At 47.6% G+C, this 72,089-nt stretch overlaps 1 protein-coding gene across 2 annotated transcripts; it reads right to left on the bottom strand.

Annotated features, from left to right (window-relative positions):
* Positions 1 to 504: 504 nt before the first annotated feature.
* Positions 505 to 19,018, bottom strand: prdm1a (PR domain containing 1a, with ZNF domain). 2 transcript variants are annotated; one of them, XM_018756870.2, is made up of 7 exons: positions 18,815 to 19,018; positions 13,088 to 13,336; positions 10,350 to 10,469; positions 7,697 to 7,949; positions 3,755 to 4,746; positions 3,469 to 3,597; positions 505 to 3,231 (listed from the first exon to the last, which is right to left on the bottom strand). In XM_018756870.2, exons 2-7 carry the CDS (start codon positions 13,310 to 13,312, stop codon positions 2,659 to 2,661), a joined length of 2,292 nt encoding a protein of 763 aa, XP_018612386.1. In that variant the 5' UTR covers positions 13,313 to 13,336; positions 18,815 to 19,018; the 3' UTR covers positions 505 to 2,658. The 2 variants fall into 2 exon arrangements, with proteins under 2 accessions (XP_018612386.1, XP_018612385.1); XM_018756869.2 differs by lacking the exon at positions 18,815 to 19,018 and adding an exon at positions 14,763 to 14,952.
* Positions 19,019 to 72,089: the final 53,071 nt, after the last annotated feature.

Genomic DNA, 72,089 nt, shown 5'->3' on the forward strand with positions numbered 1-72,089 from the left:
AAATGCATCACCTTCGCTGCTTTTTACAGTATCTGTAGTGCTTTCTTCCGTCTCACTAACTCAGTGTATATTTTACATTACACTCACATTTACCTACCGAGCTGACGCTTTTATTGTTATTTTATAATTATAATTTTGGATATCATCAGTTTTATATGCATGATTATTTTTGAAAAAGACGAACAGCGGGACGATGCTGCGACTTGAGCCTCAGGTGTTCTTCTGGGCAGGTACACAATACACATGATGAGATCACGGACACTTTGTTTTATTAGTGTGGTTTCGCGATTCCGACCCCAGCAGCGCGCTTACGCTTCGTCTTAGCAGGAAAAAGCGAGGGAAGCCCGTGTGTGTTTGCGTGTGTGTGTCTGCGACTGACACTCTCTCTCTCTCTCTCTCTCTCTCTCTCTCTCTCTCTCGCCTACCGTATTTCGGTTACACAGCAGGGCGCGCGCGTCGTGACGTCACCCGCGGCGCTGGAACGTGCTGTGTCAACAGCTCGCCGCGAGGTTTCGCTGGTAAAATCGAGACTGGAAAGATACCGTCGGACAGAAATGCGTAGTGAAATAAGGGGAGAGCTCCGCGGGGGGTTTCGTTTTGACGCCGGAGTACCGGTTCGTGCTGCTTGACCTTCCTAAATAAATCAGATCAAGAAAGTGATTCAACCTCGCGACGTGCCGCAGCGCGTTCGCCCGCGTCCACTTCACCAAAAATACGCTGCTGCTGGGGGCAAAGAAAATATGATCTGAAGTAATTCTCCGAGGCGTAACTTACAGACCCTAACCGCGGACGCTCGCTGAAAAGGCTGCGGCGTTTGGCTGCCGGGTTGTTACCTTGCGCTCGCGTTTCTCCTGTGGTTCTCCGCTCGTCGCGCGCGCTCGGCTGCGTGCCTCCGCGAGAGCGCCCGCCTGACCGCGGGAAAAGAAGCGCGCGAGGATTTACTATCATTTTTACCCCCGCGCCTTTCACAATGTGGGAAGCTGTTGGGTCTACTTTTTAAAAAAAAAAAAAAAAAAAAAACCTTTATTTTAGTTCATGAGAAGTTAGTAGTTCGAAGAAGGGACACACGGACCGTCTGTGTTCTCTCGTGTCAAGCGTTGTGGACGTTCCCACTCAACCTGAGGCGGCTAACCGTGGTGAGAGAACCCTGTAAAAGAGCACCAATCCTACAGTTGAGCACCCACCAGGCACCACACACAGATACAGTCCCTCTGTGGATCAATGAACATTTATATTTTAATTTGCATTTTGACATGTCGCACATAAATAAATCATGTAAACGGGTATGTAAACGTAAAGGGAGTGGGGGGACTCAAAATATTAAAGCGGAAGATCTTGAGTGAAACTTTGGTCAAAGGTCAGAAATAAGGGGGACCCGTCCTGTTAAACACAAGCCCCTGCTCTCAGTAACAGGCACATTTCCGTAGATACATGTTCATATCAAACATCTTAACAAAAAAAAAAAACATTTGTTACCCAAATGGTGTCAGTGAAAAGCACCGGCAGAGTAAGGATGCAGTTAAAACACAACTGACCGGAGTGCTTTGGTCTGTGCTGCTCATGAGAGCAGAGGGGCAAATTACAAAACAAACATAACAAAATCTACAGAACATCACAACCTGATAACTAACACTACATACACACGCATTTGCTTTGTTTTTCATTTTTGGTGTTTGAAATGAAATCAAGTTAAACTTTGGTAACTAGCTACAAATCCAAGACAGAATCTTACTATGATCAATTCTCTCCTTTTGGTATCGACAAAATCATGTTAAAGACCACTATAAATAAAGGATTCTCGGCCTTGCAACCGACATGCTACATCTAAATTGATTTCTCCAGCTCTTTGGGCCAAGCTGAAAGCTGGACTCTACATTTTGGTTTTCAATCTTCAAGTAGCAAAGCAATAAATATTACAGCCGCTCCCTCTTCCTTCTGGACACACACACATTGAGGTAACTGTTGATGAAAATATACAAAATGCCCTTTCATAGGAATTAAATAAGTAAAATTCAGCACAAATATGCATACTAAGGAAAGGGAAAGCAAAGTGTGTAGAACACGAACAAAACCTAAACTGAGTCAATCATTCAGCATTTCAAATGTCCACATTTGGCAATGCAAAGACAAAAACTTAAAAAGCAGGTGAACAGGTGGAAATGGACAAACATAGAAACCCTGAATACTGAATTGTCCTGATCTCTAAAACACCTCTCCCTTACAATGTTCTAAAAAATCACCTTAAGGAACAAAAAGTTTCTATGAAAGAATGGCCACATAAACATTAGACATAAGACATAATTACAATGAGTTATCCAGTCATTGTAAACAATATTTCCAAGTTTCACTTTAGACTGACAAATTGAATAATAAATTAAGGATACATAATAACTGAAGAAAATGAGAAATAATGACAATAATATTAACCACAGGTACATGATTGTCTTTAACGAAAGTGTTGAAACAAAGCGTAAGGAAGAAGACCAAAAGTGGTCCAAGGCAGTGCCTCATTGAGCCCTGAGTACTTAAGTCCCTGACTGAGCAGCCAAGGCCTCACGCAACAAAAGAAACTATATACACCCACAGCTCCAGGCTTATTGGCTCTCAGAAACACAGTTTGTGTCACAATTTCTGCAGCAAAGACAGATGTGGTAGGCTTCAAGGCTCCATGGATTCAATGGATTCCTGTTTGACCTTGACCGGGAGGAGAGGTAGAGGGCTACTGCGGCGCATCTTGATAACTGAGGTCTCGTTGCTGGACTCGTAGAGGCCACCATAGCTGGAAGACAGCAGCTCTCCACCGCTACTCTTGTGGTAGGAAGCCTTGAGGTCCATCTCCGTCCAGAGCATGTTGAGGATCTGCTTTTCCACCATGCTCTCCACATCTACGCTGTCCATTTCCTCCAGACGATCAGCATTGTCACTGAGATCAAACCTCTCAATCTCCTCATTGATACGACTGAGCTGCTCAAGGGGTCGTCCAGGCTTGGTAGGTGCAGCAGGACAGTGGCCCTTGAGGTGGACCTTGAGGCTACAGAGGTGGATGTAGCTGTGGTGACAGTGCAGGCAGGTGTGAGGCCGATCACGTGAATGAAGCCGCTTATGGAGTTTAAGATGGACAAACTGTGTGAATTTGGCCGGGCACAGCTTGCACTGGTAGGGCTTCTCGCCAGAGTGCAGCCGTTGATGAGTTTTCAGGTTACTGGTGCTGCTGAAGCGCTTGTGACACACCTAGAGGCCAGGGGTAAGGGGAAGTGGTGAATGGTAAGTCACTGCAATTTGACATAGAAGGCATCCTATGGATGCCACCATAAGTGTGGTTCCCATACAGTTACATCAAAAGCATCCAACACCGATGGAAACGCAGGACTCGAAAGTATCAGAATGGGATTTTGCAAGACTGACATGAACTTTCTAATACAGAAAATTTGCTGGTTGACAAATTCCTCCAAGGTTCTGGTCTCTCACCTGGCATTCATGTGGCTTCTCTCCTGTATGAACCAGGTAGTGTTTCTGCAGGTGGGCAAGCTGGGTAAAGCCTTTACTGCAGGTCTGACACTTGAAGGGTCTCTCCCCGCTGTGGACTCTGAGATGTACCTGTGGAGAGGTAGAAGGAGATAAATATATTAGAGATGGACATAAATCATGTGCAATATTTCCATAACACACTGTACCTTTTCAAAGTCAAAGCTCTACAAAGCAGCATAAACTCAAAATCCTTTTCTAAAGCTGTTCACAATGAGTAAACGCATACCTTTAAGTTGGAGAGCTGGCCAAAGGTCTTGCTGCAAATGTTGCACTCGTACTTGATCTTTCCATTCTGCTTCTTCAAGGGGTAAGGGAGTGTCTTGTAGCCAGTGTTGCCACGCTTCAGTTTGCTAAGGTTGATGGCCTCCTCAGTGGTACGGCCCGTAGCCAGTAAGGCTGGGGTGGGCTTGGTGGGTACGCGGTCGGTGGATGCTGCTGCGCCAGCAGTAGGGGACCCACTGCTTGGTACACGTGGAGGTGTGTTCTTCACAGGGGTAGCTGCAGAGAAGGCACTGGTGGGTGCTGATAGGAGGTCCCGATGGGTGGGATCAGGCATAGGAAGCAAGAAATGCCGACTCCCTTCTTGGGGCAGCATGCTAGGAGGAAAAGAAATGTGGGGTGGCAAAGCACCCCCTGGGAGCAGGTTGTTGTACATTGGATACATTCGGGAGAACAGACCACTCCCGGAAATTCCATTTATGGTACTGCAGCCCACAGGATAGTGTGGCAGCAGGTAACGAGGATAATGGGGGCTGGGGTAGAAGGCCGAAGATATGTGGCCAGGGGGGGAATAGCCAGGGTAATGTCCAAAACCTCGACTGTACAGTGTAGTTGGGAAAAAGCCCTCTTTCTGCTCCTGCGATGAGGGTGCTGGAGGCGACAGCCCAGGGCTACCGAGAGGGCTGGTCTCCGGACTGCTACTAGCCGTGGGGCTGGGCGTGGCTGAGGACTGACCCGGAGAATGAGCTGCGTAGCTGTGGTTGAAAACTGTGGCAGGGGGCTGCAATGGGTAGATTATTCGTGGGTAAAAGGTTCGCTCTGGGCTGCCCGTACGGCATGGTGAGCTGTCCGAGCGGATGGGCCGCATGGCCAGAGGCCGACTGGGTTCATGCCGGGTTCCTCTGAGGATTTCTGAGACACTGTGCTCCCTCTTCCCGGAGCTCTTCTCATGGACCGGGTCAGGCTCAGATGTCTGCTTGTCCTCCATCAAAGTCTGTTCTGTGGGGACAGTGACAAAGCTGAGTTAATCACAGTTAACCACGCAATGCCAAGACTTTCACTACCTTGTTCTTTCCCAGAGGATTTCCTTTCCTTTCTGGTTTGCTTATTTATAACAGCTTGCTATCTGTGGAACAAATTCAGAATCACGATTAATCCGTCATGTCCCGTGTGCGTTAGTACGGGTGAGACACTGTTTCATATGCCTGTTGAAGTTCATCAGCTTGTGCAGGAACAACAGAAATGAGTGAAACTGCATTTCTGGGTGTCACTGGGACAAGCATTCCCGTGAGGGAGGAGGCAGGAGGGGCGTGGGGTGCAACCGCCATGAAGCCGCCGAACCAAGCCAAACCGCAACGAGCGCCTTTCCTCGCCAGCTGGACCGCCGCGGTCAGCGAACCAAAGCGGGGTGTTGCCACAAAGCTAAGCTGTGAGCTCTGACAGTCTCACATCCACTGTGACACATGCCATCAAACCCTTACAAAGGCAGCGTGATTTTTAAAACACGTGGTAAACTAATCTCTTTTAAGAACAATTAAATTCTTTTGGATCTTCAAGTAAGAAAATCATAAAATCAAGTTCAGTAAGTTTTGAGAACTTGGTATTTTAACCATGACAAAAAATGTGTTACATTTACTTGTCACTGTGATTCTTGAAGTGGAGTGGGCAGGGAAGCAGGAAATGGGGCAGAGGAGAAGGAGCTCTCTTGGATAGTGCCAACAGGTCAGATAAGATCGTGTTTAAGGGGGGCTGACTGAACACATCCTGCTGAGAGAGATCCACACAAAGCCTCTGTCCCTCTCGACCCCCAGCCGCCTCCATTACAAACACCTCCTGACAAAGTGGCCGATTAAAAGTGTCCAGCTCAGACGTTTACACTCCTCCAGAGTGTGACGAGCATCGGTCATCCGTTCCCCGGAGGCTCTACATGTCAATAACAACCCGAAAAGAGTCTCTCAGAACCTGTCAGTCAAGACGTGTGAAAGGAAGCATCACAATTGGACAACAAATTATCCGAAAGCACACATACACACACACACACACACAGTGGTCACACTCTCAATAGGGTCAAACAAACCTTACAGTCAAACATCTCTCTGGCCTCTCTTGTTGTCTCTGGTAAAAGGTTAACCGGTGGTGCGTACTCGGTCTCACTGTCTGAGCCTACTAAATAGCTCCGTTGCGATGAAAGGTTGGATTATCTGGAGTGCTTTTAACTTGGAAGTGTGTTGCTTTTCCGATGCTCATTTACATTAAATACCCACAGAAACCTGCTGCACTCAAGTGATAGATGTTATCTTTGTTGTTAAAGCTTAGTCATTGTTCGTAGGAGGAGCCTAGAGTTCACATTTGTTTTCTTTCTTAAAAGGTATGCAACCTGCAACACACATACCTGAATACCTGAAGAAACTCAAAAAGGGACTATGCCTGAAATTTATTTTTTATTGTGGAAGCACCTTGATATTCTGAGGTAAGCCTCAGTCTTTAAGGGGCACTTGTGGGGGCAGGCACTTTTACAATGGACCTCACACTCCCTCTCGAACAGTGACAGTGGTGGAAGGGATCAGGTCATACCTTATCTTCCCCCTTCGCATTGCGGGACAGCAGCAGTGGGTAAACACTGAGCAAGCTTCTCCAGCCCACCATTGCTTAGGTGACAGTCCTGGTCCCAAGCTGCCTCCCCCTCTAACTCCCACAGAACAAACAGCCAGCGATCGCAGATATCAATCTGTCAGCGAGTCCAGGACGCCAGGAAGTTCAAGTAGTCAATGGGGGAGGCTTCCTCCTCCCTTTTCTTTTTCCTTTCTAAGTGCAAAATAAATCAGGGAGTCGTGCCAGAGAGCTGTCAGCACTCCTACCCTCCCTCCTCACATCATCACACAGAGTAGGGAGAACACTGTGTGTATGTTTGTCTGGGGAAGGCAATTTAAAATCAGAATACTCAAGTACTCTCCTGTGCATGTGGACTTGTTTCTATGGGATTCTCGGTATATTTAAGCATCCAAGAGCCCAGCAATTCATGCTGCCTGTATCAAGGAATTGTAACCGCCATAGCCAGAGACATCCATCTCTAACATCCAATCAGAGTGAAAGTGCAGCTTCACAGGCTGACTAAATAATCCATTCCTATATGGGTTGAGCTACAGAAGATGGTTCTGCTATGACTGCACTGGCAGCTTATAGCTGACATCAGTGTAGGATGTGCAAGGAAAGCTGTACACCCGTGAGCCCCTGGTAAAGGAAAAGGAGGAATCTGAATCGATTGCAGTTTGGTACATCTCAGGACAGCCCCTCAATACCCCCACACTGCAGTACCCCCCTGGGGAGAAGGAGTCAGAGACTGGTCTGGCCTCTTTAAACCTCAGGGCGAAATCTTGTCTGCGGCCTTTCCTCTCGTCTCCAGCTCTCTCAAACACAAAGGCTTTTATTACCACAAACAACACAAAGAACATGTTGGGCAACCTTTAATGTTGAAAGAGTGTGTTTAACTGCCGATGACTGTGGCATTACCCTGGAAGCCCGGTGTGATTAAATGCCATCATTACTAGGTTATGTCCGTGAGGCATCTGACGAAAACACGACTTTTAAAAGCACTCATAACACTACTACCCGGGGCGGGGTGGTGAGCCAGCGACTCTCAGGAGTCGGGCCCCTGCATTTTCTTTGTACCTGCCAGAACGCACAGCCCCAAGGGATCCCGTACACTTCACGCAGGTTTAGGGAACAAATGCATAGCATTGTTTCTTTTTGCACATAGTTGCTCTTCTTGATTCACATTTAACAATAAGACCAAAACCATATGTTTCTGAACCCGTGAGATGCTCACCAAGTAGATAATGTGGGGATTTAGAACTTTGCCAAGTATAGGTTAAAGATTGAAAAACCACTATTGTTTATTATCATTATAACTGATAATGACTGAAGTAGAGTAGACTTAGGTATGACTTACTGAGTTTCTCCATCATAAGCTCCCCAGTGGGTGGGTAGTTGAGGCGCTGAGCAAACTCGGGACAGTACCACACCAGCAGCTCCTCGTGGGGCAGGATGGGCTTCACTGTGTAGAAGTAGATGCTCATGCCACTCTGGCAGGCTGCCAGGTTCTGCTCCTGCTTTGTGTGTGCTGGGTTCACGTAGCGCATCCAGTTGCTCTTACTCTCATCCAGCCCATCTACAAAGTGGATGAACTCACCCTTTGAGTAGATCTGAAAGGAGAGGGAGAGTTTAAGCATACATTAGAGTACTCACCTGAGGACATTTAAAGTAAATTAAAAAAACACAAACACAAAACTTTAAGCACCCTAGATTAACCAGTAAAGCAGATGTTCCTGTCGCTTTCTGTGGAGTGAATATATCTGGTGAAGGCAGGGGGGAGGGGGGCAGCTGTGTGATGATGGTTTGCAGGCAGATACTCGTCACGGATGGGTGGGAAAGAAACAGCCCCACGTCCTCAGGCTTAGGAGCTGAGTCAGCTTTGTCACCATGATGTCACCCACAATCTCACACTGAATCTGCAGCCCCTGGGTCCACCCACACAGCCCTGATTCTCGCTTCACATCATACATTCACTTCATTAATTATTATTATTACCACTGGTTCTTTATTTAGTTGACCTCATTGTCTGACATGACTCATTTCTGTGCCAGGGTGCATGCAAAATATTTTACATTCTCACAGTTTACTGACTTAGCAGATACTTCCATTGAAAGCAACTTCCATTCAGTTACGTATATGGCCTTACAACTGGAGCAGAACAATTTATTTTATAATAACCATTATTACACAATAAATGATTACCCCTGATTTAGAGGTTCTTTTTTTTGTATTACAAATTATTGATTTAATAACTTAAAAATTAAAACTAGAATAAGGTGTGTAATAAACTGAAATGGTATTAATACGATATTCAGAAAATTGGGGCTTCATATTTCATGGTCCTGATATGAAATTCTTTAATACAAAATCATTTAACACAAAAAAATTGTTCTTGTTGTTTTTTCTACTGGCTTGGGAGTCAATGCTGGTACAGTACTTTTGACTAGTCGGCGAGATGGTCTCCACCAGGCCAGGTAGGACCAGGCTAAACCAACACAGGCTTCTCAGCTCAGTGCTGGAGTGGCACAAAGCATAGTAGCATGTCTGCCTTCCCTTCACAGATGTTTAACAACATCCGAAAGCAGACAAACTCATTGGACAAAAAAACTCAAGAGAATCGAGGGTTTCTCAACAGTCTTTTTTAAGAACCACTTTTCTTTTCTATGTTTGCTGAAATGACTTCCTGTATGAGGAGAAAGGGGGAAGTGACTGTGGTCTCATCAAAGAGATGAGGGTGCGATACGCGTCTATGTGGTGTTCTTGCAGTGAGGGGCTGAATCAAACAGGTGGTGAATGGTGTCACTTGGTTCAGTGGTAAGAGGGCTAGAAATGTTTTCGTTTTTTTTTTTTTTAATTTTTGCAGTGCCGGAGGGGGTTAGGGGGAGGCCTGAGGACTTCTCAACCTGTCATTTGCAGGAACAGAGACGTCAAGTCTGAGGACTACACTGTAAACGCTTGCTTTTAAAGGCTACCTCGAAGGGCTTTGTCACTAAAATGTTTCCACTTCACAATTTACTGTAGGTACGACCGATTTAGTAAATCCAAAACCAAAACTACGTATTGGGAGGAAGGAATAATACACCTCATGTAAAAAACCAAGACCAAAATAAATACACTTTCCTCAACAGCAAAAAATTACATAAATGGTACGTACGGAGTGTTTGTGCCTGTTACTGCATTCATACCCAAATGATTAATTTGTTGCCTACACAAGAGCAAAATATTTTCTCCACCCTTTGTTCTTCTCCTGTAGGAGGTGAGCTGTTCTCACTTCTCCTTGCCCACTACCATGGGACAAGTGCTCAGAGTGACTCTGCACGCCAGTGCAGCACTGAGACTGGATTTGCCCTTCAACAGGTCCATGCACCTGTATTGCTTCGCCATCTGCACTATAGAGTGTGCTTGGTGTAACTATACGGCGTGTCTGCGTTCCCACAGTGTCCGTTTGGCATTGCACACACCACACGTCAAGATACCCTCCCATCTGCGCTGCTTTGCTGTCGTTACACGGCAGTTTCCCTTCTCTGCCCAACAACATCTGCAGACGCTGCAGCCCCAAGCCACTTCCTCGCTGAGTCAGTGCAAGACAGCACGATGCGATGCTTTACTGGCAGTTTGGAGCAGGCCGGCCGTCAGCGTCACAGACACCATGCAGAGCGGAGCGGAGGGAAGCCAAACAGATATTTCTGTCCATACTTTTCGGTATATAAAACAAAAAAAATCTCCCGCACCATTGTTTTTCATTCTAAATACTATTTCTGGCATTTTAGCTTGCATTCTCAATACTGACAGCATCATATTTATGGTGCTCACTGGAAAAGAAATGCTGTCATTAGCAATTACAAAAAAAAAAAAAATCTGACAGTGTTTTTTTGTTTTCATCACTGCACAAAAGCTCAAGACCAGGCCTACTTGCCAAAAGTTCTGAGGTTTTCCAAGCTTTCTATGGAAGCCCACTTTATGCGAAGCAGGAGATGGAAGAGCGCACAAGTGTTACACCACACACTCACCCTCCAGAAGTACTTTCTGTTGGCGTCCTTGGGCACAGACTCTGCAGTGTAGCACTGGCCCACCAGGGGGCCAAAGCGAGTACCCTTAGGAATGTACTCCTTGCTTGCGACGCCAATCACCTGAGGACAGAGGAAGTAACATTAATGAGATATTGGCATGCGAGTGCTGACAATCTGCTGACCAAACTAAATGAAAAGCGAACGGTCACTCGGACAAAGACCTTGCTTAAGTCAGGCATGTTATGTCACATGGTTAGCTGACAATGATTAGATCATTCCAGTGGCCACAGCAGAGTCCATTATGCCTCTTCTTCTGTGTCAAGAGTTTTTCCCTCATGCAACTATAACACCAGTCACACGTGTAACTGTTTCCCCATCTATAGAGATTGCACTGGATGCCCAAATATGGAATATTTGGGCCAATGCAGGTTCCAGTTTCACGTCATTGTTGTTGAGATGGGTGGCTGGAAAGGACTGGCTTCCTGGCTTCCTGTGCTCCAGCCGAAAGCTGCGCGCAAGGAAGTAGCCCGGGAAGACCACTTCCTCATCAGGAGCAAAAGTGAAAATAAGAAAAACCGAAGGAAAATTAACAGGCCGTTTTCTCCGAATAAAGCGAACCGATCCTGGAGACCCGCATGGAAATTCCACCGGGACTGTGGCAAAATTGTGGCTTCCTTTAAACAATTCAGTTACTTCTCTGGGAAAACACAGAAAGCGGGTCCGTGACCTCAAGCGCACTGTGTCTCATGACCAGTTTGTTACACCTGCACAGACGCGAATCCCCGTCGCCATTCAACTAAGAATTACCGGCAGCAGCTGATATTTTAAGAGTTTAAAAATGTATTATTTTCAAATGCACTGCTTTCCTTGTAGGGCCAATGTGGGCAGAGCAGAAATGAAGCTGTTCCAGCTGGGTGGTAACGCTGAATTGAAGTCCATAGCGGGACGCTTCACTGAGCTCAGGTAAAGAGGGGCTGTGATATCCAGAGCCATCCTTCTTTTCTGAAGGCATCTCTCAAACACTCAGTGGCTGCTATCAGCAAAGGCCATCTGGGGTCACAGGATCAGAGTCCACCAGCACCACCCCAGCCTACCCATGGCCTGTCTCTGTAACCTCTATGTGCCCCACCGTTGATTTTTTTTTTTTTAAGTAAAGCACTACGTTTGGCCAGGACTTTTCAGGACTTTTTCGCCCACCTTAGCAGAATGGTGGAACACAGTCGATGGGGATCAAAACCATCCTGAATACCTAGTCCCAGCGGCTGGAAGACCATAAGGTGCGTGACAGAATGTTTATCCTTTCTCTCACTATCTCTCCTCTTGTTCCTTCCCCTTAACCTGGCCAGCTAGCCGAAGGGTCATGCACAACAGCTAAAGTTTAGCCCAAGTAGGCGGAAGGGCAGCAGAAGTTCCCAAAAGCCCCAGCTGTCGTGTGCGAAGCAGGGTGCTGGGTAATGGAGGTTGCGCACCCCATAGTGAGATGTAGATAAATAAAATACCTTGAGAAGATGAATCAACACCTGAAATTATAGAGCCTTTTGTAGCTTTCAGATAAAGGACTTCAAAGACAAGCTGATGTTTTCAGAAAAACACAAGGGCCATTATGTGGCTGAAACGGGCCGTCTCGCTGTGGGATTACGCACAGCCCGCTGCCCTGATCTCTCAAGAAGCAGCAGTATCTGAAGAGAGACGCTGCACTCGTGTCCCCTGCCATTTCCCCCTTCCCCTCCTAGCTCGTATGCCGAGCAAAGCTCACGGCACTTTGTAACCTGCTGCTCGAATCGCGCACAAACGCTTCACTTGAAAGCGATGAGGAAATCCCCCTCCCGGGTAATCTATATGTTCCACAGAGTTTTTGACTAAATAAATGCAAGCAGATCAGTGGAACTTCAGGATCACTTATTAACTGGTTTATGCTGCTGTCTGGATGTCTTGCGACTGATGCAGAGGCTTCTTCTCCATCGCCTTCCGTTTCCCGACAGCAAGCTCGTGAATTAAAGTTAGTTCATGGTCAGTCTACGGGACCTCAGACGTAACGTGACAAAATAACAGATGTGGAGGAATAAAGCAGCTCTTTGATTACTGCGGGAGGTTCGGACCCCATCATCCGGAATGACAGAGTAAAAATGAACCACTTCTATAAATGGGTGAATAATTGTAAGCAACTCGTCGTTCAACCTTAACATGGCAACTTGCTTTAGACAACATCAGCTAAATAACAGTGAATAATAACAGTAACAATGATAATAATGGTCCAATGAAACAGACTCCAGTACATCGCTAACCCTTAGCAGATCATTGGCCCATTGAAAACTGCCCCAAACTGGAGAGAAAAAGCCTGTAAGGTCAGTGATCACACCTGTACAGATGAATCACGGCACGGGAGCTTTCTAGTTGAGATTGAGGCACACGCTGCAGCCCCTGGTAACCCTACCCACCGCCTCACCCATCTGCTCCGAGCAAGATCTCTCAAGTGTCAGACACAGTAGATCATGCTCTGCTCGCAGCTACAGCCCCAGCTCTGCAAGGAGACAACTCCCCCAGGGAAGCCAGACTTATGAAACAGACTTGAGTCAAGCCTGGTTCTTCCCGCGTCTCTGTGTCATGATGCGACGGGCTGCATTAATGTGGTTTCAGGTGTAGAAGCTTGGATCCGAAAGAGTACCTCTGGGTGACAAAATGTGCGTGAATAGGTGTGCGAGCGTACTTATGTGCGTGCGCGCATGCTGCCAACCTACCTCTTTGGAGTCGGGAGGGTGTTTAAACAGCAGGTTGCGGGGCAGCGAGGCCTCGGCTCTGGTCAGACTGGTGCTTTCCGGGACTCCCTCGAGCGGGCTGTCCTTCACGATGTAGGTGCACTTTTCTTCAAACTCTGCCTCCGTCCACATGGTCATGTCAGCGTCGATGACGTCCATTACCATGGAGACGGGTTCAGGATGGGGTGCGCCCTCAGTGGTCCACATGGTTGAACTATGCTGAGAGGCAGCCTGGTGGGGTTGGGGATAAAAATGGTGAGGGATCAGTCAGCTAAAAAGTCCAACTAGCGGTTGCCCTGAAAATGCAGTGACAGGCAGGACGCAAGATCCCACGTACCCTGCTCTTACTGTGTTGCTTTAAAAAATAAATAAATAAATAAATAAAAATAAAGAGCCGAGGTAGAAGAGATCAAAAAAGCATGCTTGCTACACATCCAAACAAACGGGACGTCCAAAGAAATGGAATCGCGTAAAATTCACGTGAACGCTTGTCTTTGTTCATAGGCGTGTGAGAGCAGCGTTCGCCTCCCATCGCCACGGTTCTTACGCGGCCCAGACTGGCCTGTCGAGCTCCTCTGCACGGTCAGGGCATTAGGGCATTCCAGGCTCCCGCTCCGCACGGTGGGGAAAAAAAGTGTCACAAACAGGAGGAGGAAGAGGAAGGAAGGGCTGTCTGCGACTGAATGGAGCTAAGTTTGGAAGCGGCGTGGCGGACGAGCGGAACCGGCCAATGGGCCCAGTAGCGGGGGGCGGAGTTGCGCTTGTGTGTGGGCGATCTTCCCACCAGGACCGGCACGACAAAAACAAGCTTCAAACGCCACCAGCTGCACAGCTCCCCCCCCCCGCATCCTGCGGAGTCCCAAACAGGACTCGGGGCTTCCGGATACGTTTTTGTCCGTGGTGGAGAGGGAGCGAGGTCACCCCGGCCGGAGGGGACCAGACGCATGTCTTGTACTCCTGGTTGAACCTGGGGAAGCTGAAGGGTCTGCTGCGGCCAGCCAGGCAAAACAGCTGACAGACAGCACCCAGGGACCCGCAAAAAACCCGAAGTAAGCCCTCATAAAAAAGGATAATAATAATAATAACAGAAAAACTTTTTCCACATTTTAAAGCATGTCTAAAACTGACTACAGTGATCATTTTAAAACTGCAGTAACCTGTGTCAGTCTCTCGCCGTCAGCTTTTTCTCTGCCGAATATTTAATTTAATTTTAATTAATTTTTTTTTTTTAAATAAACAACTACTCAGCAATAGCAACCCGCACGGGAGAGGCCTGCGATGAAAAAAAATAGCATCGTTTTTTTTTTTTTCCCCCACTCACAAAATGTTTCATATTCAGTACTGCCACAGCTGTGCGAAACATATTGTGAAACCGAGGCATTCGCTCAACGAAGTCACCAACTGATTTAAAAGGTTAAAGGAAGTTGATTTAAATGAGGTTCCGCTCATTAAAACACTCTCTTCTTAACTTGAAAAGTATGACCTGAGATGACTGGCCAACAAATCATGCACAATTTTAAGTGACGAAAAAGAAGGCAGCAGCCACAAAAAATACTGTAAAAAGGAAAGTCACAGAGAAAAATACAATTAAAGGAGGGTAAATTTCTATGAGTTAAAAAAAAAAAAAAAAGCATTCTTCACAAAGGCAAGTACTTACTAGGAGACCGTGAGCACAGCCACACATAGAGCTGACCATGCGACACCTTTCTCTCTCTCTCGCTCTCTCTCTCTCTCTCTCTCTCTCCCTGTCCGTGCGCGTGCGTGTGTTTGTAGAAAGGACAGGTGTCCCCCTCTTCCTCAGTCGCGCTCCAACCCCAAGGGCTACTCCAGTATGTGTCCTCCAAGTGCCTGCCTTACTGAATGACTGAGTGCGTGAGAGTTTCTCCCACTTGTTGAAAGCCCTCTGATCCCTCCCTCCCCCCAGGCTCCTCCCACTGCTCCACCCCCTCCCTCCCTCCCTCCCCCCAGATCGTTCTGTATGGAAGACGACGTACGACTTGTTCTGCGCTTCCAGTCACCTCCTTGGTGCTTTGGCAGAAAACGTCAACACAGGAAGCCAGAGTGCTTTCGTCGTGGTGTCAAGGTCTCTGACTTACCGCAACGACACACACACACACACACACACTCTAGACATTCATCTGCTCTTGTGTTAAAAACAACAGCCAGCGATCTCTTCTGACAGCTTTTTAAGAATGGGATGGAATTTCCATGTATGGGTATTCAGTGGGGGTGTACAAGTATTACATTTATTCATATAGCTCATGCGTTTCTCCAAAGTGACTTACAGTGTAAAGGTTACACTTATTTACCAGTTTATACAGCTGGGTAATTTTTCAGTGGAGCAATTTAGGCTAAGTACCTTGCTCAAGGGTACTCCAGCCAGAGGTGGGGATCAAACCTGTAACCTTTGGAGCCCAAGACAGCAACTCGAACCACTATGTTACCAGCTGTTCCTATTAAAGGGTTCGCATCCTTATTTTAGGGATGGACACTCCTTCCCCCAGCTACCCAGTTTTGGGCCACATGTCCTCTAGGAGGTGCCACTGTGTCCACCTGTACAGATCTCCGCCGCTGTAGGACTAATTAGCAACAGGTCACTTGCTGGTAAGAGCTGCCGCACTTTGGACGCAAAGGACTTAGGTTCAAATCCCACCTCCTGCTGTAGTACCCTTGATCAAAGTACGTACCCTGAATTGATACAGTAAGAATTACCCTTCTGAATAAATGAGCAAATCACTTAAATCACTCAGCTTAAAACTAAGTTACTTTGGAGAGGAGTGTTGGAAAAGTGAATTAATGCAAAAGTTAGCGATTGATGGCCGAACGCAGAGGCACAGCAGTCAAAAACGATTTCCAGCGTCATACCTGACTTAACAACGCCGCTGCTATTCCCTCACTTTAGCCGAAGGACCGTTTGGAGTCGGTGACACCTGGTACTGCAGTGTACAATGGAGAACAGTGTTTTTTTTTTGCACCGACAGCCATACTTGGTGAATAGCGAAGACAAGAAAACAAGGCCAATGGATGGGGGGGGTGCAGAAAGGCGCTGGGGCGGGCCACCCAAAACCAGCCCCCCTTCCTGCCCCTCCCACAGAGCCACTGGCCGCGGACCACATCACTCGCAGCCTCCCAGCCAATGACTTCCTGGCAGTGGGCAACCTGCGCCATCAGGCTCGCGGTTCAAGGGGACAGTCTCGGAGCATTTGGCCGCCAGTTGCAGTCGGGGACACGCTTTGAAAACGGGACCCGACACACACACCGGAAAAAATAAACAACAAGAACAACAAAGCGAAACAAGAGGTCTCTCCGAAACGCGCGGCCTGTCCTCGGGATACGGGAACGAGCTGCAGGGCGAACCCACCGCACGCAACACCACTGTCACCGTCAGCAACACATGCATATCTGTGCACACGGTGTGTGTTACGGAGGCCTCCGATGCCTATCTCAGGCATCTTGGTGCGAAGAGAGGTGAATTGAGTACTTTACCACTATTACTGTGGCTGTGCACAATAAATAACATGCACAGGTTTCTACTTCACTTGCTTGAGGAAAATCCACATTAATTTGTTACTGTTACACTAGGCATCAAAAGCCATTGTAAAAACAGCTTTAATTGCTTTCGCGGAACACATATGTTTGAGACTGAAGCAGGGAACGGGTCCAGTTGAGCTGTCAGTGCTGCTCTTCTCCTTCTTCCTTGTCTTAATAAAGAATCTATGTACTGATCTATTAAAAACAGGCGACCAGCTAGATCAGTACTTTCTACTTTGAGTTGTACAGTAAGGGTTGAGATCTTTGAACTTTCTGCTGGGAGCCATTAAAACCCCTGAATGCTGAAGCCCTTGGCTTTCTGGGACCATAGGACACACGAAACAAAGACTGGATTCACTTGGACTTTCGTCCACACCCAGTAGGGTGTGTGTGTGTGTGTGTGTGTGTGTGTGTGTGTTGGGGGGCATTGTTCTGCAGGATAATCCCACAATGAAGGAGCCATTAGTGGAATTACAGAGGTCAGGCACATCTATGATCTCCCCCTGCTTAGTCTGCTGGAGGGGGACTCTTGGGGTAGGAGTGGGAGTGGGGGGAGTGGGGGGAGCGGGGGTGAAGCACAGCACGGCGTCTGCGTGAGACACACCCCCCCATGCCACACGTCGCAGGGGCCGGGGTGAGGCCAGAATGCTCCTAATCCTGCCAATCCGACCTAGTTTCTTCAACCACCTCCGCGGCTGAGGTCTACCCACCGGCCATCTGGAGCGGTGGCCAGACACGGCATGGGTCCGGCAGGAGGCCGGGGGGCGGGACGGAGGGGCCAGCAGCCGGGCAGCAGCGGTGGCTCATCACTTCCACCACGCTCAACCCAAGCAGGGGCTAATCACGCTCAATTGGGTACCAGTGATTAATCGACCTCTTCATTAAGGGGGGACTGCTTGAGAGTGCAGTCAGTGTGGAGAATCTGGCACATGTACCCCCCCCACACGCACATGCAGAGAGAAAACTGAAACCTTTACATTACCGTCCTCTGTCAAACAGCTGGTGCTGAAACCTTATTTTACTTTTCACACCTCTGTGCTCATGGAGGCAGAAGGCAGCGTGACAATTTTTGTGTGATATATTTGAAGTAAAAACGAAAAGTGCCGCCTCCCCGGAGGGACCCCCAGCAACGGGTGCGCGAAACCGAGAGTGAAGCCGAAAGAGCGCGCCGGACAGAGTACAAGTACAGCGCCGCGGGGCTCCAACCGCCACCTAACCTTAAACCTTTAAAAGCTTTAAAACCTTTTCTCCTCCTCATCAGGGCTCCGCAGTCACGGTAAACAAGCGGCGACAGGTGTGAAGAGCTCGACCCACGACGCGTCGCTTCGTGCCGTTTATCCCGCGGACCTGGACGGCGGCGGCGGCCCGTTTTAGTCACCGGCGAACCGCACGCGCCGCATCTGGAGCGCGACGGCGCTTTGCACAGCGCGTCGGAGTCCCGCACGGGCTTCGCGGGGACAGCGACTGTGTGACGCGGACGAGTCAGCGGACACACGACACGCGCCCTGACAGCTGCAGCCCGGAATACGTGATAATTGTAGGTGTCGGCAGAGCCCACGGCGCGCGCACGAGCAGGACCTGTACTAACTGTCAATGACTTCTTCGCTGCCGCAGCATCCAAACTGTGTTTCTCATAGATACAGATAAAATAGATAGATAGATAGATCTGTTAGGTGATAATAGGGAGTAAAAACTAGTCTAGTGTACACCGGACACTCTGCTGCCCGAGGAGAAGCACATATTTGACTGTTGGAGAGAAAACAATACTTTCTTTCTGCCGGACTGCACTAGTCTCTTTGGTGCAGTTTTACCAACTTTTGTCTGCGCTCATTTCGAGTTACGGCACGACGAGAATGAAAGTATTTTTCTAGATTTCGAAGGGAAAAAACACTTCAGTACGTCTCTAAAGCAGCAGGCCGAAGTGCCGTGTAAATTTGTCCAAAAAAGTATTCAAGTCGCATAAACGCCAGCGAGTTTAATTATTGGAAATGTTGCCAACACACACGTGCTGAAAAAAAAAAAAAAACACCGTTCGCGAGACTCAGGCGCCTTTTATGGAGCAAAACTCTGTGTGTAAGTTCGTTTTCGTTCTGTTCGCTACACCTGGCCGCACGGAACCAGCAAGCGAAACTGACGCCAATGAGAGTGAGAGTCGCGGCGCGGCGCGCGCGCTCTTACCTGATCGCGCGCCCATCAGTCGCTCGCGCAGCCTCGTGCCGCCCGTATCCCAGCTTATCGGCTGCCGCGAGACGGTTTTCCTCCGCGGTCCGGCGTCCACTGAAGCGCTCGCGTCGCGCGTTCACAGTTTCCGTTCGCCACCTCCGCGTGTCGTCGGACCAGCTCCACCCAACGCCGTAATTAGTCTTAGCAGGAGCGATTAACGACGCGACACACACGCGCGCGCACGCACACAGTGTCTCACACACACACACACACACGCTCTCACACACTCTCACACACTCTGTTACGCAGACTCCCTGAACCGAAGCCCTATTGCTGTGTCACACACAGTGTGTGAGCCCTCTCGTCGCAAACGAAGCGAGCCAAACGAAAGCGCTCGTCGTTACGTTTCGCCCCACGGGACTTCGGAGACGGAGACTCCCGGGTTCCATCTACATCATGTTTGTTTGCTCTTAATTTTTGGAAACTTTGAAAAGTTCTTTTAAAAGATTTCGTTGGGTTCTCACTGCGTTTCAAATGAGCACCTTAAATCAGAGCAAATATCAGAAATGATATAATAGGTAATGATGGGAAATTTACCGAGGTTGCATGATTTCATAACAATTATAAAATGAGGGTAATTCAAAAAACAAAAAATGACCGTGAATTATTTTCATCGAATTTTTACTAGTGAAAATAGAAGGAAAAACGCAGCTAAATAATATGGAACGACTGAAACATAAATGTACGTCCACTGGTCAGTTCCCACAATGAATCCTATTTATTATACTTCAAGAGCACCTGTGATTTTATCAGCGATAATTACAATAAAAACATGTTGTGGTGTGTAAGAAAATAAAAATGATCAATTGTCATAAACGACAGTTTACACTGAGGATTTCTCTGCGTCTTCATACACCGTAAAATTACACGAAACATATCACTCTCATATCACTTTCTTTGAGCGTTTGTCCTGCTCAGGGTCGCGCCGGTACGGAGCCTGTCCCGGAAAAGTGCTATACGGGTTCACAATAAATACAGTTAACATTGTTTCGTTAGTGAGAATTAAAACTATTTTTTTCCTACGAATTTTCACAATTTTTTATACATCAGGCTCATTGTTTCACATGTACCTTATTTAACAATTATATTATATAAACTATAGCAATATGTATGCTCAAGTTTTGGAATATATATAAATGTAAGCGTTATGGAAAAATTAAATTAACGAGATAGGTGTATTATGAAATGGTGAAAATTCACAGAAATTAAATATAGAAGGAAGGAGCTTACTACTGAAATGTTTGCTGCAATGTGGAATATTTTTAGAGCGTATAACTCGCCACGTGGTTAAATTATGGAGTTATTTTTTGTGGCAGGGCAATTTATTACACAACCTTCTCGCGTTTCTGCACGTGCGCAAACTCGCACTTCCGATGAAAGGCGCGCCGGGGTCGCGCGCTGCTGTACCGTTTCAGCGTCGCGCAGCGCGAGGGAAACGGGAATGCGAGCGAGCGCGCGAGCGCGCGCGCGCGTCCACCACGGCCCGACTTCGAGGATGAAAACAAGGGAAACGTTTGGGAAACACGTTACTTAACAGTGACGTATAAGATGTTCTTTAACCGTTCACAAAGTCACCCGATTTCTAGGTGTGTTTTCTATAAAAAGCTTCAATTTTAATTTTAATTTAATTGATTTATTTATAAATGTCCGCATATTTTGATGTTGAATGAAATAGAATGTCGTATTATTCGTTCAGTTACAGTTTAAAGGCAACAATGAAAGAGTGGCTCATAAGGACAAGTTAGGAGACAGATGCTGCTTTGAGATTGGACCCATAATAAAGGATAAGAATAAGAGTAAATGTGGGAAAGGGGGGGGGGGGGGATGTGGCTGGGGCTGGAGGGGCTCAGTGTGTGGCCTGCTGCTTTCTGCATGGGCTGCGACCACTTGTCCTACCGCACTTCTCGCGCTGCTTTGTGTGTCTGTGTTGGACCCGTTCTCTCCCGTTGCAGGGCTGGCTGCCGTCACTGCGACTTGCTGTGTGTGTGTGTGTGTGTGTGTGTGTGTGTGTGTGTGTGTGGGTAGATAATGAAGTCCATGTTGACTCCCTCCCCAGCGGACCACTTCCGCTCTGCCCTTTGTTTCAGATCTTTACACGAAACAGACTCAGCCTTCCGGTTCCCTGCCGCCCCCATCAAAGCCAGGGAAGTGTGTGTGGGACGCAAGTCGAGTCGGAACTACTCTTTGGGTGGATGTGTGTCAATCCCCCCGTGGCCCGATGGCCTGTGCCCCCAGCAGTCCTGACGAGTTGGCCGCTGCATCCCTTTCTCTCTATCCACCTCGTTCCGTACACCCAAAATTCCATATTTCTGTCTCTCGTTACGCATCTTCATCTGCTCATCGGCTCCTTCGCTCCTCTCTCCCTCCTTGTCCTTTCTTCTTTCCCTCCGGAGAGAGGCATCTGCTAGATGAATAAATGTGAATGTAAATGTTTGCTGCTTAATTTTTTCCTCCCCCTCACGCACTCGAGCACAGGCGCAAACACACACCGGTTGAACACGTGATCAGTGCAAAACATCAATCCTTCCCCGTGACTCGCCAATGGAAGCAATTGTGGAATATGTGTGTGCGTCCGGGGTCTCGGACCCTTCGAGGCCCGGCTGCGCCACAAGACACAGCCGCTAAATTTTCATTTATCAGGCATTCTTCTCTAAAGCTACTTGCAGTGTTAAGATGCTTTCAGTTATTTACCCATTTATTCAACAGATACATTTTTTTCACTCTGTCAGTTCAGGTTTTCTACCTCAATCAAGGGTACTGCAGCAAGAGGTGGGTTTTGAACCTGAGTCCTTTAGGGCCGAAGGAGGCCGCTCTAGCTATTACACCACCTGCAGGCTCCCGTACGAGGCCCGGCTGAGGGGTAACTCTTGGACTCCGTTCCGTCTCTCGCAGCGAGCGGCGTCTGTCCTTCGTCTGCTCTTTATGTAATAATAATTATAATTAGGATGACGCTAATGGGTTCCGCCCTGCGACCCAAGCCCAGGGAAACCCTCTGTCTCACCGCACGCAGGGAAGAAGGGGAACAAGGCACGCCGTGCTGGGTTGTGCTCTCATCCAGAAGAAATATTTGGATTGGCAGGCGTCCAGAGCAACGGGATTTACCGTCCGCATGCTTGGCACGCGTCTCCTGGACTGAACTGTGTGCGTACGTGTGTGTGTGAGCACAGAAGGCGGAAAATGATGCACAGTGATGGAGAAAAAAGGGAAACAATGCATATTTCTGAATATATTAAAGGGATATGTTACGCATCCCTCATTTTAAAATTCTAAACCATAATTTTCAATATATTAAAGTGTACATTTTATATGTTTTACACTAATTTTGCTATGTGTTTCAGCTGATCAGGACACTTTTGTTTTAACAGTGTGAGTTTGTGAGGGAAGAGTTTTTTTGAGCATGGAGAAAATGAACTATAATTGTGTCTGTATGTGATTAAATAGGATTAAATCTCCTGAAAATTCGGTTTATTTTTGTTATTTTGGCTCTTTGCCAGGGAATAATAATACACACACTTTCAGAACCGCCTGTCCCATACGGGGTCACGGGGAACCGGAGCCTATCCGGTAACACAGGGCGTAAGGCCGGAGGGGGAGGGGACACACCCAGGACGGGACGCCAGTCCGTCGCAAGGCACCCCAAGCGGGACGCAAACCCCAGACCCACTGGAGAGCAGGACTGTGGTCCAACCCACTGCGCCACCGCACCCCTTGGAATAATAATATTCCTCCTGAAACAAATGTAACAATTAACGAGAAAATGAAGGGAAAAAAAATTGCAGAAAGCAGCAGAGGAAACCCTGTGTGTGTGTGTGTGTGTGTGTGTGTAACAGAAGGGAACCGAACACGGGGGAGTGTGCAGCCTATGTGTGTGTGTCAGTGGGTGGAGTGCCTGGGCCTAAGAGACACACAATCCAGCGTGTGTTTATGTGTGTTTCTGTAGATCTGTGTGACGCGTGAGCGGTTCATCTATGTGTGCGAAAGAGAGAGAAAGAAAAAAAAGCACTTGGTATGCAGGCAGACTTTGTTTCATTCGAACCGCCCAAACACACAGAGTTCTGCTCGTGCGGCTCATTCGCACCCGAGACAAAGTGACCGAAGCCGTGTGTGACGGATCAATTTCACTGTAAAACACAGGTGTTGCGGAGGTTTTGTGTCACCACACTTCTTCGTTGGTTAAATTCCAAGTAAAAGATTTAAATAGAGTCATTTAGCTTTTTGAAAGATGAAAAAAAATCTGAAACATCTTATCGCGAAGCTCAGATGACGGAAGAGATTTTTTTACTGCTTCCTAGCAGTACATTTTACTCTGGTCTTTCAGGTGCTTTGAAATGGGAAGGAGGTGTATTGAGGTGTGTGTGCTGTGCACGACGAGCGCTCGTGACTGTGATTCCTGCTTTGGCTCATTTCATTTTTGAGATGCAGAGTACGGTTTCAAAGTCAGAATGATGCCTTGTTGCGGAACACGGGCGTTTATGCTGCTGCTGCTGCTGCTGCTGCTGCTGCTGCTGTCACGTGACCTGGTTAGCGGGCGGAGAGGGTCGTGTGGATGCGGACATGTCCGCCAGCTGTAGCCTCATATTAAGAGCCCAGACATTAATTATTGATCTATTAATCACAGATAAAGAAGATGAAATTAAATTCCAATCAAACAAGGGTGTTTTTTTCTTCCCCTCTGTCTGCCGGCCAGCTAAGCTGGTGCGGAGGAGGCAGGAGGAGGTCGGGGTGTCGCTTTCTGGCCGCGGTGCGTGATGAATTAAATCCCTGACAGATATGACAGGTGAGGTCGCCTTAATCAGCAAAGTCAGGACAAAGGGGGCCGTTTAACCCAGGCGGCCGGCAGCAGCACGGCCGCTGCTGACCGTTAATGACCGGTCACTGAATCAGCAAGGAGCAGGCAGGCCTAATGAAGGGGGGCTGTGGAGTACGCCCGCGCGCACACCGACTCAAATATAATCTGACACTTCATCTTTTTATCGATTTAGTAACTGTTGATCAGTAGATCGTAAACCGCCCAAAATACTAATCTGACCATATTTTAATTTGAGCCGTATGTCGATTTGGAGAAAAGTATCCGCTGATTGTTTAAATGTAAATGTTAAAAGTTTTTCCTCCTTTTGCGTTTCCGGTGCGTTGTTTCAATTCATATCGATGTGCATTTGGTAGGCGTTTCATAAGTTGGTGGTCTGATTGCTGTGGGAATGTGGCTGATGCTAGAAGAATGAAAGTGAGTGTATATGCGGCTGTATGTCCCGCTGTCCACAGAGAGACAAGGAAAAGGCAACACGTGGGGCAGTGCGGCTGTGACATATTCAATTAGAGTCCTCATTCTCCCTTAAAAGCCAACGGCCTGTGGCCCGTCGCTCCGATCTACGCTCGGCAGGACGGAATGGGACAATGAAAGTGCGGCAGACAATGTGACATCGTCCTCGGTGTCCAAACACGGAGTCACCGCAGAGGCCCAGATGACCCACTTCTCTGCGCCCGTTTGACACTTGTTCCTTCGGCACTTAGTTCTGCCCCACTTGGCAACGTGGGGGATGTGATTGTCCTCTTGCTGAGCCCCCCACCCCACGTCCTGCTCACTACTGCCTCGCTCCTTCCCTCACCAGAACCAACCTTTCCCCTGCGCTGCAGCACAATACAGCTGAATTTATGCAGTACGTCCATTCTGTTGCGCAACACTCTAAGTCACTTTAGAGAAAAACACCAGATAAATAAATGAACGTAAAGGCGACCGTGCAAAAACGAGCTTCAGTTGCAATCCAAAAGCGTGCCGGTACATTGTCGGGGCGTCAGCCTTCCGTGGCTTCGCTACTTGCTTCCTTGGCCGCACCTGTCCGTCTCCACCGAGTCCCGATGCCTCGGTCCAATTTCCGTCCAAAAGTGAAACCTCGGTCAGAGCGCAGAGCCGCAGCCGATGCGACGCTTTGAGTAAATGTTTGAGGAAGAGCGGAAGGCGAGCATCCTGCAGCCGAGGATGGATGAGAGCGATCCGTCTACCTGTATCAATCAGCCTTTCTCCCGGCAGAGGCTCGGAAGCTGGGGGCGGGGGGTTGGGAGTTAACGTGTTGATTCAGCCACCATCGACCCCTCGCTGACCCCTGCAGGTTGGCCAGGCGCCATGGCCATCCAGCGGTCACAGACAGGAAGGGGGGACCCGCCCAGCCCCCCGTTTTTGGGGGAGGCGTCGGCTGAGCCGATCCAGAGGACCCCTGTCACCCTCGGCGTAATCTTCTCCCTCTTCCTCTGGGGATTCATACATCTTCATCATCCAGCCTCTCCACGCCGAGCTTCATCCGCCTGACCCCTCCATTATCGCCGCGGGGGCCCTGGCCTGACCCCCCAGAGTAAATAAGAGCCCCTTTATTGGGGAGAGGATGAGCGCTTGAGGTTCGGGTTGGGGGAGGAATTGGCGGTAGTAGACGGCCTCTCCACGTTCACGCTGACCGAAGCGTGGGGGTCGTTCAGGGTGAGGGGGAACTTGCTGCCCAAAGCAATGTCCCGAAACGCACATCGCTTTGCTCAAAGCGTCCTCAGTTCACACCCTCATTCGCCCCCCTCTACCGCCGTCTTCGTAAACTAAGTTGTGTTTAGGAAAAATAAAACAACATTTACATTTCTACACTGGGCAGCCGCTTATCTCCAAAGTGATGAACAGTTTAGAGTAAACAAGGTGCATCAATTACAGACAGAGGGTTTCTATGCCAATGCAGGATTACCGAAGCACACCTTGCTTGTACCCGTGGAAACGACATGAATATGACAGTAGGCGGATAAAACGAAGCAGGTGGCGAAGGATTAAATTATGAAGGTGTCATTTATTCAGGAGGGAAATGGGTCGAAAAGACATGGGTTTACATTTACATTTACATTTATTCATTTAGCCGACGCTTTTCTCCAGCCTCATAGAAAATACAACGTGTGCATTACATTAGGAGAAAGAGAGACGTAGTTGCAGGCATGTGATCCTTAAGTAAACATAGTTTGTTTCTTTCCACCATATGCAATGACGATTTTGACCCCCCGAGACGTTTGAGAGCATTTTGAGTTCTTGGAGGGATTCGGCAGCTCCGAGGGACAGGAGGAATTCATTCCACCGCACTGGAGCCGAGACTGTAAATGAAGAGATGGGATGAAGACGATAGGCTTACAATTCTCCACTTAGGCTGACTCATACACCGATGCAGACCTCGGAGTTAATGTAGGTCTAAAAACGTCGTAAGACCTGCTTTACAGGCCTCGCTTTCGTATTCATCCAAAGTGGTTTTCCTTTATTTATTGAGCTGACACTTCTTTTCTTTCAAAGCTACTTGCACTGATTTACCCCTTCATGCAATGGGGTCATTTTTACTGCATCAATTCAGGCGAAGTCCCTTCATCAAGGGTCCTACAGCAGGAGGTGGGATTCAAACCTGTGTCTTTTCAGTCGAAAGGTGGGAGCGCAAACCACTATGCCCCCTGCTGTTCCCATTTTGCCAAGGTATGTAATTTTGCAGGTTCAGTTCTGATGTGGCACCTTACACTGGTCCAGAACCGCCCTTTCTTTTGGGACCTTTGCTGAAAGACTGCCAGGAGATGTGTTTCAGTCCCACCTCCCTCCCAGGGTTGCCCCTTGCCGCTCTGCTTTCCTACCCGCTCCGTGCCCTGCCGCCTCACCCCAGTACTCAAGGAAAAGCAAAAACATTCCTTCTTATGTAACTGCTTTTCCCTGGAGCTCACTCCTTCGTCTCAGGGCCACGCTTCGCTAACAATGCTCGCCAAGGAGGACGCTAATTATAGCTCCCAGGCTGAGCGGCAAACAGCTACACAGTAATAACACCACGTTTCATGTCCAGAACTTGTTTTTCTGCGACGGCTCATTCATCGTGGCGAGCCATGAGGGGGGGGGGGGGAGGGGTGGAGGGGGCGTCTCCCGCCCCGTCAGCCGCCTGGCATGTGCCCGTTTGCACAGCCTTTATGCACACGTTCACAAGCTTGGCTGATTTGTCTGATTGCACAATGCGCGCACGCACACACACACACACACACACACACACACACACACACACACACACACACACACAAACCCTCTCTCCTTTCCCTGGCACTCGGGCCCAGAAACGTATACCTGTCAGAGGAACGGATTTATGTCCTCCTGCTAGCTGATTGCCTTGTGATGTAGTGCATGAAACCCACTTCCCCTCAGATCACCCGAAAGCCCCTGCCGTTCGGTTGGAAATGAACAGATGAGCCCCAAAAGTCGCCCTTCCCCCCACCGGTACCCACCCTCCAGATTACATCCCCGTGACCAGGCTGTGGAAATGTGCCTGAGTTACGATGATGTGAAGCAATAGCGGGACCTTTGACCCCCGAGAGGAGTATTTCGCGAGCAGAGATAGAGACTTGAGAAATGCAGACAAGGAAAGTGACTTTCTCGTTGCTCCATCCCCACGTCTGGGTGCGTGAAGGCCGTGTATGAATCTGATGGAGTGAGTTTAAGAACCGCTCACCTAAGGTGCTCCTTATTTTTCTCCAAAACACAGTGGCTGGAGATGCAACCAGTTACGGTTGTGATCCTTTCTAGTCTGCACTAAGTTCATATTGACCGGTGGAAGAGTGGTGGTGGTGGTGGTGGTGGTGGGGGGGGGGGGTCACAGATCAGTGTCTCTGAATGTAAAGTTATCCATGCATTTTTGAAAAATATATCCTCTTCAGTAAATATCCTCTTTACAACAATTTTCAGAGAAAATAAAAAATAAAAAAGAATATTGATAAACATTTTTATGTTTATTTTTAGGACTGAAAGTGTTATCCCTGTTTGGTCCATCTGTATAATAATAATAATAATAATAAGAGGAAGAATCTTTCGGCATGTCCTCACCACATACACACACGCGCGCGCGCGCGCACGCACACACGCAAACAGTGTGTCGAGTCAATACAGCCCTAATCACATGGCCTGGGACAGCCCAAGATAAACAGCGCTTTAGGCTGCTTGAGCGATGACAAACACTGTTTTCTTCTCTCTGTCTCAAGATGCCGTCGCCTTTCTTTTTCGACGCCCGCAAAGAAAAGCAGCTCCGCGCCGCCCAGCTTTCGGAGGAATGCGTCGAGCGCGAAAGCGACAGGGCGCGCGGCACGCCTCGCGATGACATTAAGCCGCAGGCTCGCGCGATCGGGCGACCGGGGAGATGGAATGAACGCTCGCGTGTAGCGATGCCGATGGCCAACGGGCAATTTAAAGGGAAACGTGTTTGACGGCTTGATGGCTCTCGGCAGACGAGAAGGCGGGCGGGTTGCCAGGGGATTGCACAGGAAACTCAAATGCCCCTCAATCTCACACTGAGTCACGAGCTCAGATAGACGGAGCTAATACGTTACTAATGGAGTCGGGCGGCCTTGCGTAAGGTGCGCTCGGCCAGCCCTGTTTGCGCACCCTCGTCTCTCCGCGGAAAAAAGAAAGTTTCGGGGTCAGAGGTCACTCCCATAATTTGCAGATAAAATGTGGCAGCGAAGGTCGGCGAATAGAAGCGCATCGCCGGCGCAAAGCCCCCGCTCGCCGTCAACGCCCACGGCCGACTCGCTGATACGTCCTGAACCTCATCATCCTCTGCGCGCGGCACGATGTTGGCGCTACGGCGCAAACCGAACGTCGCACGTTCCTCCTCCGGGCCGTTCGGGGGATTTTCACGAGAATTCGGACCCTCTCGGGGTCCGCGCTGTTGGCTTGACAGAGCAACGCGGTGTGGGAGGCCCTACTGAGGATTTCACACTTCTAGCAATGGCACGAAGCAAGAGACAGACACACACAATCTTCACAGACTTCCCTGCTGGTGTGCTGCGGTTCGAAAACTTTGATCTGGACTGTCGAAATCTGTTCTCTGCACAGCATTGACGGCTAGGGTTGCCGACCGTCCCCTATAACGTCGTTCCCTATTAAGGGATAGGAGTTGCGTTCCGTATTAAAACCACATGGAACGCGGTTTGTCCAGTATTTTAACCTTTCGCACCCAGAGACGTTTGAAAGTATTTATTACATATATTTACTGCGCACATAAACTTCGCAGTTTGCATGAAAGTGTTGAAGAAGAATAGGAGAACATCGGAAAAATGGATGCGAAACACAGGTGCCCGTTGCTTGTGTGAGTCCGACTGGAGGGAGGGTCGAGGGGGCGAAAGGGACAAGGCAGGTAGGTACTAACTAGACGGCTAGATGCCATCATGGCTACTAATGTAATCGTCCACCTCGTAAACGAAAACGATTAGAGAAGCATAGAAAAGAATGGGGGACGGAGAACCGATGGCTTAGCAAAGTCAGCAGGGAGAACGACTTTAATGGCGAATTGTAATTTAAACTTTGTCAGAGAGATTTTTCTCTCGGCCACGGTGGAGTTGCGTGCGAAGATCCTCTTGAAGATGCGTCCACGGAAAATCATCGACGGAGCGACACCCCGAGTAGGAGCAATTTCCAGTCTTTTTGTTGCACCACCTCAGCCGCTGCTGGTAGGCTACTTTGTACTATTGCGCAGACACGTTTTCCTTACACTTTTACTTGTCGAAATATATTACTAAATGGTTAAAATACATTTCCGGTATAAAACTACATTCGGGTGAGCTAAAAGCAAATTAAATGTCTCAGATTCATTTTAGCATTTAATTCAGTCAAGCACACACACACATTTTCTGAACCGCTTGTCCCATACAGGGTCGCGGGGAACCGGAGCCTAACCCAGCAACTCAGGGCATAAGGTTGTAGAAGGAGGGGACACACCCAGGACGGGACGCCAGTCCGTCGCAAGGTACCCCAAGGGGGACTCAAACCCCAGACTCACCGGAGAGCAGGACTGTGGCCCAACCCACTGCGCCACTGTGCCACCGCACCCCCCTCACCCAAGCAGAGACTTCTTTTTTTACACATATTAGCTACAAAGAAATCCCGAGTGTCCCTTATTTTCCTATAGACCCCAAAAGTGTCCCTTATTTTCTTCTGCAGGGGTTGGCAACCCTATCGACAGCCCAACCCATGCAAGCGTTCCGCACATTGCCGAGCGGAGGTCCTAACCAATCCTCACACCACTGGTGAAGGGAAGGTTAACAACACCCCTTTAAGTGGCTGGCTGACAAATAGCTAGTCTTACATTTACATTTATTTATTTAGCAGACGCTTTTCTCCGAAGTGACTTACAACGGATACTTTGTAATGTTACTAGCCCACACACCTTATTCACCGCAGTGACTTACGCTGCTAGATACACTACTTACAAGGCATCACTCATCCACACACTCTTTGTCAATCACACACTATGGGTGAACCTGCACAGCATGTCTTTGGAGTGTGGGAGGAAACCAGAGCACCCGGAGGAAACCCACGCAGACACTGGGAGAACATGCAAACTCCGCACAGACTGAGAGGCGATCGAACCCATGTCCTCTCGTGCCACCCAGGCGCTGCGAGACAGCAGCGCTACTCGCCGTGCCCCCGTGCCCCGGTCTTCCTGAGAAACCCTTTGTAAGGTTATCACAACACAAAGCAACAGTGCAGTTCAGTTTGTTGTACAACGTTGTACTCTGTAATACTGTGCGACTGTGCGCCTGCGCTCGTTCAGCTCTTCCGTAGCTGTTAAGCACAGTACACTTAACACTCTCAAAGAAAGACAACAGCAATCAATGAAAATGACGCAAATTAACTTGTACTCAGCGAATAAGTGGACATGGTTTGGAGAGCCCAGAAGGGCCCGTTGTCACTGAGATTGTAACAGGTGGAAGTTGTAGGCAAGCGCTAGTGGAGGTTGAGAGCTTCATGCAGCACAAGTCAAATTTTACCCGAGTTGAAGACCACATGGTGGCTCCGGTCTTGTGCCGTTCAACTGTCGGAAGGTGCGCAAAACACAAATTTGGTCCTTCTAGATATGAAGGAATATTCCGTAAATCGAAATAGGGCTATCGAATGGAACCCACCGCGACCTTGAGTCCTCGTAAAACGAATGCTCGTATTTCGGCTGATCGCTGTTCGCGCCCCCTGACTGGCACAAACAATCTGAACGCGGGGGACCCAGATTACCACACACACACACACACACTGATCCTGTGTGCCACATATGCAAAGCCACCCACAGTCTTCAACCTGCCCCCTGCCGGGAGACAGAGTGACCAAATGCCACACGTGTCACTCGAGCAGTCTTGAATAATGGCTCTCTGCACGGAGCTCACGGAGCTGGACCTGCTCACCAACAGCTGAACGTGCAAACTGATTCTCCCCGATTGAGGTCCCACACAGCAGAGAAATACACACACAGGGAACACACACCTATACGGTAACACGAGGACACACTCACGCCTGTACATGCGGGTAGCAGCAGCGTCTAGTGCTACGGTGGTCAGAGCTGATGCCTTGTACTGTAACGACACAGCTTTGAATCCCACTTCCTACTAGAGTAGCCTTGATCAAGATACTTGCCTTGAACTGATGCAGGAAATATTATCCAGCTGAATAAATGGCTAAACGACTGTGTCTTAACATCATAAGTCACTTTGCGGAAGAGCATCTACGTGAATACGTAACTAGGTGTATGGAAACCCCGCCGCATTCTGCCGCATGGCAACACGAATCAAAACGCCGAACCGTACGGCCGTGAAGAAAAACCGTCAGCCTGGCAGCGCCATGGGGCTCGGCGCAGTAACAAATTCATCTCATGCGTTGCGTGGTGCTGCTGCCCAAGTGCCTGGTGCTTGATAACGTAATCGCTCGATAAACAGATGGCTGTAGTACTCTCTGGCTGCCCGCCAGCGGCGGCACCATTCAGCGTGCCGCATAACAAAGGAGGGCGGCCGAGAGCGAAGGTGCGCGGCAACCGTGATGGAGCCCCCCCCCCGCCAGTCGCACACCATCCGCTACTGAGCCGTACCCCCCTCTCGGCGCGGTTTATGCTCCAGGAGGACCTGACTTTCAAGTTGCTAAACAAAGAGCGTCCTTGTACGTCTGCGAGCGCTGGTGTGAAACGAGAGCAATTCCAAGCATCCCGGGCCACGCGGCGAAGCAGGGCCCACCTGTCGGAGGTGCAGGCTGCCAGGAGAACGTCGTGGCAACTGGACGCCCGGGGAGGGGAGGTGTCCCCCTAACACTTGTTGGATTCGCCTTTAACGGCCCGCCGTGTTTGTCTTTCTCCGCCTGCTCCCCCCCCCCAACCACCCCCGTTTGGAAATTCAAGTCTTTGGCTTTTTCCTTCTGCCGTGGCCAGTGAAAGCCGCCCACCTCCCTGGACACAGCAGAACTCTCCTGCACCACCCGCTGACCCGTATCGTTCTGCGTGGGGGGGGGGGGCAAGGTCCGGGTCAGCACAGTTAACCATTAAGTGACACAGTGCGGATCACTTTACAGCACCGTGCGTCCTCTTGTTAGCGCCACGGCGCCTCGCACCCATGGGCCCACACACACACACACACACACACACTCACACACTCGCGCATGCACGCCAGGACAGATAGAGAGTACACGCACCAAACTATACATGCAGCACCGCACTGCTTTCTCACATAAACATGCACGTTCATACCAAAGCGATGTTAATTCGCTGATGTGTTCAGCCGCACAAAATAGATGAAATCGTACAGTAGCTATAAAAGGTGTTCACCCCCATTGGAGTTTTCGTGTTTTTTTGCTATAGAACTTGAGCAGTTTTCCAGTGACGGATGGGCAAGGCGTGCGGCAGCGTGCAAAAGTCCAAAACTGGCAGATCCATCCAAACAGAGTCAAGGCTGTAACCGCTGCCAAAGGTGCCTGTAATAAATACTGATTTGAAGGAGTGAATACTTATGAACTCAATTCTTTACAGTTTTATATTTCTTGTAAATTCAAGACCGATTATTAGAAACGCATTTTCAATTCGAAGAGAATTAAAGAGAGTTTTCCTGTGCATCAGTGGCAAAAAGCCCGAGTAAATCCATCGGGATTTGATGCCGTACACGAAAAGGTCAAGGGGGGTGAATACTATTTATAGTTTTGGCAAGTCTCTGAATAAAAGCATCGGATTAACAACAGCGTGACGGTCAGGAGAGCGCGCTAATTTGTGCAGTAAAACCGAGGTCGGCTCCAAGACTGTTCGTTCGCATAAACTCCCATCGGCGCTGATTTATCTCCGAGTTAAAATTTAGCTCCAATATTTCAATATCTTTCGTCAAATATTGCTTTCGTGTAAGTAAAACCAATTTCACTGTAAGACCTTGGAGCCGAACCCCGCTCACCTCTGACTGAGGTTCTCTTTCTAAACTAACGGTGTCAGAGGTCAGCAGTGACACGCACTGCTTTTAGAGGAAGGCCGCAAAGTGCTGAAACAGAATCCAGGGCTCAAGGTGAGCGAGGAGAGGCCCATACCGGGTGCCCCGTCACAGCGAAGGAATCCCAGTAACCCTTTCTTGTCAAGTGTGAACGCGGGACACCTGTCTTCTGGCAGCTGGGGGACGCGCTTAAGTGCCCAACTCCCAGAAAGCCGCTGGTGGGGATGTGGCCTGGGGGGGGGGGGGGGCTTTGTGACTCATCCTAGCCGCCTTTACCCCTCGTTTGCCCCCTTATGCTGTAATACCAGAAGATATCAAGTCATTTCTTTTGTATGCAGGGAAACCTTCGCACACATTTAAAATATTAAAATCTCCTGAAATCACAGGGACAAATGTGCACACATAAAATATTAACAACATTTACATTTATTTATTTAGCTGATACCTTTTCTCAGAAGTGACTCACTAAGTCGAGCTACTTCCAATGATTTACTCATTTGTACATCAGGGTAATTTTTACTGTATCGCTTCACGGTAAGTACCTTGATCAGAGGGACTGCGGCGAGAGATGGGAATTAAAACCGTGTCCTTTGGGTGCAAGATGGAGCCTCTCACCACTACATTACCTGCTTCCCTTAGTAATAACAACAAAAATTATTGATCTGATGGTATTTTATGGAATTTTATCCTGGATGCCATCTGAACGCCGCTGATGTTTCCATCTTGTGAGATGGATTGTGAGTCCTTCAGTCTGACCCCAAAGGATTAGACCTCTGGATTAGATATTATCATTCCATTTACATTACGCTGTCAAATCATTATAAAGCCCATTTATCTGACACCTTTGTCCAAGGGGACTTATGATGATAAGTTTGTGATCTAAGCTACTTGCAGTAATTTACTCATATATCTTTAAATGCTGTGCTGCACTGCTTTAGATTTCTGCAAAAAGATTCATGCATCCATCCACTTGTCCGTCCATCCATCCAATCATACATTAAGGACATATTCCTCAATTCATCTGAAATAAAAGTCTTTGGACTATGGGAGGAAACCAGAGCACCTGGAAGAAACCCATGGCAACATGGGGATCCTTACCACTGCCGGACTGTTTCCTTGGAGTCCCAGTACAGGCATCCCCTTTACCACAGAACTGTCTGGCGGTTCCAGTGCCCTGTGGGATCGTTCTCCGCGTAGCCCAGCCATCCATAAATCGGAAGCACTGATTCCATCCATCACAAGAGACAGATATGGGGAGGAGCCCAAGTCAACATTGAGACTATTCGTCTTTCAGCTAACCCCCAAATCCGTTCAACAGCCCCCACCCTTAGATCACCGGGTTCAGCTGCACAGCTACAGCTAATCAGTCTCATTTGACAGCTGCTAATTAACTGCTATTAATAAGAGCCAGTTTGGAGGCTCTAGAAGAGACGGTAATCAGACTCGTATTGACAACGAGGGAAAAGACGAGTCGGCGGCTTGGCCTTCTTATTGCCCCCATGCCCTCACATATTGCCAGAAACACTGTAACCGCCATTGTTCTCTTTTTATTGCAGGAGCATCCACCGTAAACTGAATACGTCAACAGGGGACTGGAATATTCGCTTATTACTGCTCTACAGACAAGGGACATTTTTATGTCTTTACAGCACAGTGATACGTTTCTTGACTGACTAAGGTGCTCGGCTGTCTGAGCTTAGACATAACCCAGATCAGACTGAATAAAAGCTCGGTACATCCTTCGCTCGTATCATGGGGTCCCATACAAGGAAAAACTGGTAAAAAAAAGTGGTATATATTTCCATAAGGTGTTTCCCATACAAGGAACAACTAAAATAGCAGAACCAATTAGAGCTTTTAGAAATAAATGGTACGAACATCTGCAATTAACTCATTTGTTTCAATCGTATTAACGGCTTTCGTAACATGAACATCATCACACTATGATATATAAAGTTTTTCTCGTGGTTTGCCAGTGAGCATCCAAAGGTAACTCCGACAATCGGAAACGATTAATGCACCCTTCCACAATTCACGGTACCATTTTTAGCAATTCCATAATTTGCAACGGAATTGAATCATTTTTGTGGCAGATTTTGTAAAATTTGTTGTATTCTCAATGTGTCACAACGATAGCAGCAATTATTTTAACAAACTTTTTATCGTAGCTGACTTATTTTTTTGTTCAGGAGTCGAATATAATTTTGCTCATAAGAAATAATGCTGATTCAACGCCCTAAAAATGGAGATTCACTTAACAGGGTTGTTTCGCAAAGCAAATGCTCCCGGGGACACGGGACCCTGGAAAAGACACCTGCAAACCAACGCTGGCAACCGGACCCCCGCGGCGAGTGCGAACGAGAGCGGCGAGAGCGACGGGACCCCTAGGCACGGGGATGAGGGAGAGCGCGGGGTGACGGAGGGGGCCTTCGAGCGGCGACCTTCAGCTTCGGAGCGGGCCCTTTCATTAGTGGCGCCAAGGAGTAGACAATTCACAGTCTGTCACAGGACCCGCAAGATGAATTAGGGAACGGAGCCACAAATGTGTCCGCCGCAAGGCCTTCCGTGATTAAAAACCGCGGTCTGCGGGACAGCAATCTCGGCCGCGGCGCTCCTAATTGAGCTGCCGCCGCTCGGTCCCGGGGTCACCGTCGAGGCATCGAAAGGCAAGCGCCCGCGTCTCTGCGCGTATTCCTGCGAAAGTGTGGGTTGGCACACGTGCGCCGACATACCCCCGCACATCGTGCTGCGTCCCCTCCTCCGTGTGTTTTTGCAGCCTCCGTGACGTAACCCACAAATAGACGTTTCTTCTAAAGCCCCCACACAGATAAAGTAACGAAACCACTTCTGTTAACCGGTACTTGGAAGACAGGCACCCGTGATCATTCAGCATCGATTACACAACAGATGTGTTTTTCTGGGTGCCATTTCTGTAGAAGTGCCGTTTCGCAGCGGCGTTTTTTGGCCGTTCTCCCGTTCGGCTGACGCCGTGGAGCAGGTCGATGAGCGCACAGGCTGATTTTGCTAAGATGCACGCCGAGTTATTATGCGGAGTTTCGTTATCTCGAACGTGATTAATAAGTGGACTTTGCTTTTTTTTTGTTTTTTTTTTTTTTTTCTTTTTCAATTAGCAGACTGATGGAGAGGTTTTCCGAGCCTCGGGTCAGGATTGAAGAATTGAACAGGAGGATTCGTTCAAGTGAGAGGATTCATCAGACCGCATCCCGTTTTGCTCGATCCCTTAACCTGTCACTTAACTTCCACCTTCCTTTTCTCATTCAAGAGAAACCCCTGAAGACATCGCTCCTCCTGGGCCCCAGCCTGGTGGACACGGACAATGGGAGCCTCGTCCTCCCAAATAAGCCGATAGCAATCTAGGTATTTATTCTGAAAATTAAGCGTTCGGCTTCTCTGGCTGTGTTCTCTCCCTCTGACCAAGCCATTCGCGGGTGGGGGTGGATGATCACCCACGCTGTTCCTACGAAATAAAAAAGCTGGGGGATTTCCAATATCCCCTGGCTCGAGATGAATATATTTTCCCCAGATCGGCAGAGAAATGGGTTAAACGAAGCTTCTAAGAAGCCGATTACTAAGAGCATCGCAGACAGACCGGGGTGTGGTGGGCCGTCGCCTCGGCTGCTTTTCGTTGCGGCCGAGCCCTTGGCTGACGAACTGGCCGCTTTGACCGACCCGTTGAATTTATTTGAAAAAGCCCAGTTGAAATTATAGGTCAGCGTGTGAGTGTCAAAATTACGCAGGTCGTTCTCACAAATATGTCTCTACCTTACTTGCATAATTTTATGAGTGAAATCAGTAAACTCTCACTCTTTCCCATGCGCCGTTAGCGGAATAAATACGTATTTTTAGCTGATTAAACGCAACTTAAAAAGTCACCTTCATTTTCTTCCAAGCTTACAGAAACCGAAATGGGAACGGCGCATCTTAAGGTGTCACCTGCAGGTGCTGCATGATAGCATTTTTTTTTTTAAAAGACAACTTGAATTTCACATGAATTAAAAAGGCCAGACTGTTTCATTGTCATTTTGCATCTTGACAGTCATCCGGTGACACGTTCGGCGGACGCTAAACGCCATCGTTTTGTTTAAGCACTCGGCTTCCGCTACCGGATGAAGCCTGTTACAGCTGTTAATCTTTGTCACTTGTGTGGCTTTGGACAATACCTTGCACCCTTTTTTAAAAGAATTTAGACGGTCCGTCTGAAAGAATCAACAATATATTTCTAAAAAAACACGGCTCCACGTACTTGATGACCTGTCGCACTTTTCTAGGGGTGCCCACTGACAAGGAAGTATGAAATGTTCAAATCCAGTCACACGCAACAATAGTCCCGAAACATGCCCCCTTGGATTACGAAGAGGGATATGATTTATTTTAAGTGTAAACCACTTTATCTGGAAGACTCTTTCTCCAAGGGGACATACCACTCAAACTGGTGCCTTCAGGAATAAATGAAGAGCTCTTGTTACATTTTAGCCTCAGTGAGAAAATAAACATTTTAAAATAATCTTAGGAGAATCAATAAATTTCCATGAAGGACTTCAGGAAAACACAAAAGTCACAAGCCTCTAACTGCAATACTAGTAAAAATGACATCCTGTACCCAACAGGTTCACTGCGTCTCCCGTTCGTCTCTTTCTCAGACGCACGACAGGGAGGTCTGAGGACAGCCCCAGAAACGAGGACTCGATGAGCGGCGAGAACGGGATCCGAGTCCGCGTGAAGAGCCCCCTGGTGCAGCGATAAGGATCGGCCTGTTGTGCGTGCGTGCGTGCGGGGGTCCAGGGAGGTCCAGGGAGGTCCGGCAACATCAGCTGCAAGGGGAGAGCGAGCCGATTTTCTAAAAGTATTTCCTTCATGGCAAATTTCCATAAATCAGACGTCACTTTGTTTGTTCTTGGTGGGACATTAACGAGGCTTTTCTCCAAACAAAACCCAAATAAACTGCGAGAGTGGAGCCGGAGGGGCCGCGGAGGGGGGGGGCGACGGATCGGGGGGTGTTCCTCGCAACTCTATAAATCAGTTTTAATGGATGCGCGAGGCAAGAGGCGCATATTCGTGCGATGGGCCAAAACCTGCTGCCGACGGTCCGGCGGCGATGCTGGGGGCACGGGGGGCGGCTGTACCTTCGGCGAGCCGACTCCACATCTGACGTACGTCAAACGTCAGGCGAGCACTTTGGCGGCAAAACCGCGGGGACTCTGTGTTTAGACTCCTCTTCCTGTTTTTTTCTGAGGGGGTGTTTATTTTTCCCACACTCATCTTTCAGGCCTCCAATTGCCGTGCTTCTGCCTTGTGTCTGTTTTTCTGATCTCCGCATCCTCCGGTTCCTCTTCGCGGGCACTTCCTCCTTTGGGCTGACCTAAACACCTCCTGATTTCACTGTGGACAGACTTCTGCTTTGCCTTTTTTTAAAAGCTTAGCAAGGCGGCCGGGCTAAAAATTGACCGGACAGGAAATGAAAAGTAAACTCCGAAACGTTTCGACTGCTGTATAAATAACGCGGCAAATTCATCGTTTCCCTTTTCCTCGATTAATTTCAGCTGCAGCATCTGCGAGGCAGAACACGATGGAAAAGAATTAGAGCGCACGTGAGGCGGACCGACGCGTACCTGCCATTCTGATCCGGAAGACTAACAGCCCCGCCGAAGGAAAGGTCAACACGTCGGCAGCGTATTCGTGGAACTCTCTGCATTAAGGGCTTGTTATTGCCAGGCCTGAAAGCAAACAACTTTGAGTAAAACCGGCATTACCGATTGAGGAGGAGCAGGGCTGTCGTACCCCCTCGGAGACATTACCACCCCCTCCCAGACCGGCGGCATACGATCGCCACGGGAAAGGTCGGCGCAAAGCAGACGTACGGCTCCCGGGGGGCTGCGAATTGCCGGATCCGTAAAACCAGCCCAACCTGCACGAGATGACAAGACGGATAGGGAAAGAAAGACGAACAGAGAAGGTGGTGGGATGAGCACGGGAGCATAGGGGGGAGAGAAAGACAAGATTCTGATTTTGGCAGAGCGAAGGATATGCGACCGAAGTCTACAAAGCTGAATGTAATGGCAGGCGTGCAGACTTGAGATGACTGGACAAAAGAAGACAGAGGAGGGGTAAAAGAGGAAGGGGAAGTGGGGGAATGAGTAAAGGACGGGAGACAATGAGTTGGAAGAATCTGAAGAAGTGACGGAAATGAAGAAGGAGAGGTGGAATGAGAGAAGTTAAGGAAGGAGAGAAAACGGTAGAAAAAACTGAGCGCGAGAGGGTGGGTGAGGGAGGACGAGGGAGGCTGGGCACGGTGGCAGTAAATTCCAGAGAGGCTGTAAAATGCTGGTGCAGTGACTCCCCTTGGGACTAAGGGGCAAAACAAAGCAGGGCCGCATTGCTCAAATGCCCAAACATGGGTGAATTAGGATCCTCTGCAGTTCTTTTAATGCCCAACTGGCGCCAGACAGTGCCCGCACCCCCTCCCCACCAATTTTCCTGTCCGCAAGTCAAGAGTCCCTGCTTCCAGACTGATGACCAGCATGGTGCAGAATCGCATCCCCGGAGGCACTGTTGTGTTTGGCAGATAACCTTGGTCGACGCGAGTCCAGCTTCAGAACGAGGCGAGAGGGCCTCTCGGTCGATGTCCTGGGGTGCGTACCTCTACTCCTACTCATGAGCGGGACGCCAAGATGACGCAGAGATGCAGAGTGACCTCGGGGGGGAGACGAGTGCACGAGGTGGTGGACTACCACCCGCGGCATACTTTTAGAAGGAGCCCTTCCTAATTGACATCGCTTCACGTAAACACATGTTCACGAGCGTGTTTTGTGGCCAGCCTCGTGCTTCCTTGTTCTTCGCGGTCTCAACATTCTTGCGCAGGATGACTAAGGCTAACGGCTGTGTACGCTCGCTGTCATTATCTGGAGTCACTCTCTATAAACCAAAGTCTGGGGCCCTCCACTCAGGAGTTCAAGCGTTCAGACAAAGTGGACAGAGACACTTCAACCCAAACACTTGTGCATCCCCTTGAAACCCCAGACTGACTACTTTCGGTTCAACTCTCTGCCGGTGTTTATGTAGACTGTGAGGCCTGGCCGGACCGTCCCCCCAGGTGATGCGGGTAATCTTCCGGAGGCTGTGTCCGGTAACCATCATTATCGATTTCAGTTGTGAGAGCTGCAAAAGTTTCGAGAGTACGCCAGTAGTTGGACTTGCCTTCTCTTTGGGCCTTCGGTCTTCTCATCCAACGGCGTAACCCCTACTTCGTCATGGAGGCGATGTTTCTTCAGCCATTCGAAAAAGTTGCACAACCGTTCTGCGTAAAGCTCGAGAAAAGCGGCGAAGAAACTTGTGAATAGTTGAATCGAGCATATAAAAAAATAAAAAATTCCGGGGAAGGAAGTTGACGTGCGTGTAAATAGGTGGAGGAAAAAAGCTACGGCCGCGTCCCGGAGGACGATGCCGAAAAAATTTGCCGTTGCACTTCTTTGAGAAGTTCCTGGAGCGCGGCAAGGAAAAAGTGTCCAACTCCTGGTAACTTTCAGATTCGAAATGACTGGCAAAGTCTCGAGAAATTTCGTTTCGTTTTGCGTTATTATATGCTGCAGACACTTGACAGCGAGACAATAGAATAAAGGTGAACGGAACTGAATCGCATCAAATGGAAGTACGTGTCCTTAACCGCTAGGGCTCCTGCTGTTGCTGAGTTAGGCGTATATTCACAAAGGAAAGGGCAAGTAGCTCTAGCCGAGAGCCCCATCGGCGGGCTTCTCGCTGGTGTTTTCGCCCACCCTGTCCACCCGAGATACCGTTTGTGCCTGGGGGGGGGACGCAGCAGGGAGGGTCAGGGGACAGCGACTGCTGCACTTAAATTAGCACCATGACTACTCCCAGAGTGACATATGTTTTAGTGTCTGCTGGACCGAAATCCCTTTCAGATCAGGGCTACAAATTCCACTTTGGGATTTGGGAGGGGGCTCAAACCGCACCTTTCATTATGTGGGTTGATGATTAGCGCGGGCCGGTTAATCGGAGGCCCCCGGGTGCGGCGAGAGGCCTGCGGCCCCGGGCACCCCCGTCCCATCCGTGGCGAGACTGGGGGCCAGGTGGGCCTGCGCTAATCCAGTAAACCCAGTCTACGCCGACCCGGGCTCGAAGTAACTGTTTTTCCGTGAGCGTGTGAGTAAGCGCGCGTGTATCTGTGTATTTGATTTCATGCGCTCTCCGTGTGTTTGCCCACGCCTGTGTATTTACGTGCGGTTGAACTAGGAGGTATCTGTGCGCAGCTCTTGCCGGTTTTAAGGGTTTTAAGTAGGCGTGAGGATGTTTTCACGTGCGTATGTAGGCGCTTGGCGCTTTCACGAGGTGCGTGTTACTGTGTGTAGGGTTGTGCGCTCTTGTTTGTTTCTGTTTTTCGGTGTCTTTGTGCCTGTGTGTGTGTGTATACGCAGAGATCACAGAGCGAATTACTGACTCATCCCGGTTAACGCGCGCAGACTACGGCCGAAACCCCGCTGCGGGTTCGGCAGAATTCTCTAACGGGCCCTAGACTTCGTCCCGCGGCCGGACGGTTTGCTCGCTCCTCTCCGCAAATAGCATTATCTTTGTTATGGTTTGGGGATAAAAAAAGAAAACCTGTCACGTTCATAAATCCACCAGAATCCTTAATCAGAAATTAACAGTTTGAGCCATATCTTATTAGGCCAATTTACTTAAGTAGGCAGAATTAGTTGAGATTGGGAGCGAGTTTCAGCGAAGTGGACATGTTGCCCCGGCTGTAAGCTGTGGGAATTAGTCTGGGAGAGGCTCTCGCTGTCTGTGCGCTGCGCCATGAGTCTCGAAATGTCCTCCGGTGTCTGGGGAACGTCCCGGCGAATGTCCGTAATCACACACCCGCGCTCACACACCTGCCACGAGAGTCCGCGCTTCCCGTACGGTGAACTGGGGGTTGGCTAGGGGCATAGGGTGCGGAGGGGTTGTCGCTCGGGGGCGGGGGGGTGGATTTGAGATGACAACATGGCAGAGTGAGCCGTGAGCCAACGGCAGGACTTACAGCCTGCTAATTAGAGGTCTGCTTGAGATACCCTGCAGAGCAAGCGAGGTCATTGCGCCCCTTCCCCCCGCCTCCTTCCCCTCCAGGATGCACACACGCAAACCCGTACAGCAGCACCACCTCTACCTCGAGGGCCCGGAGGCCCCCCTGGTGCCACCCCTGCTGGGTTGCGCAGACACAGCCCCACTGGGGGGACTCGGGGACAAAGCCACCCCGCCGCCACGGGGGGGGGCGGCATCCACAGCCGCCTCCATTAGCATGACACAGGGCTGTAATGGAGGCCGCCACACCCTTCCCTCAGGAAGGCAAACAGCCCCTGCTGGGGCATTCCATTAAGATAAGGGCTGAACACACAGACGTTTACATACACGCTCTCCCACCTACCTGGCCCCCCGTGAGGCCGCCACTCGACAGCGATCACGCCGCTGAAGCGCTCCGTCAAAGTTCGCGCCGTCACCCTCCACGCGCTCTTATCCAGGCGAGGCTGCGGACGTCACGGTATACCGAGCGCTCATCTCACCGCTATAAACCGCTACGGACTGCTCTTTTTTAAACGATGGACCCGGGTTCGGTTCCCACTTCTGTGGTGGCCTTCAAGGTGCCCACCCTGAATTGATAAGTGAATTGATTAATGGTAAAAATTACCCTGCTGTATAATGCTGGCAGCCAGTTCTCACTTTCCATTTCTCCTGCCCTCCCGGGGCATTCAGAGTCAGGCAGGAAGGCGCTGCTGGGGCCACAGGCAATACACATCGAAGGGACTGCCATCAACAGGCTCCCGGGAGACGTGCTTATCGCAGCACACCTTCCAGAGCTGAGACCTGGAAAAGGGGGGAGGTGGCACAACACCTTCGCACATACACAGAGACACAAACACACACGCACACACACGCACACACACACACACGCGTGCACAACCAGGGATAGGTGCACTGACACGCAAGCTGCAGTAACTTGCTGGGGGCACGTTTCTTGTCTCACTTTCCTGCAGTTCAGATACCCTGATGTATCTGGAAGGTTTTCAGCCAGGTCTTTATTACTCTATCTTCTGCTGTTTGTCTGGGGAAACAGTCAACAGGAAACACATTCAAATAGTTTAGACCCAACTGGTCAATTGTGAAATTACAAATAAAAAAATTATTTTTATATTTAATCTTTTCACTACAGATTGAATGCCTATCTCGTTGTTCTATGAACTGAGCGACCAGTTTTTAAACATTAAATACACGTGTATGACCTTATATAAACATAAATGCACTGCAGGAAGCAGAAAAGTTAGAGGTCCTGCCTTGCACTTGAAGGACACAGGTTCAAATCCCACCTCCTGCTGCAGTAAACTTTGTCAAGGCACTTACCCTGAATTAAAAATGACCCTGCTGTATAAATGAATAAATCACTGTCAGTCACTTTGGCAAAAAGCATCAGGTAAATGAATAAAAGTTCTACATGTACGACATATACTACATTCTGTGGCATGCAGGTGACAAAAGGATCCGTGTTATTCTGATGGGAGCTGCATAAATGTTTCTCACTGTTATGACGGTAACAAGGATTCAGAGGAGAGTACCTGGATAATTAAGCACTGTCCCTCCAGATCTCCAGTTTATCTCCAGCACCGAGCCTCACAGCCATCATGCCAGGGGTCTCAGCCAACACAGGAGCCCATCAGCCTTGTTTGGACTCTAATCCCCTGCATTAACCCCCTCCTCCGTCACTACGCTTGTTTAGACAGGTTGCCACTTCCTGCTTCGTGTGACTTCCCGCCCCTGGATTCCGTCCATCCCGTACCATACGCCAATGTCCACGGCTTCCATCAGCACTCTGGACACGCTGAGAGACCCTTGTCCTTGTTTATGGATGGTACAGCGGCACTGCAATGCGGCAGCAGGTTTGGATCCCACCTCCTGCTGTAGGACCTTCGATCAAGGTACTTACCCTGAACGGATAGAGTAATAATGACCTGGCTGTACGAATGGGTAAATCTTTGAAAGTTGATTTGGAGAAAAAGCGTCAGCTAAATAAACAAATGTAAATGCCGAGGGAGCCTCGGTGGACAGGTGGCACTTCTACCCAACACCCCCCCTCCTCCATCTTCCCACCTCCCCCCTTCAGTTCCAGCTTCCTGGCCTTGTCAAACAGACATCACTAATCATCCCGGAGCAAAAGGGCAAACGTGCAGCATAATGGAGCCGCTGTATACAAAACTGCCCCGGCAGGGCTAAGTGCAGGAGGAGCTGTCAGGGGCATGTTTGGGATTAGGGGATGAGGGGAGGTGTGGTCCAGGGACTGAGGGTCACAGAAGGGTGGAGCGCCACTTTTGCCTCACTTTTCAGAGTGCAAACAAATATTTGCCAAAGTGTTAAGGACTCAGATTACAATGAGTTTAGGTGCTGCGGCTCTCACCTTTGGATCGGGTCCCGGCCACCCGGCGACACTCATTAGCCAGCGACAAAGGTGCTCTAAAGCGGCCCGACACGACGAAGGGCCTCCCCTTCACAATCACCTCTACTTGAGCTCAGGATGCTTCTCACAGCGCCATTCGGTGCTCAGTGCATACCTCCAAATGTACACTCACCTGGACACACACACACACATCAATATGCACATATACAAGCACGGATACAATAGCACTTCAAAGGTTTCCAGAGAGGCTCTTTTTTCGAACTGGCGCATCGATGCAGGTAAAATGTTAGTGGGGGTGAGCACGGGTTGAGAAACTGTTAGAGCTTTCCCTTTCATAGCGATATGGTCGCATACCTGCACGCACATACAGTATACGTCCACAAGTGAAGGAGACGACAAACACTTTTAGACATAGCTGAAGCTTTTTTGCTGTTTGTTTTTGCTGCAGCAAAAAAAAAAAAAAAATAACCATGATTATGTCAAGCTGTTCTTTGCTATGGAAAAAGGTATCGGCTAAATGAAATCAATTAAAAAAAATTATTTCTCCGCAAACAAAAGAGCTTCAAATATCTGACGCAGTGATATTGATAGCGTGAGTGAACTTGCAGAGAATATGCCACACACAGTCAAAAGGTGTCAGGAACAAAAGGGATTAAAAAACATGCAGTGTTTATTCTGCTACAAAAATGAACGTTTCATCTACACGGTAATTGAAAGAAATTATGGACTGTCTTGAGAGCCTTCTTGACAGCCACACGGTCACGTCGGTTTTATGTATATGGATGTATTTAGGCTGTTTCTATGTTGTGACCCAGAACGCTTGATAATAATAAGCCAGAAAGTTTACTTGACAAGGCCGCTGGCCTGTGCTCCACCCAAACTTCATTCGTATCGCCCCCAGACCTTTGCCAGGCAAAGCGGCCGAGAAGCCCGTGGGCGATTCACGGACGCAATGGTGGGCGTGGCCGGGCGAGAAGGGCCGAGGAGGTCAGGCTCACAAACGGGGGCTATTGTGTCCTCCACACCCCTCAGTCACAACAAAGGAGGAGGAAAGGAGCCTTTCACCTGAGCTGGACCCCGTAAAAATGGAGCAAAAGAGAAGCCGTGACAAGCCGGTCCCTCCTCCTGCCGGCCCGATAGCGCCATTGTCGGGACGACAAAGGGTTAAATGAGCTGATTTACCTGATAAGCTAATGACGTAGTCAAAAGGAGGTAGTATTTATGGTGGGAACTGCTGACCTCACACGGAAATGTCTGTCTTCAGCTCCTTTTTCCCTTACGCACTACGCTGCTTTAAAAATAAGAAGCTTTTTCTCACCGCAGTTATTACACCGAGACCCTCCATCGATTATTGCCGTTATACGTAGCGTAACAGTACATTCCGCACCCTCTCTCTACTGCCGTCTTCTTCAACATCGCAGCCCGGAAGATGCTTTTTCTTGCCTCACTTCTTAACCGTCCCTTTCTGTGTTTCGTCCTGAGTAACATGTAGGTAAAAATAAGTTCAGACATACAGAGGGTGTTTGTGTCTCGGTGAAATGTTCAGGGGTATCAGATTGCACGTGACTTAAAGAAACGAAGTGATAAATATCGAATGGCGCCCGAAGATCCCTCGGTGGAGTTCACGAAGCTATTTAAGACGAAAAGCACTACTTATAAACTGAAACTGGAAACCTGTTTGCAAACCCTCGCTGTTTTTTAACAGAAAGCGTGAACCTACACACGATAAAGGCTGACAAATAGGGCTAAAGAAAACTGCAGAAAGGTTCCAGTACACTTGCGAGTACAGGATTGCAACATAGCTCAAATTCATGCACAGGAGACTCAGATTTCCCCAGTTAGGCCCAAACATGTAGTAAGTCCTGCAACTCATGCCAGCTTATTTAGACTGAAAGAAGAACACCTCCTCAATAACTTAGTCAGAATGTTCCAGACTCATATTCAGAAAAAAAAGAAAAAGAAAAAGAAAAAAAAAAAACCAGCAGGGCCGGAACCATGTTTCTTGGATCTACGCTTCGGGTTTACTTTCGTGGGAGGGGGAGGGCCGCGATCGACAGTGGTCCATGCGAAGGACTCGAAACGTCTTCATGCCCGACCTCTTTTCGCTTTGAAAAATTCCATGCCAAAACTTGCCAGCCCTGGGTTAGACAGACGTGAACTGCTTTGTCATTTACAAGAAATTGCTTAAGGGTAGGTGATTAATCGAAGCTGAAATAGATTTGCCCAAATGTTGCTCCGCTGTGCCCCAGACACGCCTTCGCGTGCCCCTTGGGAGGTAGCCCGCACCCAGGGACCCAGGGAATGTGACGATGCGTTTCCGTGACTTCCCGCTAAAGTGTCGGCAGGCTGACAGGAACTGAAAAGTGTGTAGGGGAATAAACAGCGTCGGCAGCCTACTGAATCTGTGGTCCGCAACAGTCACAACCTAAACATTGCAAAACAGTAAAAAGATCTTGAAATTAATGATTATGGAAAATGATGGGTTTTAACGCGGCTTTTCAGAGGCTGCGTTTTTTTCTTTTTCTTTTTTTTTTTCTTAATGAACACACAAGCGTTGATAAGGTCATTAAAATTGTAAATCGCCAACGCCGTGGAACTCGAAAGGGGGTCCGATCGCTCCCACGTTAATGAGCTCGTCTCTGTGTGCTGCTTACACGTAAAGGGGTTTAATAAGAGGTCTCGGGAGAACAGACGACAAGCAGGGCCTTTCATTTGCCGTGGATGTTTGGGGAGGCGAAAGCGTTCGTGAAGGTGGCCGTCACTCTGAATCGAAGTGTCCGCGCATTAGCATGTTTAGAGCAAAGGAGCACCCAGACTTGGGATCAAGGGCCCTAACCCAGCTGGGGACTAACCTCCTTTGACACATGTCATATAAAAGGGCCATTGAGTGCAGCTTGTCTTGTCATCCTGAACATGGCCTCCTACAGAGCAAACAGGCCAGAAGGGCTTGCAAAATACACCTTGGTATAACGGTCTTCCCGTCGAGCTTAAAGCCAGGCAAGTGCTGTTACAGTCCTGCGTGTGCTAACAATTGTGCATGGAAAGACAAGTGAAATAGTTGTGCAATATTCCGTGTCACAAACTTGAATCACAAAGTGAGGGCCCCGTCCATACGCACAGATCAAGGATTTGACCCTGATCCACAAGTCCAGAATACTTTTGAAACCTCATTTTTTTCATTCGAAGGGAGATTGCCAGACACATGTTGCCTTTTTCTGTTTCCGAAAAGCCGGCTAATACCGTACGTTCCTGTTCCCTTAAAATGACTAATGTAATGCAGGGGCCACGACAAGTACAAGTATGTTTTGAATTCAGCTGTTGAACTAATATCCTGAACAAGTCCCATCTTTGCACTGGCCTCCTGTCAGGGTTCAAGCTCACTTTAAAATCCACATGCTCTGGATGGCTTGATGCCTCTGTGGCTCTCTGACTTTCTATCAGTCTACTCCTTACCTCACACTCTTTGTTCATCTGACACCAGTCTCCTAGAGTCCCTCAAGCCCACCTACACTCAGCGGTGGAGCCCCAAACTCTGGAATTCCCTTCCTTAGAATATCAGAGATTCTCCTTTTCTACGCTCCTTTAAATCCAGCCTCAAGACCTACATGTTTACAACTGTCTTTCTATGACACATTTCTTTCCTCTTTTTCCTTTCTCTCTTATTTGTTCTGCTATCATTTTCTCTTTATATTATTTTGTTGATGTCATTGTCTTTATTTTTTTGCAGTGCTAATCTTTCTTATCTTTTTATTGTTTTATTATTGCACTTAATTTCCTTAAAGGTGGTTTGAGTTGGTGATTTTAAAGCACTTGTGCAATATAAAGCTGATTATTGTTATTTCCTGCCAAATGCAAACGGGTTTGTAGTTTACTGACTGCAGCACTTCTGTGTTGTAGTGCCAATACACACACAAACACATTGACTGAAACCGCTTGTCCCAAGCGGGGTCGCGGCAAGCCGGAGCCTAACCCGGCAACAGAGGGTACAAGGCTTGAGGAGGCGGGGGGACACACCCAAGACAGGACGCTAGTCCGTCACAAGGCACCCCAAGCGGAACTCGAACTCCAGACCCACCAGAGAGCAGGCACAGGCCAAATCTGCTGTACCACCGCGCCCCCTATGTAGTGCCAACACACACACACACACTTTCCGAACCACTTGTCCCATACAGGGTCTCAGGGAACCGGAGCCTAAGCCGGCAACTCAGGACGTAAGGCTGGTGGGGGAGGGGACACACCCAGGACAGGATGCCAGTCCGTCACAAGGCATCCCAAGCGGGGCTCGAGCCCCAGACCCACCGGAGAGCAGGACCCGGTCCAACGCACTGTGCCACTGCGCCCCCCCTTGTAGTGCCAGCACTTATCTGTAAAATCTTTAAAAAAGTAGGACAAATGAGCATGAATACCACTGTTTAGCTGCATAATCTGCACTTGCACTATAATTACATTTTTATAGTGTGTTCAGCCTTAAAGGATTTGTAACTGAGAAAGGCAATGATTAGTCTAGGCATAATACCTGTTAAAGGGCAATAGTAACTTGTAATTAGAAATGATTAATTTAAGTGGTAAAATGTTAATCAGAACATTTTTTGTTTCTTGCACTTCAGGATTAAATGACAAAATTTGGTAAACATTTAATAGTTTTAATTACAGTATAGACTTTCTTTAAAAACATAATGAACAAGTTGTCAGATGTGATGACTGTAGAATAAATTGTTGCCCCATCACCTGATGCAAACTGAATTTAAGCACTCTTTTTATGTCGCATTCTAAGTTGTCCAAAGCTAAACGCGTCTCATGTTCCGCACCACAAGGCAACTTTCCCTTTTCTAGGAAAATAAAGTGTGCACCTTTCACCTCTGTGCTGTGAATAATGGCTCACACACCTGTTCTGGCCCGTCAGCCAAACCTCCCCAAGGCTACAGCAGCTCTAAATTGTCTGATACCATATCTCCCGTGCACCCTGAAAGTGCATCTGTCTGCATTCTATGGGGCTTGACCATGGCATCCCTCTGCTGCTCACTCAACGCTGTTCGGACTGATGCTCGATGCTGTGGAAATGTCGGGAAAACTGTGGCTTTGCCTCCTGTTTGGAGCTTAACATGTTTTCTGTTCTGGCATTATATCAAAGACAGCAGGTTGGCAGAGATTTAAATGGAAGCAGGCAGCTGAATCCCTCAGTGTGACAGGCGAAGCATCCTTGAGCTCAGCAGAGTCTGATTCAAAACTGAAAATGTCAAAATTTTCTTCTAGATTTAACAGGAAAAAAGAGTAAAAAGGTAGTAAAGACATTTCTTGAGAATCTGAAAGGGACAATAACTGTTTCTGCAGTTGGGAACAAATATTAATTTCTTTGCGCCACTCATTTAGGACAATGGTTATCTATCCAATCAGGTTTATATTTTCTTTGACTTTTTTTCTTTATGTCTTGACAACTTCAGATTTATAGCGACAATATTTTGTTACAAGACGCTGATGTCCGCAGTTCTGAATCCAGCAGCGAGTGAGAGGATTCTGATTTGTGAAGAAGGTTCAAAGGCTGACATGGAACAGGAAAGCAACGAATAAATAGATGAGTAAAGAATTTATTTTTCCATGTCATCTTTCTCCATTGCTAGCTGTACTGAAAAATTTAAGTTTTATGTCATAGAGAGCTTAAATATTTAGTTATTAATTTACATTTAATGACTTGCTCCTTCCCATCCTGGGTGTGTCCCCTCGCCCTCCATCCTTGCACCCTGTGTTGCCGGGTTAGGCTCTAGTTCACCGCGACCCTGCTCGGGACAAGCAGTTTTAGACTCTGTGTGTGTGTGTGAGACTCGCTCCTCATCTTTCCTTTGATGTTGATGTTTTTTTCTTTAAGCAAAGATGCATCTTTAGGTCTAGGGAACAATCAAGTAAACACGGAAGAAAAAGAGAAAATGAAAGCGCTGCGGACTGGGTGGTTGCTCAACTTGCTGTTTGTCCTCCTTGACTGCAGCGTTCAAACGAGGTCCTCTGACAGTGCTGTTGCATGTGAAGCGCATGACGGTGACCGACAGCAGCAGGCGTCACAGCGAGAAGCGTGCCCTACTCCTCAATGTAACACGGTGCTAATGGCAAGGCTTACGGGTCAAGGAACGCCGCGGAAATCCGGGTGCGGAGCCGTAGGCCTCCCCGGTACAACCCTGGCTTACTCAGAGCCTCCTGCCGCTCAAATTCCTGGCATTGCTGAGCATGGTGGCAGCAGTCCCTGTACAAACACGGGGCACCTGGACCTGCCTCCGCCTGTCTCCTTATAGAGCCAAGGCCGGGAGGGGGCATCCCCAAAAATATCTGACCTCTCCGGGCCTCCCCAGAGTTGTGAGAGGACGTGCGTCGCAGACGGGACGTCCCCTGACCCCTAATCCCTGATGGAGGCCACTGGCCGGGTGGTAGGGCTGAATAAGCACAGGGGCCGACACTGGCCAAACATTATCGCACCCGTGTTGCGGGGCAGCGGCCCCAATGACAGGGGGCAGGGGGCAGGGGAACAGCTGCCAGAAGCAGCAGACAGGGACAGACAAAGAGATGAAGGAAGGATGAAGAAAGAACCAGGATCGATAGAATAGGAGGTGCAGGGTGCAGTGAGAGAAGAAGAGCAGCAGAGACACACAGAGAGGGAAGGGAGCAAAAAGAGGCATAAATACCACGTTTTATTATGTGCTGTGAACGGCTTTCACTCTTAAAATTTTACTAACAATTACACGTTATGTAATAACATCAGAAGCGATGTGATTTATTACGTAACATCATTAAAGTCAAGGCAGCAGGTGTCATGGTGGTTTGAACTGCTGCCTTTTGTCTTCAAGAACCCGGGTTTGACTCCCATCTCCTGCCGCAGCACCCTTAAGCAAGATTCTCACCCTGAATTACTCTAGTAAAAATTGCCCTGCTTTACACATGGTTAAGTGACTATAAGGTGCTTTGGAGAAAAGCATCAGATTAATGATTAAATGCCACTATCATTAAACACAAACGAAGGGAGTATTTAATTGTAGCTTTTTCTTTACTGTTAGTTAGTGTTAGGAAAATAAAGACCATCTCTGGACTCACTCAGAACATGAAGACCCTTACGGAAGACTCTTCCCAGCACGGGGAGTCCCACCAGCGACCACACCTGCAATTCACATTTACATTTGTTTATTTACAGATGGGGGGTGCGGTGGCGCAGTGGGTTGGACCACAGTCCTGGTCTCCGGTGGGTCTGGGGTTCGAGTCCCGCTTGGGGTGCCTTGTGACGGACTGGCGTCCCGTCCTGGGTGTGTCCCCTCCCCCTCCGGCCTTACGCCCTGTGTTGCCGGGTAGGCTCCGGTTCCCCGTGACCCCGTATGGGACAAGCGGTTCTGAAAATGTGTGTGTGTGTGTGTGTGTGTGTGTGTGTGTGTGTATTTACAGATGTTTTCCTCCCAGCTCTAGACAAAGGTGCATTTCACAAACAGAAGGAGTGCTTCAGACACAGACAGGTGGTTCTCGAAGCAACTCCGAGTAGTCCATCAGCACACAAGGAGCTCCAGGCAGAACTGACAGGGATTACAGAGGTGATCATGACACATAGTGTGATGCAGATTCCTGGAGCAGTTAGGAGATCGGGAGGGAGGTGGGTTTTTATTTGCCCCATCACAGTGGCAGTCCCAGTCAGTTACCCTTCAGTCACCGGCATGGTGGCCTTGGATTCTTGCTTCATTCATGTCTCTAGACACAAGCACGTTTGAACTGAAATACTGGAATTTGACAATGTCACGCTCTTATTTCCTCTGTCTCACACTCTAGTTGCCTATCGGTCCCGTTCTCACACTCTCCCTCAAGGCAGCTCAAAGCTATCTTTGTGATGTCACTACTTCGTATCTGACCAGGGATCTGGAGCATTTCCCAGCAGCCTTCTTGCTCGGCGGAGAACGAATGACGATGGCTTTGAAGTTTTTAGGGTGCGGGGTTCGGGGGGCGGGGGGGGGGGGGGGGGGTTACCATCATGAAATGAGCACCACTGATGGGCCACAGCCTTCTCCCATTGGGCAGCTGGACATTCCTTTGTGGTCCCCATGCTGAAGGCTGGGCTGTGTGCTGTGGGATGGAACCGTTTCCCAGGCAGATAGCGAAAAAAAGACGGAAGGGTTCGAGGGATGGGGGACGAGACGTCTCCTCTGGGTGGAGCTTTTGCGCTCGGCCCAGGCTGTGAGTCATCGGTGAAGCGCATTAAGAGTAAAGGATACGCCATCATCATTGCTCCACCGGAGCCTGGGATCCTGAGGGCGAGTGTGTGTGTGTGTGTGTATGTTGATTAATTAATTAAACCCAGAAAGGTATTCGTTACTTTACCTTACTCTTACCTTGCTTTTATCGGTCTTTGGACGTGAAGAGCTCCGCCACGAAAGAAGGCCTCTGTCTGCAGGACTGCGTGTCGCTTTGGACAAAGCTGTCCCGTAAGTTATAATTAGGCAAATAAGGAATACTACTATCATTATTATTATACAATGACACTGACACAAAGTCTCTGTCTTAGAAATTAGTTATCTTCCTGGAGAACACGGGCACCAGGAGGCATAGTGGTTACAGTTGTTACCTTTGGATCCTAAGGACTCATTCTTACCTCCTGCTGTAGCATCCTTCAGCAAGGTACTTTCCCCAAATTATATGCAATAAAATTTATCCAACTGAATAAATGGACAATGGTGTTTTGGAAGAATGTCTCGGATAAATGAAAATATGTAAATCAAAGCCAGAGCAAACAGAAAAGGACATAGTATAGAACAGCAGGGTACAGGACCATCCCTTTGTTGGACAGCGGTCACTTTCAGTGTATGATTGTCCCCCCTCCCAACTCCTGCAATGCACCATTCAGAAATAAACTGTCACTGTATGCTTGGTCTGTTCCACTATGATATGTGCAGAATGATCGTGTCCAGCTTGCCTCCAGCCTCCCTTCGATCAGGTTTACCACAGCGGTCCGCTGCCAGACGGATTTTCACAACTGGGGCAACTGTGTGACTCACATTGTTTGTTGTTCACATATTAACACGTGTGCCAACTCCGCTAAATGTTCTTTTGAAATTGGGGAATTCACTAAGTCCCTGATTTCAGGAATCAAACTGTCCCAACCTTTGAGAGGAAGTAATGTTTTTAATTACATCAGAATCAGATCAGGTTTTAATTACATCCGATGAAAATATATTGTACAGTATAACTGTGTTCGGATTTGAAAATGTACCATTTACTTGTATTAGTATTTTTTTGCACGTGCATAAAAACTCAAAACTCTTCACTTTTGTTCACACTGGATTTGTATGGCTAATGAACAAACACTATCAATTAATGTTATGGCGAGCATGTGAAATGCTACGTTAACTCTCGTGAAAGAGGCACAGGGGTTTGATTGTGCCACTCTTAATACTTAAGTGGTATTAATAATGTGATGTATTCCACATTATGCCTGAAAGTTGTCATGTTTGGCTCTAGAATGTACCAAATTTGCTGTGCTTTAGAATCACGCGTCTGCATCTAAGTCTGTCTTTCTATTGATGTAACGCACTCCTCGCATTTTTATGTGAGATGTACGTCGCTTTGGAGAAAAGCATCTGCCGAGTGAATAAATGCAAGTATAAATGTCAATGTAGATCAACACCGAAAAAGAGCAGATGGGTAGTAAAAGCGAACAGAGAAAGCAACAGGTAGTGCTAGTCCCTCATAGCTCCATGGTGGTTCGAGGCCAGCTGTCTATGTGGAGTTTGCAAATTCTCCTTGAGTTCTGCCCTCCGGGTGCTCTGGTTTCTTCCCACCGGAGATATGTGTTTCAGATGTTTCAAGTAGATTAGTGGCTATAAATTGCCTGTAGTGTGTGTGTGTGTGTGTGTGTGTGTGTGTGTTACATTGCCCTGCTGTACAGATGTGTGAATAACTGTTGGGGGTTTAGTCCAGCGTATATAACACTGTAAGTCGCTTTAGACAAAGGAGTCAGTTAAATTCTAACAATCACTGTATGTCGCATGGGTGAGAAACTAATTGAAGAAAATGTAAATAGGAAATGCAATATGCAAAGGCTTTGCTATTGATGACTCCACCAAACCATCTGCTACGAGCCTCAGAGGTGTGAAATTAGATGAATAGCATTTAAACGAAAGGAAAAGCCAATCATGCAAAATACCTTACGCATTCTTTTTTTTTTCACTTAGATAACTATCAGGCTATTTTATCTTGCATTTAAAGTATTTGCATAAAGTCTTGGACTAATTTAATTTATCAGGCTAAATTGTCTTCAATAAACAACTCATTTGCCTACTCATTGCAGGAGGCTTGGTGGTTAAGCAGGATGAGATGTATTTTATTTAGTAATGGAAGAGGAAGGGGTTCGTTGGTTCGAGCTGCCCCCTTTGGATCTGGAGAAGCCAGCTTTGAATCCCACCTCCTATTATAGTACTTTTGATTAAGGTATGTGTCCTGAACTGAGACAGCAAAAACTATCTAGCTGTACAAATGGGTTAAGTAACACTTGAAGTTGCTTTGGAGAAAAAATTGGCTCCATTCATTCATAATGGAATGAATGCAAATGGAGCTCTGGATTTTTTTTTCTTTTCTTTTTCTTGCTCCCTTCCTTCTGCTTCTTTCTCCTTCCTTCCCTTTGAGGTGCCATTAACGAAAGACTAATTTTAGCATCATTAGCAGTAAGCGATATGCCCAAAAGGCAGCCTCTGAATTTTTCATGCGCACCACAGCAATGGTGTGAGATTCCGGCCCCGGTGGTGCCCAACTCTAAAGTTACTCCGGGAGGGAGTTGTAGGTAAAAATCACACGACCCATGGCGGCCCTTTGACGAGACTCGTTCGGCCAGAGTGGAGCAGTTTAAAATGTGAAAATTCCTTAAAGTTCCTCCAAGGACCAGGATGCCATAGCCCTCGTCCCCTGGTCCGACCGGGCTTCATCCAATGGACCGGCATGCCATGCCCCCGGCAGGGCCTGCCGCCAGGCTGCGAGGCTGCTGTAGTACACTTGACCTTTGGCGCCCAGCCCCTGTTGTATTTAATTCATTGCTGACACGCAACACCAGGGAGAACAGGCTGTCGGAGGAGACAAAGAGCGTGTGAGTTTCCACTCCAATTCACTACCTCGCGCTTCATTAGGCCCTCCATTTGATTAGGGCCCGGCTAATAAAGGAAATTCACCTCTGCTGCTCGTGTAACTCTATAGCTCCATAGTGTATGGCTGCGTGTTAAAAGGGACATGTTTAATTGATGCAAGTTCAATTTCATATGGCCGCGTGCGGTGGAAGGAGAAACCCGCTGAAGCAACAGCAAAAGAACCCGCAGGTGGGTGTCGGTGGATCATGGTGTCGGTAAACTTTGTCCGCTCACGCATTTGCTTCATGTGTTTCGTTGACAGCCGAAGTAGCCAGGAATTATTCCCAAGAAATTGGGGAACATTCATCTGCTGATCCTCTAAACGCACCTCTTTGGGATCAACTCTTGTCCTGATCTTAGATGTGCCAAAAAGTTGCTCTGCATCATCTGTCACAGTCGCCTCCGCATTTCCTATTGATTCTATATGCAGCAACGTGTGTGCAGTGGCAAAAAGTGTAGGGTAGACTATATGTCTGCATGCATAACTCATCATCTCTTGGTAAAAGGCTCTTGTTTGCTTATTTTGTGCCTTTATTATTGCAGTATTCAGATTATACAGTGCTCACTTTTTGCATTCCGTCACTAATTCTTCCCAGTAAGAATGATGTGTAACGTTGCACATTATTTCACAGGTATGATCACATAGCACTACCTAATAAGTTCCAGAAGGGTGTCTAGACATTCTAGAATTCATCAGATTTGTCAGTCATTTCCACATTTTCAGAGGGAAAAGAAGAAAAATATGTGCCTGCTTAATAAATGCAAGTCCTGCATGGGGTGCCTTGCGGCAGACTAACGTCCCATCCTGAGTGTGTCCCCTACCCCTCGCAGAATGAGTCCCTTGCCCTGCTCCAAAACCACTGCAAAATTAAGACAAGTTCTCTCCCACCGCATTGCATCCACCTCTTCCCTCACCCATGCACACAAACTGTGTCTTCATTTCTTGAGCAGAACTTTTGCTGCGTTTCCTTTTGGGGTGCAGAATGGGGACAGGCTCCAGGTGCAGCATGAGGGGGGAACTCTTTCAATTCCGTTGTCTGTAGCTGCGTGAGTAAAACGTGCACACTGGTGGAAAAGGCTGGAATACTGAAGATGGGAAGTCTATTAGATATGGTGGGGAGAAAAGTGAAACAAATCTTCCAGGGAACAGAAGAGGCAATGGAAACAGGAAGGCCCATCACCAGACCAGCCACAAGCTCTACGGGGTCCTCGTGTCACCCAGCAAACGGCACCACATTCTGCAGAAAACCCACTTCTGGATTAACTGTCTTGCAATGATTTCCCTCATGGTGGACCCACCAGTCAGACCAATCATGCTCACCATCATGTGAACCTCTGCATGTTGGCTCACTTTACCAAGGTAACCACACGCCATAGGCTCGTCACACAAGGCAGTAGTACGAGAGTGATGTCACCATAATTTAAAACCCAACGTAGAAGATGAGTAAAAGTAGGAAGAATACATGGACCCGCTAACTGAAGGCATTGCTTTGTCCCAGCATTAACAGTAAGGCTCATCCATCAACTTACGGGTTGGGCTTTGGCTTATGTCCCAGGCTGTTAGGTCATGACGACATGTGTGAGCCACTAAGAGATGGCAACAATGGTATGAGTGATGTGAAAAACTGCACAGTCACTGTGCAGTGGTACTCAGCACGTCTGTGTACTTACAGCACTGTGCAAAAGTCTTAGGCACTTAGATGTTTCACAAAAATATTTGTTTTAGATAGTTATTTAATGTCTTCTGCATTAGTGTCAATGGGAAAGAGCATATTTTAGATTTCCAAGCATTCCTTTTGCAACAAGTTACAGTATAACAGTAAGGGTTTTGTATGTTGTTAAAGAAAGTGCACGCACCCACACGCAGTCTGAGACCGCTTGTCCTGAGCGGGGTTGCGGTGAACCGGAACCTAACCCAGCAACACAGGGCACAAGGCTGGAGGGGGAGGGGACGCACACAGGATGGGACGCCAGTCCATCACAAGGAAAGTGGGACTCGAACTCTAGATCCGCCACACAGCAGCATTTCGCCAAACCTGCCGCGACCCCACTCAGGACAGGCGGTTGTTGATGATGGATGCTTACTAAGCTTTGTAGGAAGTCTATTAATTAAGAGCATTGTTTTTGGAAGCATTCTCACTTTACAGCTTTTCTCTCCAACAAAGTGCCTAAAACTTTTGCACAGTACTGTATACAAAATACCAGTCTACAAGTTAATTAACCTGATTTACTAATTTATACAGCTGGGCATTTTCTACTGGAATAATTCAGGGAAAGTACCTCAATGAAGGGCATTACAGCCCGTGGCGGTGTCTGTAAGCACTACACGACCCGCTGCCTTACATAACAATATCTACACGATGCTTGAATGATCAAACACACACAACATACAAAGACACAGAGAAGGGCACATATAATACAAGCACACACAGGGTAAACACACTGCAGCAGAGAAGTTTGCAGAAGGTGAGCAAGTTACGACATCACAGATTTTCAGAGCACGCCACTCTGTTGCTCAATGTGCTAGCCACATGTAGAACTGAAAGTGTATTCCAAGCGGAGCGAAACTCCCAGTCCAGCTCTGCTGGGACCACATGAAACGGTCTGGCCTGCTCCCTGTCCGCAGACCGCTGGAAACGGGCAGATCAACAACTGGGCAAAACATTGCCAGGCGGTACTCGGCAAGTGCAGCAGGACCAAGGCCTCCTGGATCTTCACCGCCTGGGAGATTTTCACATTTTTTATTCCTCTTTGTGTCTCGGTGTGAGCACATGCGTATTTCTTCACACCGTCACAGCAAAGAGTTTCCTGTTAGTTGTGAAAGAGCCTTGGTTGCTTCTCACGAAATGCAGAGATCGGGGGATGTCTGTTCCACAACGAATGCATAGTCCCGACAGTGAAGCACGAAGGTGGGAGTGTGATGATATGGGGCTGCATGAGTGCAAAAGGTGTTGGGGGGAGGTGACATTTATAGATGGCACCATGAAATCCAGTAGATATATCAAAATACTGGCTGACAAGATGACTCCCAGTCTCCAGAAGCTTGGCAGAAGAGGAATATTCCAACATGATAATGATCCAAAGTACTCTGCCAAAATCAGGCAAGAGTTTCTGAGGAAGAAAAAAGTGAAAACAATGACCTGGCCAAGTATGTCGCCTGACTTGAATCCAATAGAACACACACACACATTTTCAGAACCGCTTGTCCCTCACGGGGTCACGGGGAACCGGAGCCTACCCGGCAACACAGGGCGTAAGGCCGGAGGGGGAGGGGACACACCCAGGACAGGACGCTAGTCCATCACAAGGTACCCCAAGCAGGACTCGAACCCCAGACCCACCAGAGAGCAGGACTGCGGTCCAACCCACTGCACCACCGCACCCCCTATAATCCAATAGAACACCTTTGTGAAATTTTAAAGAGAAAGGTAGAGCAACACAACCCCTCCAGCAAAGAGCAGCTAAAAAATCGTCCCCGAAGAACGGCAAAACATCTCTCCAGAAATTCGTGCAACACTGGTATCCTGCATGCCGAGGAGGATTGAGTCCGTCATCAAAAATAAAGATGGACATGGAAAATAAAAGATTTGAATCTCAGTGATGAAAGGTGTCCTGACTTTTGTTGCATTGAGTTCCTACTGTGGCACCTGTATTTTTTAATATAGTAAATCTAAACTGTTCGTTTTTACTTTTACATGAGAGCAAATTCCTTACTTGTCAACTTAGAAATAATGCAATTATTGACAGGTGATACAATTTTGAATCATTTGACATTTAAGTGATATTGCACAGGGGTGTACTCACTTCTGTTGTACACTGTAAAGTTCTTTTATATTATGTACTTTTATATAATACATACATATCAAATTAAATATGGAAAGTTGCATTTGAGCCTGCTTTCTAATCCTTGGCAGAATGGCTGGGGAAGTTGAGTGGGGAGAGGAAAGAGCTCAGGGAAAGAGAGAGAAGAGTGCAAGGGGAATGCTGAGGCTTTTGGGTGGGTGGCTTGATCATTAGTTTGCTGGGAACTGAGAGGCTGAGGAAGAATTGAACTCACTAAGGAGTGCACAGTTCATTGGTAAACACAGCATTTTTCCCATCAAAGGAAAAATTTTCTTTCACATTCCATGCAATTGACTTGACTGCTGAGAGAAATATGTGGAATATGAACACTCCTCTTTACTGATGAGTAGGAAGAAATAAGCAGAACACAAATGCTCTCATATTGGTTGTTGTCATTGGAAGCCTAAACATTTCATAGTTCCTGACCAGGGGCTTCTGCAGGCCCTCCATCATGGTGCCGTCTGAAAGTTGGCTTTCTCGCTTGCATCTCATGGATTGCTGGAGTTCTTCTTCAACGAGGCTGCCTGGAATATGACCGGGGTTTCCAATGTACTGCCCATTAGAACCCCGATATGGCCATATATCACTTGTTACCCTGATGTGTGTGTGTATGCGTGATGTGAAATGGAAATTCCAATTTCGACATAAATGCATTTCTAGTGATTGACTAAGTTACATTTATTCAACTAATCCTCATTTTAATGAACTTCTGCGTGGAGGAATAGGCCAGAATTCCTCGCTGGTGATATAGAGCCCTGGTCCACAGCTACAGGGAGTATTTAGTTGCAGTCATTGCAGCTAATGATGACACAACCAGTTACCGAAGTCATAGTTACTTTTTCGTACCTATTACTGAATATTTCGTTATCTTTAACGCCAACAAAGTGACATAAAGCTACTCGGAGGCTCATTTAGTACTAGAACTGACAAAAAGATGCGAGCAAATGCAATTAAAATACTTTTCCTCCAGAGTCTACGAGGTAGGGTCAGGCTGGCCGTAAACCCCTCGTATATATCTCAACCCTTCACTTTAGGCTTATCTGAGACGGGGCTTTCGTCCACGTAGCGGCAATACTAGTTCCTCATGAAGGGAGGCACATTTCCCCAGGGATCTGCTGAGACTCTTCGGATGCCACGCGGTCCAGCAACAGATGGGTGCCCCCACTGCCCCCCTTTAAAAGACAGCTCATTGTTTCCTTTTCCTTTGGATATCCATCCCTGCTTGCCACAGCCTGTTAATCTGGCTGACTGCTTCCACCACTAATCTACTCGGCTCCCTGTTTACGTGTTCATAATCTACATGTGTGAGTCTGTGTGTGAATGCGTGTGGGGGTAGTTATTCATATTCGTGTTTTCCATGCATGTGTGTGGACCTGCTTATGCCATGTGCCTGGATGTATCAGTGTTTGTGTTTCATTACGTGCATTATGTCTCTCCATCTGTGTGTGTTTTTAAGACTATTGTGCACAAAAGTTTTTTTTTTTTTTTTTTTTTTTTTTTACGGAAACAATTGCTTGTGAGGTGAAGCTGTGTGTAAAGAGTGCACGTGAGCTTCTCGGGCAAAATATCAGCCAAAACGGTGGCAAAGCCGTAGCAAAGAAATAAATACACTGTTTAAATTTAAATTTGTGTATCGCGAAATAATAGTTTAATGCTAAAATTTTAAATAATGAAATGAAAAAACTAAAATTTGACGTAATCCCGGGCCGCTTACATGCAGTAACATACAGTACGTGTTAAATTCCGTAATAATGTTCAACGAATAATTCAGCAACAATATTGCCATCTGCGCTTCTAATTCTTCCTCTAAACCCTGTGACATTCTGCAAAGGCAGGAGCACGTCCCACGAAGACAATGTGGAAAGTATGACACTCAAAAGAGTCGAGTTCAGTATTTTTAAGGCATGATAAATGCACACGCTGGCTCTTTTTCTGTAATAGAAAGTGACTAAGACACAGCAGGCAATGGTCAGCGGCCAGTAATCCCCTTCCTTCGCTGCGCGCTTGAGCCGTGTGACTGTGGCTTTGGAAAATGCTGGTGACAGGACGGAAAACCTGCAGAGAAACAGCGATACGCACACGCAAAGCAAGCGAGTGCGTACGCGGGAGATCGGGCCTACACAACTTGCACAACAAGCTGTTTTGCTTGTGTTTTCTTCTTGTATTTAGCGCTACTTTGGATCATACGTGTTGGTTTCTCATGGTTCGGATCGCATGTGTGTGGTCTGTGCACTTTTTTTCTCCTTGAAGAAAATCTGTCCGGCGAACCTTTGTCAGCACTTTGGAGAGAAAACAGTAAGAGGTCTTGCTTCCTCTAGTCTGACCACAGCTTTGAGTGCCTTCCGGTATGTCGGACGAGCGCTGCGGACAATTCACTTTCTATTGTCCGCCATCCAGTCCCACCAAACCAGTGTTCCGGGCACAGCGTTTGCCAATTAGTCCCATATGCTTTTTCAGTGAAACTGTTGTACACTGTTGAAACAATTTAAATCATTAAAATAATATTTTTTTCATAATTATATTATAATTATAAAGTGTTCCATCATGGTAAATGCTGTTACTTCTTTAAATTAGGTATATTTAAATTAATATAATTAATATAATAAAATGAAAGAATCATTTTCTTAATCGAACAGTTTATGTGGTGATCTGCGGTGACTTTTCAGATAAAAGAAACCTCCGCAAGACTTTTTTTTTTTTTTTTTTTAATGGCTCAAAACATAATGACATTTTAGGTTCTCTATTCCCACGCTAGAGACATGGAAGAGGAAATTAATGAGTTTTTGGGCTTGTCTCTATATTTTACCGTACAAGTATTACAACTGCGTCAGTTTTGACAATTGCGAACAGTACGCAGTTTCATCCTACAGAGATGGGCCAGAGGAGGAACCCAGTTGATGACGGCACCTTCAGGGCCCTTTGCTGGTGCACCCTGACTTTCGGGAAGTACCGGGACGCAGGCTGAAGCGTCTTCTGATGACTCACCTAGTCCGTCTGGAGCCTGGTGAACAATACAGCCTCGTTTCCTTTTCTCTCCGCACTAAGGCAACAATAGCTAAGCCATAAGTAGCACGCAGAATATCCAACACGTGTATTTTAAGTAACCGTCAGCGCTCGGTGCCGGAGCATCGCCGCTGCGCCGGGGCACGGTGTTGTTGCCTTGTTTGCTCAGGATTTCGCTAAGATGGGGATTTGCGAAAAGCAGCCAGCTGCGCTTTATCTGCAAATAAAGGCCGAGCAAATAATTACAGCACTAATGCCTGAATCGGCTTATAAAAGTGGCTTGAAAAGATTGTCATTATCATGTGCCGAGAAGCTAATTTGAAAATGTGAGCAAAGTAGGTCTGAAATTGACTTTCACCTGTTGTCATGTTGCACAGTTCTTCATCCAGTATATTATTATTATTATTATTATTATTATTATTATTATTATTATGTAGACCCCAAGTTACAGCAGAGCTCAACAAAAAGGTAAGGTGAATATAAGGTTTGACTTGCCCCGTGATGAAGAATTAACAGCTCTTTTGACAGCGATGCGCTTTCAGCGGTTAACTGATAATCTGGTACAGGCTCGGGTCGGAAAATGTATACGTGATTACTGCTACTAAGAGCAAAAAAGGAAAGTTTCAGGCTGCAGTCTCGTTGTGGTCACATGGTTAAATTGTTCACAGCTCAGCGTGGCCTCCAATGGAGCACGTTTGGGTTTGAGACACCCGTGACACATTATGATGTCACTGCTGTACAGAATGACACTGAAGCACAGTCCCGCTGAGCCAGGTGGGAGAAAAAGAGCATTTCTGAAGGATGTACATCAGGGGTGTCCTGCCTTTGTTAGCAGAGGTCCACAATCATTATTGCGCAAGGGTTTTGAGGACCACACATGTCAAAATCATAGAAAATCATACAAAATGTAACAAGAGTAATCTGAAAATTATTATTCCCTTCTGTGTGTGCTTGTAATGGTGTGTTATCATGTGATTCAATATTTTTGTGGTATAATATATAGATGAATAATTTCATTGACGTTCTTGAGGGCTGCACTTCTGAAGTGGTAGTCCACTCGTTGCACGCCTCCACCTGCATTAAGAGTGACTGTACATTTAAATTTTCAATTTACATTTACATTTATTCATTTCTTCCTTCAATTATTTTGTGTTCTTCAGCATTAATCTGCTTACAATAATTAGTCCTTACGAAATCCTAGGTTAGAGCGGTCAAGGAGACCCCTCTGAACACATCGAGCTGCAACATAAAAGCTCCGAAGCCACATCCACAAGAGCAGAACGGTAGCACGAGGGTGGGTTCCTGCCTGCAATTTGTTCCAGAATCGATCCCAGGCGAGAGGAAGGACGGCGTGTTTGAACCGGAGGGGAACACATTGACCAGGTGGGCCACTTTCCTGCCTCTGTGCCAGCGTTGTTTACGTATGTTTATATACAGGGCGGGGGAGAGGCGGCACTGCGGGGACCGTAAACCTCGACATCCATGTCTGTGTGGGTTGGCTTTGCTGCTCTTGAAAGGCACTCGGCAGGAAGCTCGAGCGAAGGAAGTCCTGTAACTATCCCCTGGAACGATCACAGCGCCAACCACCAACACAGACGAGACCACCCAGTCAGAGAGAGGGAGTGGGCGATGAATGGAGAAAGCAGGAGGCCAACTGCATATTTATTTAGATCTGAATGCATCGAAAGTCAGCGCTCATACATTCGTGCATAACTATCAGATTTTGTTATATGTATCATATATAATATACAATGTATAAATTCTGTACGTATGACACAATTCTTAATCCCACGCATATTTCGTTCGATAACGCAAGGAGATATTTTCAGCGAAAGGATTCGGTGTCACACGAGCGCTTTGGCCTGTTCCGAAGCGCGAGGATTTCCAAACATTTTGAGCGTTTACCTTCAAACGATCACCGAGCGGACGGACGCTGACCTGAACGACAGGCAAAATGAAAAGAAAAGCCTGTCGCATCACGCCGGACCCCGTTGGCAAAGCATTAGTTGCTTCCGGTGGGGGAGTTAGCGCGAGTGTCTGACATGAAGTGTGTAATTAAACGCCGCGCGTTATTAAAGGAAACCGAACGGGCCGTGTTGCTGATCCAGAGTCGGGCCCAGCACTTCTCCTTTCATCTTTGCCTGTTGTAATTCAGGCTTTTGTCTATAATTGCCCTGACATCCATGCTGGTGGTTTTCTGAAGGCACTTCAATTGACTGTCCCTGTTTATGTTTTCCCGTGCACTTGTGCACATGTATGACATGGTTGGAACTCTATGCACGGAAAACTATTTCTTATGGCTGGTGTGTGTGGCACGCAAGGGAGATAGCGATCGCAGTACATTAGAATACAGTGACGCACGCACGCAGACGGAGAATACACATGATCAACGGACTTGAAATATCACATATGCGCTTAGAGTGCACACACGAGCACATAGAGCATATATACCCTGACATGCTATGAAATGCTTAACATCTATAACCCGTTGTGAGTATCACTTGTACCCAGAGTGACAGCAGACGGAGAGAGATGGTAGAGTTAGAAAAGTCAGAGAGGAGCATTCAGAAGTTTGAATCTCAGCCTGCTGCTCTGAGGCTGTTCTGATTTCCCTTCTACCCCGACACCGTCACCCAGCTTAAAGAGTCCGAGAACAACCTCCGAGCCCCAAGATCTCGTCTCCATCCATGACCCCTTGCGAGAAGAACCGGGCAGCCGTCACGGTGTGCCCCTGCAACGAAGGTAATCTTTAAAGTATCAAGGGTACGTTAATTTCCCCGAAAACAAGTTATGCTGGTGGTTCAGCTCAGTTTCACAAATTATGTATACAGATATATTAACTACAGTGTGCATGTCCATGTTTGCATATCTGAGCTCGCTTGAAAATGAGGAAGTGAAGTGTGAGAAATGGCTGATGGACGCAGTGAGGTTGTGGTGCAGGGATGAGTGGACCGATTGGGCTTCAAGTACCTGTTTCCACGGTTTCCTCGGCTAGCTTCCTCTGCGAGTCTGGGGGAGAGCAGAGAAACCAGGCTGAACAGTCACCCTGTGGTGGGGCAGAGGGGTCTGGGCAACATAGGGTCCCTGTTGGTCCGGCTCTGCCAGCAGTCTGGGTCGGCCCGCAGTCAACCCCAGCATCGTTATACCTTCGCTGAGGCCCAGATGGCCAAATGTAGGGGGCTGGTGTGTGGGTTTGTGTGTCTGAATAAGAGCTCAAGCTCACTGATTCATGCTGCACTTTGGTTGTTGGGTCTACAGAATGTGCTGGAGACCAGGTGCCTCGTAGTTTTGTGTGACCTTGTCACGCCATTGACTCCTAAACCTCAAATTTCTGCCTAAGGCATGAATTACTGGGAAACAGACGTAGGCGTTACAGAAAACCAGTCATGGGACACTCCCTATTTAATTAATCCATGTTATACTGTTCTATTATGTAATATTTTCTTATGCTAGCTGCAGTTATTTATTTAACTAACACTGTTACTGAAACACTTCTCAACTTCTCAAACACAATACATTCCCTGCAGTAGCCAAACATTACTGTCAAGTGTCAGCTGCATAGAGTGCTGAGAAAGTATATGAGTCCTAATGATAATTATTGGCAATTTTTAAATTTTACCATAATAGCTTTCCTCAGTCATAATAATACAGAATACTATAAAATCTTGTAAATATGTGTTCATGGTAACCAATTTCTATCTTTTCAAACCAATTATTTATGTCTTAATTAAGCACAATATAAAGATCTGAGGTAAGAATATTTGTACTATAAAAAAAAATTACAAACATTAAATAATTACTACAGTCTTTGTTCTTCTTCTTCATAAAGGCAGATCATATATTGAATCCCAAATGAACATTTTCACCATCTTACCTGAGATGGCACCAGATGTAGATAATTTATCATCAATGCTAAGCAGTATGTTTTGCAAGAACAAAAAATATTATCTTGCAGTAAATCAGAGCTGGTTAGCATTGTCCTGAAAGTATGACAGTTTCACTATGCTTTGGTGTCCTCGGAATGACCCAACCATGAATTTTTAAGAACTCCAGGACAACTGTCTGTAACCCGAAGTGAATTTTGCAGTAAGGAAACACCCTTAAACACGGCATCCGGCCTCCATTAACAATGGCTAAGAAGAAGACTTTTTCTGGCATAGTCCAGACCTTATTAACATGCAACAGGACCTGCTGTCCATGCAAGATTCCCCTGAGCTGAATGAGTCCTGAAAAAAGAAACAAATATTTCCATAATATTTTTGGGGAAAAAAAAAATGAGACAGTCCAAAGATTATAGGAAACACTTTGAATTATTGCAGCTACTGTGTAGAGGACCCAAACTGATTCTTTTGCAATCAAAATATAATGCAATACATGCTAAGTTGGGTCATATTGTTCCATTGAGACTGTTTGTAATTCTCCCAGACTGTGTTTATCACACCCCAGCGATTGATGGGAAGTTATAAACATGCTACATTAATTTACAAAAGGTAAAAAGGTCTGGTGTTGATAGTGTTTGGCTTGGTGTTTTGTCTGCTGGCCTCAGAGCTCCACCTCAGACGGGGAAGTTGGGGTTTACGGGGGCAGTGATGGGAGGGAGCTGGAAAGTCCCAATGTCTCTGAGTGGGCCGCCCCCACACTCAGCTCCCAGGGTTTATTTCCAGCCCCGGCACTCTGAGTCATGCCGCCATCATGCGCCCAGATGGGGAGTCAGGTGACGGACAGAGTACAAGTACAGACCCCCCCTCCAAGCCCCCATCCAAGGCCCAGTTGAGGGGAGGAGAGGCCAAATCCCAGCGTGTTCAGTACACTTTACTCACATCATGTCCTGCACGTTGTCGGCTGTGGTTGTCTCCTCTAGAATCTGCGTCATGGTTTGTCTTCTCATTATGGTTGTATCCTCTTCCATATGTATCATGGTTGTCTTTTCAATCAGTTCATAGTAGCTCTGCCCTTCACATCCACATCATGGAAGTTTTATACCCTGTCGCCATGTCCACTAAAACCTACGGCTATGGTTCTTTTCTCTGTCCTTCTGTGTCTTCCCCAGTCTATGGAGTGGCTTCCAGGGTGCTAGAAGGCTGCAAAGAAGTGTTATGCAGCGGTTTTCTGCAGTCAAGATGTCAAAGAGGTCTTGAACCTGCCCTCAGCACGGACTAAGATTTGTTTCACATTGCCTAGAGTTAGGGGGATGCGGTGGTGTAGCGGGCTGGGCTGGGTCCTACTCTCTGGGGGGTCTGGGGTTCAAATCCTCCTTGGAGTGTCCTCTGATGGACTGGCATCCTGTCCTGGGTGTGTCCCTTTGGCCTTGTGCCCTGTGTTGCTGAGTTAGGTTCTGGCTCACCTCAACCCTGCTCAGGAAAAGTGGTTTCAGATACTGTTTGTGCGTGTGCCTGGTGTTGCTTTACTTGTCAAGAACCTGTGCAATTTCTGGTCACAACTTCAGAGCCTTGTTTTAAAAGCTAAGTGATACTGCATGCCTTTGTGTCCATGCTGAAACCCCAGGCGCTGCTGGTCCATTCTTACCGCAGCCAAATGCACTCGCACCACTTTCACTGTTGGCAGCAGTAGGGTTTGCATACAGCCCTCATGATTTGCGAAATCAGCTGTGGCTTTGTGGTTGTCCAGTCATGTTCATCACGAAAACACGCCTCCGTCTGACCATAGTATATTGCCCCAGGGAGAGGGCCTAGGCTGGGAAGTTAAGTGGCCAAAGGTAGTGTCAGCCCTGTGTCTCACATACCATCTTGTCACTCATTACAGATATACCTTCAAACGTATATGTATGATTACATCCATAATCTGTATTTGAAAAGGAACCCTTTTCTTTTACCTCTACATGTATCTTCCATATTCAGGAGCTTTGATGTAGAAACTGCGCTGATCCTAGTAAAACATTGATTTTTATAGAGCAACTGTGAAAGAAATGGCCAGTGGACGGTGGTCTGTCTAATTGGATCATATGCCAATAATTGCCCTATTCACACCCTTCCCTGTATGCATAGATTGCTGGGAAAGATTGCTCCCATGGGCCTGGCAGACACTTGAGTGTGGTTATGCTTCACATGCTGATGGGAGACAACTGACGAGGACCTCACAGTGTGTGGAACAGGTGGGGTGTATGGAGTCCATCATCCTTCTGAGGATCCCTAAGCTGATGTATGTTAACAAGGTTTCTGTTTCCTCAAGTCATCCCTTTATTGTGTGCATCCTGACTGAGATGGGTTTGGCTGCTTATAAATAAAATACACTACAGATCCTGTGGCTCCATGCTCGCTTATCTCACCTCTAAACATTTCTCTTCTATGGTCTCATGAACTGCAATGGTGCTCCTCAAAGCTGGAGAGCATTCACTTGCAATGGAATCCGTATTATGGTGAGTTGAATCGAAAGGGAGGACACAGTCCACTGAGATGCAGTCAAGCATGATGTCTGAAAATACGATGCTGTCATTGCGTCCCGAAATGAAGAGTGTCCTTGTGATCTCTGCTTCCTTTTATGTACGCACATGTGAAGCGCTGAACCCTTATGGGCGGGAAGGTTATGTCATATGAGTTTGTGGGAGTTGATTTCAGCACTTTTTAGCAGTCATTCTGAAACTGCAGCAAATGGGTCTTCAGAATATTTGAGTTTCCTCCTACTGAAGGCTTCTGGGCTCACTGTTGATATCCTGAGCCTGAACAAATTTAACAGGGCTCTCCCGTGTTTCCGGTAACTGTAGTTTAATACTCAACGGTCACTCTGCGAGGGGTGCGTGGTGGTGCAGCGGGTTGGACCGGGTTCTGATCTCCAGTGGATTTGGAGTTCAAATCCTGCTTGGGGTGCCTTGTGACAGACTGGCGTCCCATCCTGGATGTGACCCCTCCCTCTCCAGCCTTACGCCCTTTGTTGCCAGGTTAGGCTCCGGCTTCCTGTACAGGACAAGCGGTTTCAGATTGTGTGCGTGTGGTCACTATGCAAGTGGACCCACAAGTACCAGCTTGTTCGTTCCTATCACAACAGTAATATCTGTGATGACACAACGGCAGAGCGTTGCCTGTTAGACGCTCAGGACTCCATTTTTATAAAACCACTGCGGTTTCCTTTCCGATGTTGTTAAAACTTTAACAAGAGAAAAATTAAAAGCTCCACCACAGCGCCGCGCGAGACCTAAATGTCCGAGAAAAGCAGCAAGGTGAAAAAAAGTGTCGAATTTTTCGGTGTGTTTGTGTCGCTAGGGCCTTGCGTACGTTAGCAGCACAGTAGATTGTCACACGTAGACTTCAGCTTCGCTGTGATTCATTTCAGTCCGTAAAAAGGGCAATGTTTTTCTTTAGATTGGGAAATCTAATTAGTGTTGCTGCCATTCTGTTAAGCAACATATTACAAACAATAGGAGTGGCAATTTCCCCGAAAGAGGAGAAGCTTGCATGTTATAAGCGTATTGATGATTAATAACCCAAACAAGGGGAAATATTAACATGCAGTAAATCCTGTCTGGATTCTTGCCATCCTGAACGCAACAGCTGCCCTTCCAGTATTAACCTGCAGTGTTACTGATTATCGTTGCCATTCAGCATGGCTCCTCGCGGGTTATCCACGCTTTTTAAAAGACATATTTCCTGGAACAATCTCAATGTTACAGGCAAACATATCACAAAGAGGCAACACTCTGTGCTAAAAGTTGCCCGCAATCTGTGTGGGTGGCTTAAAGCGAATCATACCAGGGCCCACATTTATCGTGTCACAATCTAAAAGGCAGGAATGTTATCATCCCAAACCTGAAAGGTGCATTAGAGGTTAAGATCACCATAATGGCGTTGAATAACCTGTTTATGATATTAATTTAAAAAGTCAAATTCAAAAGCGCATGACTTGTGTGATGAATGCCAGTGGTGAAGGAAACAAACTTACTGTACTTAAGAGTCACACATCTGCAGCTGTGTGTCTTTCTCCTAATGTAATGCATAAATTTTATTTTCTATGAGATGTACGTCGCTTTGGAGAAAAGCGTCTGCTAAATGAATAAATGTAGACGTAAATGGAAATGTCAAAAAAACATTTGCTAGTGTTGCCGGTGAGGTGCAGCTGCAGTGTAGTGGGTTTGGCTGGGGCTGCTGTGTGGTGGGTCTAGGGTTCAAGTCCTGCTTGGGGTGCTCTGTAGTGGACTGGCATCCCCTCCAGGGTGTGTCCCTTCCCCTTCAGCGTTGTGCCTTCTGGTTGTAGACATCGCGTGTGATTTGATATTCTGAAGTCCAGAAATATACAATAGTACTTGGGAGCATGAACAACATTGCAACCTGTTCGTTTTAAAATCACCGAGCCAAATTTCTGGATGGACACAAAGGATGCACACTTTTGGAACCTGTGGAAAAACGTAAAGCTCAGTTGGCCTTCAGTGATGAGTGACTGTCTCACTAGTGATGCAGCAAGGAAACCCCTTTGCTGGGAATTGATGAGCAAAGTAAAGCAACGCGGAGTGATATACATAGACAAAGTGTCCTTGTTTAAGGCTGCTACTGCGAGGCACAATCAGTGGTGCCTAAACACCATAATGTCCAGGATTACTCTTTTGTAGTGCCACTCGCTCGTACGGGTGAATGATTCCGTGCCTGGCAACATTTTCACCTGCGGCAAATTCCTTTCTGCTGGCAGCGCCTGCCTTAGAACCGTTGCCGTTTCACTTCTGCTACCACAGTCTGCATTCCTCACCTGTGTGCAGCCATAAGTTGTGGAAACTCCTCCAAAACAGATCTGCAAGCTGCCAACTGGCAGACTATCCAGTTCTCCTGGCAGCGACACGTGCGGCGGCTCGTGACCACACATGGTTCCAGATGTGGGAAACGTCACGGTCCAGAAACGCATTACGGTCGATGGCATGGTAAGCAGCACTGCTGTCTCACAGCGCCTGAGTGGTACAGGAGGACGTGGGTTCAATCCCTGCTCAGTCTGTGTGGAGTTTGCATGTTCTCCCCGTGTCTGTGTGGGTTTCCTCCGGGTGCTCAGGTTTCCTCCCACAGTCCAAGGACCTGCTGTTTAGGTTCCCCCATAGTGTGTGAGTGACAGAGAGTGTGTTCCACAGATGTATGGATGAGCGACCCATTGTAAGTAGTGTATCTAGTGGTGTAAGTCACCTTGGTGGATAAGGTGTGTGGGCTGATAACACTACATAGAGTTCGTTGGAAGTTGCTTTGGAGAAAAGCATCTGCTAAATAAATACATGTAAATAGTCAGGCTATACATTTTATTGCAAGGCAGTCTATTTGATTCCAAAGAAATACTTCAGAACATACCAGCCAGCATTGCTGCTCGACTTGACATCCCAAGACACAAAGGAACTGAGAAGAGATCATGAGATCCTTGTCACATTTTAGGTTCAACCCTCAGTCCAAGGAATTTCTTATGACCTATAATAAAGTGTCCAAACCTTACCTTGCTCGTCAGTTTCTAGCAAAGGGATTTCCTTGCTGCATCACTAGTGAGACAGTAACTCATCAACCAAGGCCAACTGAGCTTGTTCACGCGACACTCCCAAAGGAGTGATGCAATGACTGCGATCACCCTAGGT

The sequence above is a fragment of the Scleropages formosus genome, chromosome 8 (genome assembly GCF_900964775.1).
Source record: "Scleropages formosus chromosome 8, fSclFor1.1, whole genome shotgun sequence".
Classification (NCBI taxonomy): domain Eukaryota; kingdom Metazoa; phylum Chordata; class Actinopteri; order Osteoglossiformes; family Osteoglossidae; genus Scleropages; species Scleropages formosus.

Coding starts and splice junctions, on each gene's coding strand:
- prdm1a (XM_018756869.2), bottom strand. CDS start 14,801: ATGGTCAGCTCTATGTGTGGCTGTGCTCACGGTCTCCTA. Junction 4,747..7,696: donor GCTTATGATGGAGAAACTCA/GTAAGTCATACC, acceptor CTGTCCCCACAG/AACAGACTTTGATGGAGGAC. Junction 3,232..3,468: donor AGAAGCCACATGAATGCCAG/GTGAGAGACCAG, acceptor CCTGGCCTCTAG/GTGTGTCACAAGCGCTTCAG.